The 72,089-nt window shown below is 39.5% G+C and overlaps 5 long non-coding RNA genes across 5 annotated transcripts; 2 read left to right on the forward strand and 3 right to left on the reverse strand.

The window, feature by feature from the left end:
• Positions 1-19,138: 19,138 nt before the first annotated feature.
• On the reverse strand, positions 19,139-19,455 carry LOC115760444. The gene is made up of 2 exons (XR_004017653.1): positions 19,270-19,455; positions 19,139-19,194 (listed from the first exon to the last, which is right to left on the reverse strand). It is a non-coding gene; the product is annotated as an uncharacterized LOC115760444 (long non-coding RNA).
• Positions 19,456-21,918: 2,463 nt separating this feature from the next.
• LOC115760442 lies at positions 21,919-22,235 on the reverse strand. The gene is made up of 2 exons (XR_004017651.1): positions 22,050-22,235; positions 21,919-21,974 (listed from the first exon to the last, which is right to left on the reverse strand). It is a non-coding gene; the product is annotated as an uncharacterized LOC115760442 (long non-coding RNA).
• A 2,463-nt stretch (positions 22,236-24,698) lies between these two features.
• On the reverse strand, positions 24,699-25,015 carry LOC115760443. Its single transcript, XR_004017652.1, has 2 exons — positions 24,830-25,015; positions 24,699-24,754 (listed from the first exon to the last, which is right to left on the reverse strand). It is a non-coding gene; the product is annotated as an uncharacterized LOC115760443 (long non-coding RNA).
• A 906-nt stretch (positions 25,016-25,921) lies between these two features.
• On the forward strand, positions 25,922-26,245 carry LOC115760445. Its single transcript, XR_004017654.1, has 2 exons — positions 25,922-26,114; positions 26,190-26,245. It is a non-coding gene; the product is annotated as an uncharacterized LOC115760445 (long non-coding RNA).
• Positions 26,246-30,425: 4,180 nt separating this feature from the next.
• Positions 30,426-30,749, forward strand: LOC115760446. Its single transcript, XR_004017655.1, has 2 exons — positions 30,426-30,618; positions 30,694-30,749. It is a non-coding gene; the product is annotated as an uncharacterized LOC115760446 (long non-coding RNA).
• Positions 30,750-72,089: the final 41,340 nt, after the last annotated feature.

Below are 72,089 nucleotides of genomic sequence, written 5' to 3' on the forward strand. Positions count from 1 at the left end.
AGAGATCATGGCAGGATGCGTTGGCTGAAGTGCAGCTAGCAATGAATTGCACGATTAATCGTGTGACTAAGTTTAGCCCTTTAGAATTATTGGTTGGTAAGGAAGCTCGACCTTTTGGCTTGTTGCCGATAAACGAAGATAACAATGATGAAGTAGACAAAGAAAATTTGAGAAAGGAAGCTAAAAAAAATATGGAAACTCAAGCAAAATACGACAAAAATAGGTTTGATAAAAATAAAGCTAAAATAATAAATTTCAAAGTGGGTGATCACGTTTTGCTCAAAAACGAAGAACGTCATCAAACTAAACTTGATCCTAAATTTAAAGGGCCATTTGAGATAATTGAAGCTTTGGATGGGGACAGATATTTACTTAAATCTTTAACATGTAATCGAAAGTATAAGTATTCTCATGAATGTTTAAAAGCAATACCAAATAATCAGATACTCGATGAGTTATGTAAAGATAGAGACAGCACAATGGAAGTTGCATCTGTTGCCCAATATGATAACTAAAGACCGCACCATAGCAGAAGAGACATGTTATGGCGGGGGTCGTATGTGTAGAAGGAATTACACAAATGATAAGTTCGTATGTGTAGATGGAATTACACAAATGATAAGTTCGTATGTGTAGAAGGAATTACACAAATGATAAGTTAGTTGTGTGTAAAAGGAACTACACATATTTGTTTGGTTAAAAAAAAAAAAAAAAAAAAAATTGTGTTTAAGGAATTACACGAATGTTATGATTTATTAAATTAAAATTATGTTACGAAAATGTAATTATGCTATGATAAGAATGAAATTAAAACTGATTTGAATTGTGTTACATAATGAATAAGAATATCGAATAAAAATGTATTGAAATGTCCAGAGAGCCTTTGAATCCTGAAGCGTTGTCACTTATGCGGTTGAGTTAAGACAACACACGAGGACGTGTATTTTGTCAGGAAGGCCGTGTCGCATAATGGACGTATTTTGGACACTGTACGCGTCTGTCACATTATGAACATAGTTTGACCACTGTGCTTGCCAGACCAAGCTGTGCAATGAGTTTGGGATATGGTGAACTGATTTCTTAGAATTTGACTACAACGTAGAATATGACTGGCGCCTAGGTACCGTACGAGTGAGGCGACGGCGTTGTCGCGCTGTCGCCGAGTGTAGTCCAGCTAGCGTGTAAAAAGAAGTAGATCGAGGCGTGATCAGAGAATGCGAAGTAGTTGCGTTCAGACAATTGTATGCGCCGGTTGGAATTCGCTTCACTCTAAAAGTTTGTGAGTCAATATGGCAGACCAGCAACCAAAAATAAACGATTCTGCGACATATACTTTTTGGGGTCGGAGATGCTTCTTTCTGTCTGTTACATACATTTGCATTTTGCACAAATACAATATGCCCTTTTAACCATTTTCAATGGGTTCAGGGTACAGAAAAGTTTCCTTGGCAGGGTTCGAACTCGCAACTGACCGCATTACTCGCTGTCGACTCTAATCAACAGCCACACCAGCAAAACAAAGTAAAAATACTTTCCCCGGTAGGGCTCGAACTCGCGACAGACCGCAACACTTGCTATGCGTCTACTCAGCAGCCACACCAAAAATAAAGTACTTATGAGAAAAAAACGAACTAAAATAGCATTACAGAAAAAAGTCGCAATTTCCATTCTGTTAGAATGATATTGTATGCGAAGCAGATGCGCATGAATGTGAGTGTGTAGCTAGCTACCCCGTTAAATTGCGCCCTTACATATAACTTTGGATTTTTCTTAACCGATCTTTATGAAATTTTCTACAGCATATATTATTGTTCCATAGAAAATTTGTGTGTTCTCAAATAGTCAATTGCATTTAAATTGTGGCTTAAATTGGATGGTAATTCAAGTTGGGTTATTAACTATATTTATATCTCTGTGGTGGTAGCGGGGAGGTGGCAATAGGTATAAAATGAAAGGTACTTGACATATATATGATATTCTAGAAGCAACATGTCATGTTTGGTGACTCTAGCTCTTATTATTTACACAATTTGCTCTAAAAATAGGATGTCGATATCGATTATCGGAAACGAGCTCGATCTACGCAGGCACTTGGAGGACCTACATCTAAAATTTCAAGTCTCTAGCTCTTATAGTTTCTAAGATCCTTGCGTTCATATATACGGACGGACAGACAGACGGACATGGCTAGATCGACTCGGCTATTGATGCTGATCAAGAATATATATACTTTATGGCGTCGGAGATGCTTCCTTCTGCCTGTTACATACATTTGCATTTTGCACAAATACAATATACCCTCATACCCATTTTTAATGGGTTCAGGGTATAATAGAAGTTTTCTTGCAACATTGAATACCATTTCTATAAATAAGAATATTAATGCCGCGACTCGCCAAATAGTTGTTAATTGTGTGTCTCTTCACACATATTGGTGCGAATCTGCATACATGTATGTGTCTGCCAAGCCAAGGGAAGTCTATGATTTTAAGAAGATTGCAACGTTCTGTTGCGCATGTGACGTCGCAGTCCAAGGCTTTTTATGTGCGATCATTTCGTATATAAAATTATTAGATATGTCAACAAATTATTTACTATAAAAGAGCCCATTCATAAGTTATTCAAATGTACGTAATAAAGGTTGGAATATATACTCGTCAATACAAAAAATAAAATTCTATAAATTGTGACGTAATAATTTCTTATGTTAACGCGCCGTGCGCGTGACCCTTTGATTTGAATGTCATGGCCTGCTGGGATTCAAATTTTCTATCTACTTGCGCCGAGACTCAGCTCTGCAACAACAACATTAGTAACCAAATTGTGCTGCTGTTGTTTCTACGCGCTGCCTTGTAGGAACGACAGAGAAACCCGCAAATAACACAGTGGCATTAAATGTCCATTTTCTTTGCACTGAGTCATTGAGTAATAAATTACTCAATGGCACTGAGTTTCCTATGTCCTCATCATGACTCACAAACCTCTTGTCGATCGGGGGATGAAGAACAAATTGGGTTTCGTACGCCCTGTTGTTGTTTTGCAAGTGATTTGTTGTTGCTTCCTATGGTAAACGAGTTTTTTTTTTTGGGTTTGATTTTGCGTTTGCGGACCAACCCGATCTATGTCTCGTAGTTTTTAAAACGGTAAAAAAAGCTCAGAGTGTTAGTTCAGCTCTTTCTCTTCATTACTTAATGCAACGCTAGTGACGGTGTTTTTTAGTTCATGAGCTGTGGGTTTGTATGGTATAGGTCTCCTTGTTCTCTTTATTTTTATACCCTGAACCCATTGAAAATGGGTAAAAGGGGTATATTTTATTTGTGCAAAATACAAATGTATGTAACAGGCAGAAGTACCTCAGTCCCTCAGTTTTAAAGCTATCTTAATGAAACTTTGCAGAACTCCCTCTTTCTGTTGCACGCAGCTCATATGTTAAAACCAGCTGGATTGAACCACTAAATCATATAGCTGCCATAGCAACGATCGGTTGAAAATTAAGTTGTTGTATGAAAAACATTTTGTTTTTCAATATATCTTGACCGAACTCGGCATTTATTAGTTTAACTATACTTCTCATATGTAGGCAAAATCCTATTAAGATCGGACCACTATATCATATAGCTTCCATAGAAACGATCGGTCGAAAGTTATTTGTTGTATGAAAAACCAATATGCTTTTCAAGATATCTTAACCAGACTTGACACATTAGTTTTAATATGCTCTTCATATAAATGCAAAATCCTATTAAGATCGTAACACTATATCATATTTCTGCCACAGGATCGATCGGTCTTAAACTAGGTTTTTGATTAAAAGCCTTATTTGTTTTTCAAGATTTCTTGCCCAAACTTGGCATTAACTATTTACCCTCTGCTTCTTAGATACGGGCAAAGCACTATAAGCATTATGAAAAGGTTGGGTCTGCGAGGGTATTAGATCTTCGGCATGCCGAAGATAGCCTTTCTTTCTCGTTTTTTGTTGCTGGTGTGGCTGTTGAGTAGAGTCGACAGCAAGTATGCGGTCAGTTGCGAGTTCGAAACCTGCCAAGGGACTTGTTTTTTATACCCTTGCAGAGGGTATTATAATTTTGTCGTGAAATGTGAAACGGATAGAAGGAGACATCTCCGACCCCATAAAGTATATATATTCTTGATCAGCATCAACAGCCGAGTCGATAGAGCCATGTCCGTCTGTCTGTTTCTATGCGAACTAGTCTCTCAGTTTAAAAGCTATCTTAATGAAATTTTGCAGAAGTCCCTCTTTTTGTTGCACGCAGAAGATATGTGAAAACCAGCTGGATCGTACAACTATATCATATAGCTGTCATAGGAACGATCGGTCGAAAATTAAGTTTTTGTATGAAAAAACATTTTGTTTTTCAAGATATCTTGACCAAACTCGCCATTTATTAGTTTTACTTTACTCTTCGTTTATATGCAGAATCCTATTAAGATCGGACCACTATATCATATAGCTGCCATAGGAACGATCGGTCGAAAATTAAGTTGTTGTATGAAAAAACATTCTGTATATCAAGATATCTTGCCCAAACTCGGGATTAACTGTTTTCCCTGTGCTTCTCAGATACGGGCAAAGCACTGTAAGCATTATAAAAAGGTTGGGTCTGCAAGGGTATTAGATCTTCGGCGTGCCGAAGATAGCCTTTCTTTCTCGTTTTTATACCCTGAAGCCATTAAAAATGGGTATAAGGGTATATTGTATTTGTGCAAAATCCAAATGTATGCAACAGGCAGAAGGAAGCATCTCCGACCCCATAAAGTATATATATTCTTGATCATTTTTAATAGCCGAGTCGATCTAGCCATGTCCGTCTGTCTGTCCGTCCGTCCGTCCGGCCGTATGTATGAATGCAAGGATCTCAGAACCTATAAGAGCTAGAGACTTGAATTTGTGATGTAGATGCTCCTTGTTCCCGCGCAGATCGAGTTTGTTTCCGATAATCGATAACTTACTCTGTTTCCAAGCAATCGATAAAAATCGATATCGATATCATGTTTTTAGGCAATTTTGGTAAATAATAAGAGCTAGAGTCACCAAACTTGACATATAGCTTCTAAAATAGAATATATATATGCATTTAATGTTCGAAGAAGAGGGTTCAGGGTATCCCCTAGTCGGGAGCGCCCGACTAGAACCTCTTACTTGTTTTAATTTATTTGGTGTTGGAATAAGAGGGTTCAGGGTATTCCCTACTCGGGAGCTCCCGACTAGAATCTCTTACTTGTTTTATAATTATACAGCTGGCACGAAATATGAAACAAGCATATAAATAATAACTTCTATTCAGAAACTATATGAAGAAGGATCGCAGATTTTCCCGGGCGTGGAGACACCAACAACCTCTGAAGTGAAATACATAGATTTTGTTAATCAATAAGTGATTATGCAAAATTATATCGGCATATTAGTTTAGTTAATATACAATGAATATTAAAAATTACCAAGAATGTTTACATTTAAAGAATTAACAAAAAATAAAATAAGATAGAATAAAACTGTCATGAGACATTCATGGTTGGGAGGGTAAAAGAACGCCAGGATCGAACTTCACCTCAGATTGCCTAAGGATTATTTATTAGTTTTACAAAATCCTTACAAAATCGTACCACTATATCATATAGCTTCCGTAGGAACGATCTATTAAAAATAAAGTTGTATGCAAAACTTTTTTGTTTTTTTTTTAGATATCTTGACCAAACTTTGTAGGTCTCACTATGCCCGTACATACAGCAAAAGCTTATATATAGCGGACTACTTTATTATATAGCTGCCATTGGAACGATCGGTCGAAAATTAAGTTGCATGAAAAACTTTTTGATTTTCAAATATTTTAACCATATTCGACAATATCTATTTTCCCTGCGTCTCTTAGATATGGGCAAAGCACTATGAGCAATTTGAAAAGGTTGGGTCTACAAGGATATTATATCTATTCGGTGTGCCGAAGATATCACTTCTTTCTCGTTCCTTTTTAAATGCGATTTTGTAAAAAAATATTTTTGATTCGATAGGCACCCGCCACATCAAATAATATAAACGGGTTGTACTAGAGTCTTTAAGCGTTTGACCGAAAAAGCTAATTTTTATCGATTATAACTTCTATTTGCATATATTTTTAGTTGAACATAATTTATTAATGGCTAGCATATTTGTAAAGAGCGATAGTATGTTTACGCATATCTTTTAGCTTAGTGCTGTCTGCACATAGAGCTCTCGGCGGTTACCTTGTGAGAGCTTGGTCAGCGTTTTAGACCATAAGACGGACAAGTGATCTATCATATTAAATTTGGTCGTGGACTGACTTGCGTTTTCGCTTATGGTAAACGTTTTTGTATGCATTTTGTAAATAACAATGTATATAATTGCAAGAACGTTTTGCAATGTGAATGTATGAATACACTAGAAGTTAACAGTGATGATTTGTTTATTTTGTTTATTTGTTTTTTAATTTAGATCGATCGAAAAAGCAGTTGAGAAAAAGGATTTTGTCGTTGAAATACAAGTAGCCAGTCCACCTTCAGCTAGGTTTCACCGCATAGTTACTCAAACTAAATTGGACCTAATAGGTAAGTTGGTTTTTAATTATTTTAACTATTTTGATTTCTTAATCAATATTAAAACCTAACTGTCTTTCTTGGCCATGTCTGGTCAAAGTTTTTCCAAATTTCTTGTCTTGTGAGCAGCCAGTGTTAGACCATTGGGTGCCAGTAAATTCATCTCTTGGCAAATAGATATATTCATTTTCTGATTCCTGCTGGAAAATCCTTGTTGAACGTCACATCTGCTATGTCTGTGGGATGACGAGACTGAGAACTGTGTCGTACATTACAATCCACAATTAAACTCTTAAGACCTCGGGGCGCGCGTATAGTTCATAACCATTGAATGCAATCTTCCCGTACGGGATCGTGATAAGCCATTGTGTTGCCCCATGGTGATGTTCGGATATCCCTTGTCGTTCCTCCAGATGGTGGTGCCGATTGCCTATTCGTTTAAGCACTTACCTCACCTCATAGAGCAAGCATAGAGGTATATATGCAGACGGATCCTCGGTTGGTTTGATGCCTTTTAGGATCAGCACCCTCCATGCACGTGACATCTGCTCAAAGTTATTTGACAACTGTCAGTCTCAGCGCTTCTGTTGGTACCCTATCAGTTCTTAGGGCCTTGTATAACCTCATCTGCATCCGTTCATTATACCGCAGACATTACGGCATGTGTTGTGGGTATGTGCAGCATTGGTTGCGAAAGAACGTGGGGATAATAACTCTAACTTGCGGGTTGCTCTTGCAAGATGCGTTTTTGCAAAACATGATGGAGCTTCTAAAATAGAATATATACATATATGCATTTGATGTTGGAAGAAGAGGGTTCAGGGTATCCCCTAGTCGGGAGCTCCCGACTAGAACCTCTTACTTGTTTTGTATATAAATTTGATGTCTTAATTTTCAGTCAGATTTTTGTTGTGTTTGTGTTTCTTGTTTTTAGCTTGGATTTTGGTGTACCGATGTATACGTTGTAGCAAATTTTGTAGTTATCCCCGCCACATGGTATTTTGTAAATGACGTTACTTATGTCCATTATTGTTATTTTCGCCTTTGTATTATTTAAGAATTTTTTAATAATCGATAAGCGTGGTCTCTATATCTAAAACTGTTTGTCCTGATTGACTGACTGACTGACTGATTGGTGATCAACGCACAGCCTAACCCGTAAGTGCTAGGAAGCTGAAATGTTTACTGTGGTTACCCTAAGTGATGAAGGTGCACGTTAAGACGGGGTTTCGGGAAATTCCTTCCGCAAGTATAGAAAAATTGCGAAAAACATTTGTATGAACTTTTTTGTAAACCATCCGATCGGCGTCAAACTCAATTTCAAAATTCTTTGTTCAATTTAATTTGAAGGGTGTTTCACACTTTTTCAAAAATGTATTCCTCCTTTGTGGATATGGTGGTCAAAGATTTGGTGGATGACGTTTCGCGCTCAAATTTATTTTCAAGGATCTATATGAAAAATTATTTGAGACGTGTTTCACATACTTCGCTGAATCAAAGCATCCTCGGTAGAAATGCAATTCCAATGCAATGCAATTTTTTTGGTGCAGTTTTAAGTTCTGTCCGATTTACCTCAAACTTATTTTCAGAGCTCTACATGAGAACTTAATGAATACGTGTTTTAGCAGTTTGGGAAATTCCTCCTGCAAGCATGGAAAAATCTTGAATTTCATAGTCCATATGATGGGGAACCGATAGAGGAGCATATTGGTCTCAGAGGTGCTCTTTCGTTGTGAATTTTCGTAGTCCATATATTCTTGGAGGTACCACTGTGGTAGTAATCATCTTATTTCTTTCATTTTATTTTTGTAGTTGTCGCTATTCATTGCTACTCTTTTGTTAATATTTTGAAATCGGTATTTTCTTGTAATAATTTAAGTGACTGTTCCACTGTGTCCAGTATTGTTGATTTTTTTATTATATTCTTCGTTTTTTATTCTTTAACTAATAAAGAGAATTTTTTGCGTGCCGACTCTTGTGCTTCTTTTTCGCTTATCGTCTGTACCAACTCTTCCCCGTCCGCAATGTATTTTAAGAGAGGAAATTCCTTCTTATTAATCGCCAACACGTGGGAAGCCGTTTTCTTTCATAACTTTTGTTTTTCTTAACCAATTTTGATGAAATTTTCAACAGAAGATCTCGTTGTATATTCAAATATAATTGTACAAAGGGTACGGGCCTTGCCCAATGTACATATGTTATAAAATCAATGTTCTCAAAAAGCTTTAGAAAGGAATTTGAAACTAATCGGACGGTAAACAAACTACTTTCATACAAACGTTTTCCGCTAATTAACCACTGTTGTGGGTGGAATTTCCCAAACCGCTAAAACACGTATTAATTAAGTTCTCATGTAGAGCTCTGAAAATAAGTTTGAAGCAAATCGGACACCACTTAAAACTGCCCCCAAAAACTCTTTAAAACGAATTTTTTTCGAAGGAGTTTAGATTTTGCGAAAAATGTGAAATACGTCTCAAATGATTTGCCATATAGATCTTTGAAAATCAATTTGAGGGTGAAACATCATCCACCAAATCTTTGACCCGTATTTCCACCAAGGATTAATACATTTTTGGAAAAGTGTGAAACACCCTGAAATGAATTTGAACAAAAAACTTTGAAATTGAGTTTAAGGCTGATCGGATGGTAAACATGATGTTTTCATAAAAACGTTTTTCGCGATTTTTCCATACTTGCGGCTGGAATTTCCCGAAACCCCGCCTTCAGCTCGTCTTACGGTTCGGGCTGTGCGTTGATGACCAAGCAGTCAGCCAGGACAATCAGTTTTATATATAGAAATTAAAATTGTAGCTTAAGTGGGTGGGCAATACAAATGGGTTTATTTACTTGATATATAGCTATGCAATGGTAGCGGAGAGGTCGATATAAAAATCCTATACATACTATTCCATAAGCTATATGCCAAGTTTGGTGACTCTAGCTCTGTAACCTATATATATATATACTACTATTAGAAAAGCTACATGGCAAGTTTGATGACTCTAGCCCCAAAACTTAAATGATTTGCGTTTAGAACGACCGTCTATTAATGCTGATCACGAATATATATATGGGGTCGGAGATTTTTCCTACTGCCTGTTACAGGCATTTACACAAATACATTATACCCTCTTTATACCCTGAACCCATTAAAAATGGGTATAAGGGTATATTGCATTTGTGCAAAATCCAAATGTATGTAACAGGCAGAAGGAAGCATCTCCGACCCCATAAAGTATATATATTCTTGATCAGCATCAATAGCCGAGTCGATCTAGCCATGTCCGTCTGTCTGTCCGTCCGTCCGTCCATCCGTCCGTATGTCTGAACGCAAGGATCTCAGAACCTATAAGAGCTGGAGACTTGAAATTTTAGATGTATGTGCTCCTAGTTCCCGCGCAGGTCGAGTTGGTTTCCGATAATCGATAACTTACTCCGTTTCCAAGCAATCGATAAAAATCGATATCGATATCCTGTTTTTTAGGCAATTTTGGTAATTTTGGATGTTGGAAGAAGAGGGTTCGGGGTATCCCCTAGTCGGGAGCTCCCGACTAGAACTTCTTACTTGTTTATTAATTTCTTTGGTGTTCGAATAAGAGGGTTCAGGGTATCCCCTAGTCGGGAGCTCCCAACTAGAACCTCTTACTTGTTTATTCAAATACTAGTTTTGTTTTTCTCTTTCTGTGCTGATTTTGGATATATGCTGAGCGAGAGTTACAAGAGCTTCGCAGACAGGTCACCCAGGACGAGCCGGCGCCGCATCTGTCACACAGCTAACCCAAGAATGGCTTACCCAAGAATGAAGAGCGACAGTGGCATGATCCGTCCCCGTCTCTCCATTGTTCATTAACATGGAGAGTTTTCTTGTCGCGGTTGATGACAGCATAAGTTTGTTTAATGTTTACTACGCTTACGTGGTTGTTCCATGTCCACACGTAGACTGTGTTCATGTTTATCATCTCTCCTCCAAAATATTCGAAAATGATAAGAAAAAACATAAAAAATTATATTGTGAGTTATTTTTCTGGTCGATGTTTATTTATTTATTATACAATTTAAGTAAGATGTGTTAGAATTTTTATTTTATTTAATGTTTTTTTCGACTAGTATTAGGGAAAGTAAGCCTTCTACACGAGAGGGTTACAGTTACATACACTGCGCCGAAGCCGCCGAGACATGTCGGGCCGGGATCGCGACCAGGAGCCATTCCGAAAGAGCGAGAAGGGATCCAGCGCGAGGCATTTCATCCGACGTTGGACGGTGGACGTGGTAGAGAGGCACGCTGGTCGCAGAAGCCGGACTGGGTACGTGCAACCGCTGCGTTACACGCAAGGAGTAATTGCGACATCTCACGAGGTTGAGGTACCACCAAATAATGCGGATAGCCCGCCTAGAGAACTGGAGAAGGCCCTCGTGAGAGGTGGGACATCTTCCCGGCTAGTGTGCTGGAATTGTAGGCAGTTCGACCACATTTTTAGAAAATGCCGATATTAAGATCGAAGGGTATATTACTACAGGTGTGGAAAGCCGGACACATTCTGCCCACACTGCAAAAACCCCAGAGAGGGCGCGATGAATGCGAGACACACGCGTTCGGGGATGGGATGGCCGCGGAGAATCAGGAGCAGAGCACCTACCAAAGCCAGCAGTCGTTGAAAAGGAGACGAACATAGACCATAAGGAAAATGATAAGACTACATTACGACCTCGATTATCGCAACCTATAAAAATTTGGCCACTTGCGAAAACTGCGGTGGTGGCAAAAACCGAGGGAAAATTTTTTTTTGGCCACGAGACCTATTTTCAAAAAGAGATGCCTTTGCTTACCATTAAAATTAAAGTAAGTCGAATAGTTCTGTGAACAAGGCAAGGATTTCATTTTACTTTATTAATTTTTTGAAAAATTGAGAAATTGTGGTCTGTCATTTTTTACAATATATACTTTTCTGAACAACTGTTTCGCGAATGTTAAGAAATCGAGGGTTACGTTGGCGAGGTCGTACTATATTTATAAGGGTATGAACAAAGGAAGAACATTAAGGGGCTTACCATATGTAGAACGTGTTCGGGCATACATGTCGGCCCGAAAATTTTTGTTGAGCGGCGAAGAGTGGTAAAGACACGTGCGCGCTTCCGCAGACGCAGAATGACGAGGCGCCCAGTCATTGAAGCGGTGAGACGAGAGGATGTTGGACACGGAAGCCTGAGTCAGTCTGCTGGGACGAGGATGCCGGGAGTTAGTGAAGGAATTGGGATGGGAAACGCAGCCATACGCATCGATGGTAAGAATAGCGGCAGGTGCCAATCGCCCAATTTTGGGCTGAGTCGTTCTGCCTGTGAAATACGAGAGAAAAAAAGAAGTGGTAGTGGTACATGTGCCCGGACCTGCGACAGCAACTATACCCGGGAATAGACTTCTGCCGAGCCTTCGAGATCGCCCCAGAGTAGTTCGGCCCGGCCATAGAGTCCGAAGCGCCTACAGTGAACCCAGAGGTGGCTCATTACCGAGACGATGACGAATGCCTGACGGATCCGGAAATGTGCGACCTGAACAACGACCATTATGAAAAGAATGGCATTGAAAAAACTCACCTAATCGAGGGAGCCGAACCCGTGAAGAACAGGCATTATCCGTTGTCACCGGCCAAACAGGGGATCGTGTGAGCCGAGGAGGATAAAAAGCTAAAGTTAGGCATCATCGAGGAGAGTGACAGCCACCGGAGCAATAGGACGACGGTGGTAATGAGGCCTGGGAAGAACAAATTTTGCTTAGACGCCAGGAAACAATACCGTCACGGTAAAGGACACTTACCCGCTTCCATGCATCGAGGGCATCGTTTCCATGTTGTCCATTGTCCCGATTATGCGTAGACAAGTAAGGCTGTGTTAAGATCTGTCTTCTCTCTCCCAAAGTACATGAAATTGATTAGAAAAAACATAGTAAGATTTGTAGGTGGATATTTATTTAATAAGAGTTATCTGTAAAGTTTTTTCGACTACTATTGGGGTTATTAAGCCATCTACGCGAGAGGGGTACAGAAGGGATTAGTATGGCTGAGGAACAGGTGTTGCACGGGGCTTCTGACGCTGACGGAGCATCGGCACTGCCACCGTCGCGCTCGACAGAAGGTCTAGTGAGAACGCCAATGAATTTCCGGGGATTTGCTGAGCAGTAGACTTAGAGAAGGAATGGGCGCAACAAAGTAGACCTCCACGGAATCTAGAGTTCCCAAAAGCGACTTAGGACTCGGTGCTCACATTGGCGGCGAACGCGGCGATAGCTCAAGCCCACCAGACATATATGCATGCCCTTCCACCTGGCATCAGCGAGTCCATCCGTGAAGAATTGCGAACAGGCTTCATGGAAATGATGAAGGGCATCATTGATGTGCTTAGGCCGAAGAGCCTAACACTGCGCCGAAACCGCCATGTCATGTCGTGCCGGAACCGCGGACTAGCTCCATTCCGAAAGAGCGAGAAGGGATCCAGCGCGAGGCATTTCCATTCCCAGTACTACCGAAGTCACACAGACGCGCGAGGAACGAAGTATTCATTCAGCAGCCCAGTGTACGTTGGAAATGCTCAGGCGAAGAGCTGGCGTAATCCGAATAATGGCCACTTCCGAGTAGAGGACCGGAGAGCCGATGACTTTCAGCCGGAGAAAGCGTATGCTTGCGTGCGAAAAACAGCGTACCTGAAGCTCGAGCAGAGGAACGTCAAGTTCGACGGCGAGGACGCAATGAATTCTGTCGAGGACTTCATGTTCCGGCTAGAGCTCCTGCAGAGGCAATGTCAATGCCCGTGGAAGGAGGTCCTGCGAGGCTTTCACCTGCTCCTGATAGGCTCTCTTAGACAAATTCCGGGGCTATCAGACGGAGCATGATGTGATTCCGGAACAACTACAGCTAGAGCAACAGACCACGAAGGGGTGGATGACTACATCCACCACATGAGATACCGCGAGTATAGCAAGAGTACAACGAAGTAGAGAGGCACGTTAGTCGCAAAAGCCGGACTGGGTACGTGCAGCCGTCGCGTTACTCGCAAGGAGTAATGCCGACAGCTTACGAAGTTGCGGTACCTCAACCCTCACATTGTGCGGAAACTTCGCCTAAAGAACTGGAGGAGGCCTTCGTGCGAGATAGGACAGGAAATTTAGGAAATTCGACCACGTTTATAGAGAATGTCTATATTAAGAGCGGAGGGTATTCTGCTGCAGGTGCGGAAAAGTGGTAAAGCCTTGTGCGTGCTTCCGCAGACGCAGGGTGACGAGGCGTCAAGTCATTGAAGCCGTGAGACGTGAGGATTCCATTGGCCCTCGTGTATTCGCCGATCAAAGGGTTGCTGGACACGGAAGCCTGAGCCAGTCTGCTGCGACGAAGATTTCGGGAGTTTCCACTCCCGCGGACTGGCTCCATTCCGAAAGAGCGAGAAGGGATCCAGCACGAGGCATTCCCATTGCCGGTGCCACCGAAGCCACAAGGACAAGGCGCGCAAGGAGCGGAGCATTCATCCAGCAGCGCAGTGTACGTTGGAGATGCTCAGGCGAGGAGCTGGCATAATCCGAATAATGGCCACTTCCGAGTAGAGGACCGGAGAGCCGATGACTTTCAGCCGGAGAAAGCGTATGCCAACGTACGAGAAACAGCGTACCAGAAGCTCAAGCGGTGGAATGTCAAGCTCGACGGCGAGGACACAATGAATTCTGTCGACGACTTCGTGTTCCAACTAGTGTTCCTGCAGAAGCTAATCAATGCCCGTGGAAGGAGGTCCTGCGCGGTTTTCATCTGGTCCTGACCGGCCGTGCCAGCGAGTAGTATTGGCATTCTGGGGTCGACAGCTGAATGTAATTTCGGCACGCTCTCTTTGATAGGTTCCGGGGCTATCAGACGGAGCGTGATGTCATGCCGTAGCTACAACAACGAGAGCAACAGACCAGCGAAAAGGTGGATAACTACATCCACCACATGCGTCAGCTCGGCGAGCGGTTCCAGGAGCCGCTGAGATACCGCGAGTCTAGCAAGAGTACATAGAAGAAGATAGGCACGTTGGTCGCAGAAGCCGGACTGGGTACATGCAGCGGTCACGTTACTTGCAAGGAGTAATACCACCACATTGTGCGGAAACCCCACCTAGAGATCTGGAGGAGGCCTTCGTGCGAGGTTGGACATCTTCCCGGCTACCGACCGAGCTGACCTTCAGCGTTCGATAACCCAGCGTTCTCTGCCGGAGTCCGTCTCAATCCACACACAAACTTCTGCTGGGATGAATACCATGAGCGACGTAACAAAGCATCGCCTCTCTCGATACCGTACACTTTAGGTTGGGAAAGGGGTTGTTATTATGAGCGACGTAATGAAGTCGTCTCTCGATCTACTACGCTTTAGGTTAGGAAAGGGGTTATGTCGAGCGACGTAATGAAGCCTCGTCTCTCGATCTACTAGGTTTTAAGTAAGGTAGGGAAGGGTTTGTTGAGTACCGGCTAGTCCCGACACCTGAGATTAGTGTTACTAAAAGATGATAAGGGTAAGCAGAAATTCTTTATAAGTATCTTTTATTCACATAACCTTCTTTATAATTGTTAAGCACTACCCTACTCTGTTTCACTACGAGAAAACCTGCACTGCCTGGAGCCCTAGCGCTCCGCTGCCCACTTAGGGTTATGTTCACTTCTCTCTCCGTCACACGTCTACTTACTCTGATAGTCGTCGCAAAAGTGCCGGCACGCTCGCTAGCGAGCCGTGCGCTTGCCTCGGCCGCTCAACTTCGCCACGAACTTTCGCAACTTCGCCTCAAAGCTTTCGCTCTTTGCCGCCGAATAGAAGTTACGCTCTCGAAGACAGTTTTGAGCAACCGATCAGCAACGCACGGTTGCTGTGGCGGCCGGCGGTTAAATTAAAATTCAATGGCTCCTTGCCCTTCGTAGCTTCTCTCTTATTCCAATAAATGATTAATAATGCTGATATTAGGAACGACTCCTTGCCTTCTTTACTATTACTTAAAACTAACAAAACAATGAAATTATGGATCAAGCGGCTCTTTGCCTTTCTTACTACTAATACTTATGCTACCTTAAACTAACAAAACAATGATATTATATATCTAGCGGCTCCTTGTCGCGAAACAGGATTGTTGGGTGGCCATTCTGGGTAGCCATCTCACAGGATGCGAATAAATGAAGAACATTATGGGGCTTACCATAGGAATGACGCTGGCCACCCAAAGAGTGGTAAAGGCACGTGCGCGCTTCCGCAGACGCAAGATGACAAGGCGCCAAGTCATTGGAGCGGTGAGACGAGAGCAAGGCATTGACCCACGCGTATTCGCCGATGTGGAGTTCGCTGGGATAAAAATGAAAGGGTTGTTGCACACGGGAGCCTGAGTCATCCCAGCAGGATGAGGATGCCGGGAGTTAGTGGAGGAATTGGAATGGGAAACGCAGCCATACGCATCGATGGTAGGAATAGCGGCAGGTGCCAATCGCCCAATTTTGGGCTGAGTTGTTCTGCCTGTGAAATACGGGAGAAAAAAAGAAGTGGTAGAATTTTACAATTGACCGGATCTGCGACAGCAACTATACCTGGGAATCGACTTCTAGCGAGCCTTCAAGATGGCCCCAGAGTAGCTCGACGCGGCCATAAAGTCCGAAGTGCCTCCAGAGCCATCTGAGGAAGAACATTATGATGGCTTATTATCCGGAAATGTGCGACCTGAACAACGACCAGAGGATTCGGTTCGAAGGCGTGAAAAGCAGATTCCCCCAATTTGAAAAGGATGGCCAAGGGAAAACTCACCAGTTACCGCATCGAATAAAGCTGATCGAGGAAGCTGTAAAAAGATGAAGCGTTTGCTATTGTAAATGGCTTATTACCAATTGTCTTAAGACGTTGGTGATATTTTGTGGACTGATGTGTCGTTCATATATTTGTTCTTAAGTCTAACATTAGAGTTTTTGTATATAAGTCTCCGTCGCTGAGTACAGCGGCAGAGCGGGAGCATGTATATATGCATACACTTAAAGCATATACATTGAGCATATATACATATATCGCAAGTCAAAGGAATGGTATTTGGCAGAATATGCAGACGTTGCATATTCTGCGCTATGGTCACGCCACTTATGAGTGGAATGTAATTTGGGTTGCGTTATGTTTAGCAACAAAGTTTCGCTAAGTGGGTTATTGTTTATTTGATCTGATATACCCTTACATTGGTTGGGTATGTCTTAAATATACGTTGCTCATGCTACAAAGCCCAACCTATGAAGGGCAGGCATTATCCGTTGTCACCGGCCAAACAGGAGGAGGAGGAGGCATCATCGACTAGATTACAGCTCCTGGAGCAACCGGACGACGGTGGTAATGAGGGCCGGGACGAACAGATTTTGTTTAAACGCCAGAAAACTAAATAGCGTGACGGTAAAGGACGCTTACCCGCATCCATGCATCGAGGGCATCTTTTCCATGTTGTCCATTGTCCAGATTATGCGTAGACAAGTAAGGCTGTGTTAAGATTTGTTTTCTCTCCCTTAAAGTACATGAAATTCATTAGAAAAACATAATAATGTAAGATCGACAACCAATCGAATGTAAATTTAAATATATCAATGTAACCATATTATAGGATAAGATAATAAGCAACTTAGTGCAATATTCCTGAAGTATCGATATCGCTTATGATATACGTATAGCCGAGTTACAGTTAGCTATATCGAAAATTGAAAAAGCGGTGGCTGATTTGCAGCTTGCGCCAAAGGAACGCCTTGATGTCAGTCATATTGATACTTTAGTGCGCAGCTTTTCTGGCGATGATGGCTACTCGATCGTGCAATGGGCGCGCGACTTCGAAGACGTAATGACCCTGTACGACATACCAGATGTTAAGCGGTGGATATTAGCGAAAAAATTGCTAACTGGATCCGCTAAGGCGTACATAGACCATGTAGCTCCATTGACCTGGAAGGACGTGCGTTGCAAGCTGCTGGAAGCTTTCGAGCAAAAAGTGACTATATGGGGTATAGTATAGTTGGAGGCGCGTAAGATCGGAAGAGGCGAAAGCGCATTGCAGTACTATGTTGCAATGTGCAGCAAAGCAGAGCAAGCAGACATGGCCACAAGCGACGTCATCAAATTTATTGTGGACGGCCTGCAGGATAGGACTGGAGCAGCAGCAGCCATGTTATATTGCCGTTCCTTGAATGAGCTGCGTGACAAGATGATTGTATACGATAAAGTGCGAAAAGCATCAGCTAATGTGCCTAGTCGTAGCAGCGAAACGCCAAGAGGTCGAGCAACGGGAAGTAATGCAGCAAGTCAACAGCAAAAAACCAGTGAGATACTATGCTATAATTGCCGTGGCGTTGGTCATATGATGAAAGAGTGCAGCCAGCCAAAGAGGCCGGATGGGGCGTGCTTTAAGTGCTGGAGTATGGTTCATCAGTATGCGCAGTGAGATGAATAATTACGAGTTAGCAGCTGTTCTATCAATACAATTATGAGCTCCATTTGGTGAAGAAAGAGGCACAAGTGTTTTTTGTTTATTCGATACGGGGAATCCCGTAAGCTTTATTCATAAGGCATTAATACCAAAAAATATAAAGCTAAAATCTGAAGTCAGTCAATACCATGAATTATGAGGACGGCCTATCCCAACATGGGGAAAGTTGAAATGCCGAATTAACTTTCATACGAAAACCTACATTATTTCACTTAATATTTTAGACGATAAGATATAACCTCTACCAGTAATATTAGGAAGAGATGCCTTAGAAATCATTGAAGTAAAATTGGTTAATAAGAAAAGTATTAATGCTGAATATCATTTACCTCTTAATTCAATAAAGAATAAAACCGCTTATTCGACTTGTGCATCTTTGTTCACCAACAAGTTATTAGTGATAAGCAATTCAATCATTTATCGCATTACGTTGCAAGCAATCCTACATTATGTAATCAATAAATAAGTAGCAACTTAAACAATCAACTTCTAAATGAAGAGGTAGGCAGCCAAGTTAAGAGTAGTCTTGAATACTTTAAAGAGCATGATGATTTTAGTATTTTTTGTGCCAGTATTGAAATCAAAGCGAATGATCCCATTAACGTGGGTGAAGAGTTTGGCAAATCTTGGGCAGACAAGGAACTAATAAGAACTCATTATCTGTATCGGGAATATGACTTTACAGTGCCGCCTAAATACAACATGACTATTAGAGTAACGGACACAACACCAATCTACTGCAATCCACGGCGCCTGTCTTATTATGAGTTAGACAAAGTAGCAGAAATTATAAAGGACCTTTTAAATAAAAAGGTCATTCGACCTAGTGAATCTCCGTATGCTTCTTTGGTTCTGGTGAAAAAGAAGTCAGGAGATCTCCGAATGTGTGTTGATTATCGCGGTTTTAACAAGCGAATTATCAAGGACAATTTTCCGTTGCCGCTAATTAAGGACTGTCTGGAATATTTAGAGAACAAATGCTGTTTTTCCGTTATAGATTTTAAAAGTATTTATTTGTTGGCTGGCTCGAGGTCCGTGTTTGTTAAAACAAACAATGAAAACAATTTTATTTTAATTTTCTTCCGATATATTTCGGTTGCACATCGGCAAACCGTCTTCAGGGCACTAACACCAAGGTACAAAAAACAATTAACAATTATAATACAATAAATTAAACATTATTTCGAACATTTTACATACATTATTTTACACGTCTGCGCTTTTTGACGTGGAGATTGTTACTGAGGTTGTTTGGCTGTTTAAGAGGTGTCTGTACAAGTGAGCGCAATTTTCTGTGTCTGTCTTGTAGTTTAGTCGTTTGTTGGTTGGTGTGTTAATTATGTGTAGCATTTCCAATGTGTGTCGCTTGTTATAGTGTTGTTCTTGTTGTAAGATTGTTGTTTCATCAAAATTTGGTGTGTGGTTGCTTCTTATACAATGGGTCATAAGTGCTGTTTTCTGTATATTATTTTGATGTCTTAGTTTGAAGTCCGATTTATGTTGACTAATCCTTGTTTTTAGCTTCGATTTTGTTGTACCTATGTAGACACTATTGCACTTGTTGTTGTTTTCCCCGCCACATGGTATTTGGTAAACGACGTTGCTTTTTTCGATCATCGGGATTTTCGACTTTATCTTGTTGAAGAATTTTTGTAATGTATTCGTCGGTTTGTGTGCTACTTTTATATCTTGTTTGTTATAACAGTCTGAGTTTGTGAGGCGTTCTGATAGTCGTGGTACATATATTAGTGATTTGTATATTTTAGCAGGTTCTGTTGGCTTTTTTCTTTCGATTTGTCGTCTTTTTAATAATGTTTTGATTATATTTGGGGGGAAGTCATTTTTGGTCAAGAGTTTTTTGATTTCATGTTCAATTTCTTTGTGGTATATTGTGTCCGATATTTTCATCATTCTATTCATACAGCCTAGTGCTGTATTGATTATCATACTCTTTGAGTGTTTTGAATTGAAGTTGAGTATTCGTCCGGAGGCTATGGGTTTCCTATACCACTTTATTTTGAGTGTGTTGTCCATTCTGCTTACAATAGAGTCTAAAAATGGTAATTTCCCGTCCTTTTCTAATTCCATTGTAAATTTTATCTGTTTGTGGAAGGAATTCAATTCTTTTAGAATATTTTCCACGTCTATTTTGTTCGTTATGGCAAAAAGGTCATCTACATATTTGGTCAAGAGTCTTGGTTTTATTTTTAATTTATCTGTAATCTTGTCCAACAGTTCCTCCATTAATATATCTGCGATTACTGGGGAAGCCGGTGATCCCATTGGCATTCCCTTAAGTTGTGTGTATATTTTGTCTTCGTATTTGAAATATCTGTTTTCCTGTATGCAAAATCTAACTATGTCCATAAATAGTTGTTTCGGTATATTCGTGTGCTCTTCTAATTTGGTCCATTTTTGTCTTATTGTATCAAGTGCTAATTCTATTGGTATGCTGGGAAATAAGGATACTACGTCAAAAGATACTAATGTTTCCTCTTCTCTAATCTGGGAGTTGTTGACTCTGTCTTTAAAATCTACCGCGTTCTTGATGTTGTACCTAGAGTCCATTGTCAGATTTTTTAATATTTGTATTATATATTTGCACAGCCCGTAAGATGGAGATCCGATGGAAGAACATATTGGTCTCAGTGGTGTTCCTTCCTTGTGTATTTTTGGTAGTCCATATATCCTCGGAGGTACCGCTGTTGTTGTAGTCATCTTATTTCTTTCGTCCTTTGAGATAAGACCCATCTTGAATAATTGTGCTACGAAGGTGTTATTCTTTGTCTGTAGTCTTGATGTCGGATCCAGTCTCAGTGTTCTATACGCGCATAAGTCGTCTAAAATATTTGTCATTTTATTTTTATATTCATCCTCATCCATTGCTACGGTTTTGTTGCCCTTATCCGACGATAGAATTTTAATATTTATATTTTCTTTCAGTAATTTTCGTGTCTGTTCCACTGTCTCCAGTATTGCTCGATCCCTACTGTTTTGGTTGTTCTTGGTTTTATGCTCTTTGACTAACAAAGAGAATTTTGTGCGCGCCGACTCTTGTGTTTCCTTTTCTTTTATTGTTTGCACTAGCTCCTCACCGTCTGCGATGTATTTCAAGAGAGGAAAATCTCTCTTGCTGATTGGGAGAGCGAACTTCGGCCCTTTTGCGAGTAACGCTACGACGTTTGGCGGGAATTCTATTTTTGTTTTGTTTACAAACCACTCTCTTTGAGTGTTGTTATCCGCTAAGGCTAGGTTCCGTTGATCTCGTAACTTATCGTGTTTCGTTTCTTGTCTTTTCTTGAGTGTTGTTGTTATTTTGTTTTCTATATTTCTCTCGCTCTCAAAAAACGCTTTTGCGTCATCTGTGGTCATCAGTTGTTCTATGTTTGTTTTTGCTTTTTCCATATGTTTTGTTTGTTCTTGTAATAGGTTGTGTTTGTGTTTTATAAGTAAGTTTAATATTTTGGTATGGTAAAAATGTGTGTGTCTAGTCAATGTTCTTGTTATGTCAGGGTGGGTTTTATTGTCAGTGGTCAGTATGGTCAAATGCTGTGTCAAGTTTTTGATGAAGTTAGGTATTAAATTTGATTTTCTACATTTTAACAAAAATTTTAAACTAGATTTAAGTTTAGTTAATTTTACCAGTGTTAGTTGGAATTTATTAATTGTTCTTTTCGAATCCTTGTATTTAGTTTTTATTTTTGCGTAGCTCATGTTGGTTGCTGTGCATACGGCGTGCCTTCCGTTGATATTTATTGATGGCTCTGGCGACCTTTCCATATTTCAATATTTATTTGTTGGCTGGCTCGAGGTCCGTGTTTGTTAAAACAAACAATGAAAACAATTTTATTTTAATTTTCTTCCGATATATTTCGGTTGCACATCGGCAAACCGTCTTCAGGGCACTAACACCAAGGTACAAAAAACAATTAACAATTATAATACAATAAATTAAACATTATTTCGAACATTTTACATACATTATTTTACACGTCTGCGCTTTTTGACGTGGAGATTGTTACTGAGGTTGTTTGGCTGTTTAAGAGGTGTCTGTACAAGTGAGCGCAATTTTCTGTGTCTGTCTTGTAGTTTAGTCGTTTGTTGGTTGGTGTGTTAATTATGTGTAGCATTTCCAATGTGTGTCGCTTGTTATAGTGTTGTTCTTGTTGTAAGATTGTTGTTTCATCAAAATTTGGTGTGTGGTTGCTTCTTATACAATGGGTCATAAGTGCTGTTTTCTGTATATTATTTTGATGTCTTAGTTTGAAGTCCGATTTATGTTGACTAATCCTTGTTTTTAGCTTCGATTTTGTTGTACCTATGTAGACACTATTGCACTTGTTGTTGTTTTCCCCGCCACATGGTATTTGGTAAACGACGTTGCTTTTTTCGATCATCGGGATTTTCGACTTTATCTTGTTGAAGAATTTTTGTAATGTATTCGTCGGTTTGTGTGCTACTTTTATATCTTGTTTGTTATAACAGTCTGAGTTTGTGAGGCGTTCTGATAGTCGTGGTACATATATTAGTGATTTGTATATTTTAGCAGGTTCTGTTGGCTTTTTTCTTTCGATTTGTCGTCTTTTTAATAATGTTTTGATTATATTTGGGGGGAAGTCATTTTTGGTCAAGAGTTTTTTGATTTCATGTTCAATTTCTTTGTGGTATATTGTGTCCGATATTTTCATCATTCTATTCATACAGCCTAGTGCTGTATTGATTATCATACTCTTTGGGTGGTTTGAATTGAAGTTGAGTATTCGTCCGGAGGCTATGGGTTTCCTATACCACTTTATTTTGAGTGTGTTGTCCATTCTGCTTACAATAGAGTCTAAAAATGGTAATTTCCCGTCCTTTTCTAATTCCATTGTAAATTTTATCTGTTTGTGGAAGGAATTCAATTCTTTTAGAATATTTTCCACGTCTATTTTGTTCGTTATGGCAAAAAGGTCATCTACATATTTGGTCAAGAGTCTTGGTTTTATTTTTAATTTATCTGTAATCTTGTCCAACAGTTCCTCCATTAATATATCTGCGATTACTGGGGAAGCCGGTGATCCCATTGGCATTCCCTTAAGTTGTGTGTATATTTTGTCTTCGTATTTGAAATATCTGTTTTCCTGTATGCAAAATCTAACTATGTCCATAAATAGTTGTTTCGGTATATTCGTGTGCTCTTCTAATTTGGTCCATTTTTGTCTTATTGTATCAAGTGCTAATTCTATTGGTATGCTGGGAAATAAGGATACTACGTCAAAAGATACTAATGTTTCCTCTTCTCTAATCTGGGAGTTGTTGACTCTGTCTTTAAAATCTACCGCGTTCTTGATGTTGTACCTAGAGTCCATTGTCAGATTTTTTAATATTTGTATTATATATTTGCACAGCCCGTAAGATGGAGATCCGATGGAAGAACATATTGGTCTCAGTGGTGTTCCTTCCTTGTGTATTTTTGGTAGTCCATATATCCTCGGAGGTACCGCTGTTGTTGTAGTCATCTTATTTCTTTCGTCCTTTGAGATAAGACCCATCTTGAATAATTGTGCTACGAAGGTGTTATTCTTTGTCTGTAGTCTTGATGTCGGATCCAGTCTCAGTGTTCTATACGCGCATAAGTCGTCTAAAATATTTGTCATTTTATTTTTATATTCATCCTCATCCATTGCTACGGTTTTGTTGCCCTTATCCGACGATAGAATTTTAATATTTATATTTTCTTTCAGTAATTTTCGTGTCTGTTCCACTGTCTCCAGTATTGCTCGATCCCTACTGTTTTGGTTGTTCTTGGTTTTATGCTCTTTGACTAACAAAGAGAATTTTGTGCGCGCCGACTCTTGTGTTTCCTTTTCTTTTATTGCTTGCACTAGCTCCTCACCGTCTGCGATGTATTTCAAGAGAGGAAAATCTCTCTTGCTGATTGGGAGAGCGAACTTCGGCCCTTTTGCGAGTAACGCTACGACGTTTGGCGGGAATTCTATTTTTGTTTTGTTTACAAACCACTCTCTTTGAGTGTTGTTATCCGCTAAGGCTAGGTTCCGTTGATCTCGTAACTTATCGTGTTTCGTTTCTTGTCTTTTCTTGAGTGTTGTTGTTATTTTGTTTTCTATATTTCTCTCGCTCTCAAAAAACGCTTTTGCGTCATCTGTGGTCATCAGTTGTTCTATGTTTGTTTTTGCTTTTTCCATATGTTTTGTTTGTTCTTGTAATAGGTTGTGTTTGTGTTTTATAAGTAAGTTTAATATTTTGGTATGGTAAAAATGTGTGTGTCTAGTCAATGTTCTTGTTATGTCAGGGTGGGTTTTATTGTCAGTGGTCAGTATGGTCAAATGCTGTGTCAAGTTTTTGATGAAGTTAGGTATTAAATTTGATTTTCTACATTTTAACAAAAATTTTAAACTAGATTTAAGTTTAGTTAATTTTACCAGTGTTAGTTGGAATTTATTAATTGTTCTTTTCGAATCCTTGTATTTAGTTTTTATTTTTGCGTAGCTCATGTTGGTTGCTGTGCATACGGCGTGCCTTCCGTTGATATTTATTGATGGCTCTGGCGACCTTTCCATATTTCAATATTTATTTGTTGGCTGGCTCGAGGTCCGTGTTTGTTAAAACAAACAATGAAAACAATTTTATTTTAATTTTCTTCCGATATATTTCGGTTGCACATCGGCAAACCGTCTTCAGGGCACTAACACCAAGGTACAAAAAACAATTAACAATTATAATACAATAAATTAAACATTATTTCGAACATTTTACATACATTATTTTACACGTCTGCGCTTTTTGACGTGGAGATTGTTACTGAGGTTGTTTGGCTGTTTAAGAGGTGTCTGTACAAGTGAGCGCAATTTTCTGTGTCTGTCTTGTAGTTTAGTCGTTTGTTGGTTGGTGTGTTAATTATGTGTAGCATTTCCAATGTGTGTCGCTTGTTATAGTGTTGTTCTTGTTGTAAGATTGTTGTTTCATCAAAATTTGGTGTGTGGTTGCTTCTTATACAATGGGTCATAAGTGCTGTTTTCTGTATATTATTTTGATGTCTTAGTTTGAAGTCCGATTTATGTTGACTAATCCTTGTTTTTAGCTTCGATTTTGTTGTACCTATGTAGACACTATTGCACTTGTTGTTGTTTTCCCCGCCACATGGTATTTGGTAAACGACGTTGCTTTTTTCGATCATCGGGATTTTCGACTTTATCTTGTTGAAGAATTTTTGTAATGTATTCGTCGGTTTGTGTGCTACTTTTATATCTTGTTTGTTATAACAGTCTGAGTTTGTGAGGCGTTCTGATAGTCGTGGTACATATATTAGTGATTTGTATATTTTAGCAGGTTCTGTTGGCTTTTTTCTTTCGATTTGTCGTCTTTTTAATAATGTTTTGATTATATTTGGGGGGAAGTCATTTTTGGTCAAGAGTTTTTTGATTTCATGTTCAATTTCTTTGTGGTATATTGTGTCCGATATTTTCATCATTCTATTCATACAGCCTACTACCCCACTAATATATGTACCACGACTATCAGAACGCCTCACAAACTCAGACTGTTATAACAAACAAGATATAAAAGTAGCACACAAACCGACGAATACATTACAAAAATTCTTCAACAAGATAAAGTCGAAAATCCCGATGATCGAAAAAAGCAACGTCGTTTACCAAATACCATGTGGCGAGGAAAACAACAACAAGTGCAATAGTGTCTACATAGGTACAACAAAATCGAAGCTAAAAACAAGGATTAGTCAACATAAATCGGACTTCAAACTAAGACATCAAAATAATATACAGAAAACAGCACTTATGACCCATTGTATAAGAAGCAACCACACACCAAATTTTGATGAAACAACAATCTTACAACAAGAACAACACTATAACAAGCGACACACATTGGAAATGCTACACATAATTAACACACCAACCAACAAACGACTAAACTACAAGACAGACACAGAAAATTGCGCTCACTTGTACAGACACCTCTTAAACAGCCAAACAACCTCAGTAACAATCTCCACGTCAAAAAGCGCAGACGTGTAAAATAATGTATGTAAAATGTTCGAAATAATGTTTAATTTATTGTATTATAATTGTTAATTGTTTTTTGTACCTTGGTGTTAGTGCCCTGAAGACGGTTTGCCGATGTGCAACCGAAATATATCGGAAGAAAATTAAAATAAAATTGTTTTCATTGTTTGTTTTAACAAACACGGACCTCGAGCCAGCCAACAAATAAATATTGAAATATGGAAAGGTCGCCAGAGCCATCAATAAATATCAACGGAAGGCACGCCGTATGCACAGCAACCAACATGAGCTACGCAAAAATAAAAACTAAATACAAGGATTCGAAAAGAACAATTAATAAATTCCAACTAACACTGGTAAAATTAACTAAACTTAAATCTAGTTTAAAATTTTTGTTAAAATGTAGAAAATCAAATTTAATACCTAACTTCATCAAAAACTTGACACAGCATTTGACCATACTGACCACTGACAATAAAACCCACCCTGACATAACAAGAACATTGACTAGACACACACATTTTTACCATACCAAAATATTAAACTTACTTATAAAACACAAACACAACCTATTACAAGAACAAACAAAACATATGGAAAAAGCAAAAACAAACATAGAACAACTGATGACCACAGATGACGCAAAAGCGTTTTTTGAGAGCGAGAGAAATATAGAAAACAAAATAACAACAACACTCAAGAAAAGACAAGAAACGAAACACGATAAGTTACGAGATCAACGGAACCTAGCCTTAGCGGATAACAACACTCAAAGAGAGTGGTTTGTAAACAAAACAAAAATAGAATTCCCGCCAAACGTCGTAGCGTTACTCGCAAAAGGGCCGAAGTTCGCTCTCCCAATCAGCAAGAGAGATTTTCCTCTCTTGAAATACATCGCAGACGGTGAGGAGCTAGTGCAAACAATAAAAGAAAAGGAAACACAAGAGTCGGCGCGCACAAAATTCTCTTTGTTAGTCAAAGAGCATAAAACCAAGAACAACCAAAACAGTAGGGATCGAGCAATACTGGAGACAGTGGAACAGACACGAAAATTACTGAAAGAAAATATAAATATGAAAATTCTATCGTCGGATAAGGGCAACAAAACCGTAGCAATGGATGAGGATGAATATAAAAATAAAATGACAAATATTTTAGACGACTTATGCGCGTATAGAACACTGAGACTGGATCCGACATCAAGACTACAGACAAAGAATAACACCTTCGTAGCACAATTATTCAAGATGGGTCTTATCTCAAAGGACGAAAGAAATAAGATGACTACAACAACAGCGGTACCTCCGAGGATATATGGACTACCAAAAATACACAAGGAAGGAACACCACTGAGACCAATATGTTCTTCCATCGGATCTCCATCTTACGGGCTGTGCAAATATATAATACAAATATTAAAAAATCTGACAATGGACTCTAGGTACAACATCAAGAACGCGGTAGATTTTAAAGACAGAGTCAACAACTCCCAGATTAGAGAAGAGGAAACATTAGTATCTTTTGACGTAGTATCCTTATTTCCCAGCATACCAATAGAATTAGCACTTGATACAATAAGACAAAAATGGACCAAATTAGAAGAGCACACGAATATACCGAAACAACTATTTATGGACATAGTTAGATTTTGCATACAGGAAAACAGATATTTCAAATACGAAGACAAAATATACACACAACTTAAGGGAATGCCAATGGGATCACCGGCTTCCCCAGTAATCGCAGATATATTAATGGAGGAACTGTTGGACAAGATTACAGATAAATTAAAAATAAAACCAAGACTCTTGACCAAATACAGTATGTCAAGAAATTGTTTTCACATTAGAAAAAAAAACGATTTTTCGACTTTCTTTGCAAAAATAAATACTTTCAAATATTGCAAATATTTTTTTTTAAATTTATTATAGTTGCTTATAGTATTTACTAAAAGAATTCATAAAAATAGTAATAGAAAGTAGAATGATATGTGAGAAATAATTCAAAAACCAAAAATAGTCGGCTTTGCCGCTGTCAAACAATTGTTTACACATTTGGCATAAGTAATAATTAAATTAATTTAAGGCACTGAAATTACATATTTTTCTTATATTTAATATTTTGTATGGCCACCATTGGTATTAATGACTTCGTTTAGGCGCTTTTTCATTGAATGAATAAGCTTTTTAAAATCATAATGGCTCGGCAACTGCTGCCACTCTTCTAGTATAGCAGTTTTAAGTGCAGTTCGGTTCTTTGGATGCCTTTTAGCCACTCTTTTCTTTAACAAAGCCCAGACATTTTCTATGGGATTAAGATCAGGACTTTGTGCAGGTGTATCGAAGACTTTACCACAGTTATAAAGTAGCCACAAGCGTATCATATGCGCCTTATGCTTTGGGTCGTTATCCTAATAAAATTTAAAATTCGGCATATTATTGTTTATAAACCCAAATTTATTCGCGCTGCTTGTCAACTGGTTCTTCAAAATGCTTAAATATTGTTGTGCGTCCATCGTGTTTTCAATAAAAGCCAAATCTCCGACTCCTTGGCTTGAGATGCACCCCCAAATCATTATGGACAGTTTGCCAAATTTGACTGTCGGAATGATGTTTCGGTTTTCTAAAGATGTTAAGGGCTTACGCCACACCCTTGTTGGCCCATCATTATAATATAGCATCATTTTCGTCTCATCGCAGAAGATGACGTCATCCCAATATTCGGCAGGTTGGTTGTGGTACATTGTGGCAAAGGACAAGCGTTTTCCAACATTTACATCAGAGAGCATTGGTTTCTTGCGAGCAGCTCTTGATTTGTACTCGTGTCGTAGTATGACCTGACGTACAGTTTCGTGGGATACATCTAGATCCAACTCTTCCTTAAGATCTCTTGCAAGAGTTCTCGTCGAAATCATCGGATTTTGGTCCAGTTTTTTCACCAATGCGCGCTCCGCTCGTTTATTTATTTTTTGCTTCCGACCGGCTCCTTTCTTTGGCTCCAATCTTCCCTCGTTTTCAGCGCGATTTATAATATTATAAATGGTCTTACGGGTTACAGAAAACATTTCTGATAACTCCAGCGCACTTTTACCCAATTGGTGATTAAAATACACTAACTGGACCACCTCAAACGATAATCTCTTGCCTGGCATTTTTAAGAGTGTCTAAATAATTTCTGACGCGCAACAAACGAAAATTTTCAGTTCATAACAAGCCAAATTCGTAGAACAGAGCATGTGCAAGGCCAAAGTTACTGTAAATTTACCGCTATTCACTGCATAAGCGCACAGAGGAATGCAGAACATTTTTGTGTAAACAATTGTTTGACAGCGGCAAAGCCGACTATTTTTGGTTTTTGAATTATTTCTCACATATCATTCTACTTTCTATTACTATTTTTATGAATTCTTTTAGTAAATACTATAAGCAACTATAATAAATTAAAAAAAAAATATTTGCAATATTTGAAAGTATTTATTTTTGCTAAGAAAGTCGAAAAATAATTTTTTTTTCTAGTGTGAAAACAATTTCTTGACATACTGTATGTAGATGACCTTTTTGCCATAACGAACAAAATAGACGTGGAAAATATTCTAAAAGAATTGAATTCCTTCCACAAACAGATAAAATTTACAATGGAATTAGAAAAGGACGGGAAATTACCATTTTTAGACTCTATTGTAAGCAGAATGGACAACACACTCAAAATAAAGTGGTATAGGAAACCCATAGCCTCCGGACGAATACTCAACTTCAATTCAAACCACCCAAAGAGTATGATAATCAATACAGCACTAGGCTGTATGAATAGAATGATGAAAATATCGGACACAATATACCACAAAGAAATTGAACATGAAATCAAAAAACTCTTGACCAAAAATGACTTCCCCCCAAATATAATCAAAACATTATTAAAAAGACGACAAATCGAAAGAAAAAAGCCAACAGAACCTGCTAAAATATACAAATCACTAATATATGTACCACGACTATCAGAACGCCTCACAAACTCAGACTGTTATAACAAACAAGATATAAAAGTAGCACACAAACCGACGAATACATTACAAAAATTCTTCAACAAGATAAAGTCGAAAATCCCGATGATCGAAAAAAGCAACGTCGTTTACCAAATACCATGTGGCGGGGAAAACAACAACAAGTGCAATAGTGTCTACATAGGTACAACAAAATCGAAGCTAAAAACAAGGATTAGTCAACATAAATCGGACTTCAAACTAAGACATCAAAATAATATACAGAAAACAGCACTTATGACCCATTGTATAAGAAGCAACCACACACCAAATTTTGATGAAACAACAATCTTACAACAAGAACAACACTATAACAAGCGACACACATTGGAAATGCTACACATAATTAACACACCAACCAACAAACGACTAAACTACAAGACAGACACAGAAAATTGCGCTCACTTGTACAGACACCTCTTAAACAGCCAAACAACCTCAGTAACAATCTCCACGTCAAAAAGCGCAGACGTGTAAAATAATGTATGTAAAATGTTCGAAATAATGTTTAATTTATTGTATTATAATTGTTAATTGTTTTTTGTACCTTGGTGTTAGTGCCCTGAAGACGGTTTGCCGATGTGCAACCGAAATATATCGGAAGAAAATTAAAATAAAATTGTTTTCATTGTTTGTTTTAACAAACACGGACCTCGAGCCAGCCAACAAATAAATATTGAAATATGGAAAGGTCGCCAGAGCCATCAATAGATTTTAAAAGTAGTTACCATCAGATTGGAGTTGAGGAAAAATCAATCCCGTACACTGCGTTCGTAACCCCTCATGCACAGTACGAGTATTTAAGAATGCCTTTCGGGCTTAAAAATGGATCAGCCATATTTCAGAGATTTATTTCCAATCTGCTTAGTGACCTCATTAGAAATAAGAGCAACGCAGTTCATATGGACGATATAATGGTGGCAACAAAGAGTAGAGGAACACATATAGATCTTGAAGAAGTTGTTAGCCCGTATCAGTGAACACAATTTAGAGATAAATATGAAGAAATGCATATTTTTAAGACGAGTTTTTGGAATATAAGGTGACACAAAAGGGCATAGTACCAAGTGACTCTCATATAAAAGCGTCAAAAAGCTATCCAGTTCCACAAAATATAAAAGCACTACGTTCCTGTCTAGGGTTTTTTTCATATTTTAGTTGCTTTGTGTTGTCATTCGCGAAAATAGCAAAACCATTACAACTTAGTGCAATATGCCTGAAATATCGATATCGCTTCGATATGTATAAATGTAACCATATATAGTATAAGATAATAAGCAACTTAGTGCAATATGCCTGAAGTATCGATATCGCTGATACACTTCGAGCAAAACAAGAAGAAGAATTCAATTCTTAAATCGGAGTCGTACGGAACGGACGAGAATCGTATAAATAAAGCCATCGGTCATTTGTATTTTACAATAATATTATTCTGTGCGTTATTTTTGTGGTCGATGTGTATTTCTTTATTATTCGATAATAGTAAGTTTTGAAGATGGATGTTTATTTATTTAATAAGAGTAAAGTTTTTTCGACTAGTATTAAGGTTATTAAGCCTTCTAGACGAGAGGGGTACAGTTTTCAGAAGGGATTAGTATGGCTGAGGAACAGGTGTCGGACTGGGCTTCTGACTCTGACGGAGCGTCGGCACTGCCAATGCCGTTTTCGACAGGAGGTCTAGTGAGAGCGCCAATGAATTTCCGGGAGTTTGCTGAGCGACAGCTAGAAAATGTTGCATAGAAATGATCGGCCGACTCGAGGTGTTGGGGTGTTAATTGCCGTTAAAGCCTCACTCCAGTCAGAAAATCTTTGTTTTGTTACGCCTACTGACGCTGAGATTGTCTTAGTTCAGGTGTCTTTTCCTACACGGATATTCAAGTTTATATGAAACATATTACTTGTATTAAAGAAGTTTCTTCACACGTGCGTGAAAATGACCTATTTATGGTGTTGGGTGATTTTAAATTTTCCGAACATCTCTTCGTCATTATTCACTGCCGAAAATTATCTAGTGCCCTCAGCACAGCACGATTTTATAGACTGCATGCTTGATCTTTCCTTGTTTCAAATCAATTCAATTTCGAAGTATTTGAATAGAACATATGACCTTGTATTTGTTAACGACTACCTTATTTCTAATGTGTATAGGTCCACTCTTTAATCTCTTCCTGAGGATGTATACCATCCGACTTCAGAGATTACAATGTTCAATTATAATCCTCTCATTTTGCAACGGAAATTATTCATTACTGAATCAGCTTATTTATGCAACCGATTGGTCTTTCTTATATGACTCGGTTGATATGAACACTGCTATTACTGTTTTTTATAACACCCTAAACTCCCTCTTAGATGTGGCTATTCCCAAGTCAATTCCTTCGACTACTTTTTGAAAACCACCTTGGTTTACTCCCAGATTGTCCCATCTAAAAAATTTCAAATCTAAATATTTTAAAAAGTTTAAAAAGTCTGGTTCGTGTACAGACTTGGCTTAATATTCCATAGCCAAGTCGAGCTTCTTTCTTCTGAATTCTCAATGCTATGAGAATTATCTAACTCGTTGTAAAAGGCAATTTGTCCAAAATCCGAGACAGTTTTACAATTTTGTAAACTTTATGCGTAAATCTTCAAGATTGCCATCTTCTTTTTCTCTAGGGATGGATAAAGCTAGCAATAACTCTGATTCTGCTAACCTCTTTGCTAATTTTTTCAAATCAACTTACTCTTCAGTCTGTCCTAATACTAATTCTTACCCTTATACTATTTCTTCCTCTAGTTCTGTACCTTCTCCCATTATTTCACACTCCTCTCTCCTTTTAGCTATAAACTCTTTAAAATCTTCTTACTCTCCTGGGCCTGCCAATATTCTTAGTTGTCTACTCAAGGAGTGTAGCTCTTCCCTTTTTTATCCTAAAGCAAAAGCTTTCTAATCTATCCCTTGAAAATTCTGGCTTTCCATCTCTTTGGATCTTATATAATACCTCTCCACAAGAACTGTGGAAAGTCTGATATACAAAATTACAGAAGCATTGCAAAACTGTCCGATGTTCCTAAATTATTTGAAAAAATAAACACTTCGAATTTGCAGCATTTCTGCAATTCAGTTGTTTCCCCTGTTCAACATGGATTCGTAAAGAATCGGTTACCTACGACCAATCTGCTTGAGTTAACTTCCTTGGTAAATGATGCTTTCCTTTCGAAAATGCAAACTGATGTCATTTCTAATGACTTCAGTAAGGCGTTTGACTCTGTGCACCATGAGATTTTAATTATTAAACTTGACCGAATAGGTTTCCCTCCGTATCTTTTGCTTTGGATTAATTCTTATTTAAAAGGTAGGACTCATAGAGTAATGCTGAGGCTGATTACTTCTAAACCCGTTCACGTTACTTCTGGTGTTGTTTAAGGTAGTCATCTTGAACCTTTACTCTTTACTCTTTTTATAAATGATCTCCTCTCTGCTATATCACATGCCCGTGCATGTATGCGGACGATGTCAAACTTTTTCCATCATACACTAATCCCCTACATCATTCTCTTCTACAAGACGATTTTAACGCTATGCAACTATGGTGTTCGGCCAATCAATTGCATCTAAATTGTTCAAAGTGTATGTTTATGACTTTTAATCCTACTACACCTTATCTTGTCAGTTATACAATCGACTAAACTCTGTTTCAATCTTCACATAGATACCATCGTTAACGAGGCAAACGGTGTACTTGGATTCATTAAACGATGGTCTAAAGAGTTTAACGATCCTTTTATAACGAAACTTCTGTACATCTCTCTTGTTCACCCTATCCTTGAATATTGCTCTTGCATCTGGTCTCCGCAGTATAACAATAGCTAGGATCGTATTAAATCTGTTCAGAAGCAATTTCTGCTTTTTGCCTTACGAGGTTTAAATTGGGACCCTAATCTTCGGTTGCCGTCCTACTCCAGCAGACTGCTCCTTCTTAACCTTTCGTCGTTAACCAACCATAGGACAATTCTCGGTGTTGTCCTTCTACATAAATAGATTATTGGCGATATAGTTTCTCCTTTTCGGCTAGGGCGTCTTCAATTCTCTGTTCCCGCTAGACCAACCAGGAATTGTCGTCCCTATCTACGTGCACAACAGACTACGCTTATTATTTTTAATTATAATAGTTTGCATCACGTTTTCTGTACCGAACTTTCTTTTCCCCTAATGAAATCGTTGCTTTGAGGATACCTTCGGGAAGTCATTGACCATTCCAAGCTATGAGCAGGGGCATAGCTTGCCGGACAGGCTGTAAATTTCCCCCAGCGGATTGGTGATTTCCTTTTCTCTTTGTCCTATCTACTTAACGCTCTTTATATCTAGCTTACATTTCTTTTCTTAATTACCAATCTTCTTACTTTCTTTTTTCCTATTTATTGTATTTTCATAATTAGTATAGCAAATTAAAATTATTATACCCTTGCAGAGGGTATTGTAATTCTGTTGTAAAAGGTGTAACGCATAAAAGGAGACATTTCCGACGCCATAAAATATATATATATTCTTGCTCAGCATCAACAGCCGAGTCGATATAGCCATGTCCGTCTGTCCGTCTGACCGTCTGCCCGTCTGTCTGTTTCTATGCGAACTAGTCTCTCAGTTTTAAAGCTATCTTACTGAAATTTTGCAGAAGTCCCTCTTTCTGTTGCACGCAGCACATATGTGAAAACCAGCTGGATCGGACCACTATATCATATAGCTGCCATAGGAATGATCGGTCGAAAATTAAGTTTTTGTATGATAAAACATTTTGTTTTTCGAGATATCTTGACTAAACTCGGCATTTGTTGGCTTTACTTTACTACTCATATATATGCAAAATCCTATTAAGATCGGACCACTATATCATATAGTTGCAATAAAAACGATCGGTCGAAAATTAAGTTTTTAAATGAAAAAACATATTGTTTATTAAGATATCTTGACCAAACTGGGCATTTATTAGTTTTACTAAGCTTCTCATATATACGGACCACTATATCATATAGCTGCCATAGGAATGAACCGTCGAAAATTAAGTTGTTGTATGAAAAAAACATTTTGTTTTTCAAGATATCTTGACCAAACTCGACTTTTATTAGTTTTGATTTGCTCCTCATATATATGCGAAATACTATTAAGATCGGACCACTATATCATATAGCTGCCATAGGATTGATCGGTCGGAAATCAAGTTTTTGTATGAAAAAACATTTTGTTTTTCAAGATATCTTGACCAAACTCGGCTTTTATTAGTTTTGCTATGCTCTTCATATATATGCAAACTCTTATTAAGATCGGACCACTATATCATATAGCTGCCATAGGAACAATCGGTCGAAAATTAAGTTGTAGTATGAAAAAACATTTTGTTTATCAAGATATCTTGCCAAAACTCGGCATTAACTATTTTTCCTGTACTTCTTAGATACTGCAAAGCACTATAAGCATTATGAAAAGGTTGGGTCTGCAAGGGTATTAGATCTTCGGCGTACCGAAGATAGCCCTTCTTTCTCGTTTTTCATTTTACTTAAGAACGCTTATTTCCTACTTGCACCCTTCTTCTTAAATGTAGGCTCTAATAGCGTCACTGACAAAATTAGCTGTGAAAAGAGGCACAGCTGGCCGGACTGGCAAAGAAAACACCTCTATCGGTCGGTGATGCTATTTAGAAACTTGTGTTCTCTAACTAGGCTTACATTGTATGTATAATCTATCGAATAATGAGGAAGACACTCGTTTTATCGACCATTAATAAGTAAAATAAAAAATAAAATAAAATAAACTGGAGATCCAAAAAGCGACTAAGAACTCGGTGCTCACACTGGCGGCGAACGCGGCGATAGCTCAAGCCCACCAGACATATATGCATGCCCTTCCACCTGGCATCAGCGAGTACATCCGTGAGGGATTGCGAACAGGCTTCATGGAAATGATGAAGGGCATCATCGATGTGCTTAGGCGGCCAGGGAGCCACGCCAGAGAGCCTAACACTGCGCCGAAACCGCCATGTCATGTCGGAACCGCGGACAGCGCGAGGCATTTCCAATGCCGGTGCCACCGAAGTCACACAGACAAGGCGCGCGAGGATCGAAGTATTCATCCAGCAGCCCAGTGTACGTTGGAGATGCTCAGGCAAAGAGCTGGCGTAATCCGAATAATAGACAGGCTCCTGACAGGCTCTCGTAGACAGGTTCCGGGGCTATCAGACAGAGAATGATGTGATGCCGGAAATACTACAGCAAGAGCAACAGACCAGCGAAGGGGTGGATAACTACATCCACCAGCTCACTGCGCGATTCCAGAAGCCGCTGAGAGGAATTATACCTGCGGCAGGATATATAACTGGGAATCGACTTAAGCCGAGCCTTCGAGATCGCCACAGAGTAGCTCAGCCCGGCCATAATGTCCGAAGCGCCTCCAGAGGCACGATGACGACTGCCTGATGGATCCGGAAATATGGGACCTGAATAACGACCGACAGTTGGAAGGCGTGAAAAGCAGATTCCTTCAATTTGAAAAGGATTGCTTAAGGAAAACTCACCAGTTGCCGCATCGAATAAAGCTGATCTGGGGAGCCGAACGCATGAAGGACAGGCATTATCCGTTTTTACCGAGCAAACAGGGTATCGTGTGGAACGAGGTGGATAAAGTGCTAAAGTTAGGTATCATCGAGAAAAGGAAGAGCCCCTGAAGCAACTAGACGACGGTGGCAATCATTCCTGCGAAGAACAGATTTTGTTTAGACGCCAGGAAACTAAATAAATGGCGTTTACTGTACTGGGGAGGTCGCTGTACCAGTTCCGCCACCTGCCATTCGGGCTCTGCAACGCCGCTCAACAACTATGCAGGCTCATGGAAAAGGTGATCCCGACGCGTCTGAGGTCAAACGTGTTCGTATATCTGAACGATTTACTTATAATAAGGGCAGATGCATCTGAAATACCTGGAATTGGTGGCCGAGTGTCTAAAAAACGCAAACCTCTCCATAGGCATGGCGAAGTTAAAATTCTGTTTCCGCAACCTAAACTACTTAGGGTTCATCATAGGCGGCGGAACATTGCGCATGAATCCGGGAGGAATGGAGGCGATCCGGAACATCTCGAACCCGAGGAAGGTCAAGAAAATGCGAAGCTACCTAAGTACGGCGGGGTGGTATCGCCGCTTTATAAAGAACTTCGCCGAGATCTCAGTACCATTGACTAATGCCTTAAAGAGCGACGAGGCCATAGATGCCGTAGAAATCTTGAAACTTTGGAAGAAGTTAAATTGGCCCCGGAGGTTCTGTTGAGATTTTAGACAATGGAGTTCGAGGGTACCGAGTATCAACAACTGGTAAAGGGGGTGTTGAGCCACCAACGGAAATTGCCGGATCTGAGAGTGTAGGACGGACTCCTGTTCAAGAGGACAGTGCACGAGAGATTTGAAGATGAAGTCAAAGGCACGAGTTGGAAGCTCTGGGTGCCGGAGTCGCTGACTCATTAAACATTAAACACGCGGACGAGACGTCAGCTCATGGAGGCATGAGGAAAACGCTGCACGCACTGCGCCGGCGATTCTATTGGCCTAGCATGGCCATACAACTAGGGACTACGTGCTGATATGCGACTCTTGCAAGGAGACCATGGCACAAAACTACTGGATGCAGGTTGAAGGGGAAGAAGTGCGCACCGACTGCCCCTTCAAGAAGACATACACGGCCAAAACGATGGCATGCGTGGATATTCGTGGTCGTAGACCACTTTTCAAAATGTACTTTTCTGAAGGCTATGAAGAAAGCCACTATGGCGGAAGTCATCAACTTCCCAGTCCATGAGGTGCTCTTGAAATTAGGTGTACCGTAAGAGATCCATTCGGATAATGGGCGGCAAGTTACATCCAAGTCATTCGGTGCGATGGTCCAGAAATTGGCATTACGCATTTGAGGTCATTGCCGGATCACAGCATTTCTTACCTAGACGCGAAGCTAGAAGAATAGACTGGCTGTAATCCGAAACCAATTCAAGGAGCACCTGCACACCGCATACGAGCGAAATCGCCAACGCTACAGTCAACGCCCAACTTCATCTGGAATCGGGTCAGGAAGTATGGAAGCCTCAATGCCATATTGGCCCGGAAACTCCTGAAGAGCCGTGTCGTTCGAGCCGTGAGTACCAACGCATACAAGTTGCAAGATCTCCAGGGACGTGTGATAGGTGTTTTTCACGCATAAGATCTACGAGCATAAGCGTAATTAAGTAGCTCACCGCCTCGCCGGGGGTTTACGACGGCAGCGTCCGTCCTTTTTGCACAGCGGTGCAAGTACACAATATTTGTCGTGGGTGTGGCCTACGTTGGGCATCCTTATTAGGCGGCTTGGTCAAGCTAGGAAATGCTTGATGTGGTTACAATAATCTGCATGGAGATGTTGCACTTGACATTATCGGCAGCATCGACAGTTTGATTAGTTGGTTGCGTCCGATATCTTTTCGTTGCATGGTCAGGATATCGTGGGGGTGAAGTCGAGCGCATAGTAAGCCCCAATTATCTGAAGGGTGGCAACGCCCGGCTTGCGATCCACTGCGCTGAGAGGAGTAATCCGATAGAACGGTCACGATTGGGAACGGATTCGCTCATGGAGAGATATGGAAGAAAGCGGAGCGGATGCACTTGCTAATGGCCTAGGCCTACAACTGGGCCGTTAATGTTACTGCCCAAAGGTACAAGGAGTGCGACCTGGTCAGCGGTTAACGGCAGGCAAGTAAGCATTGTGAAAAAAAATGGGACAGGCATTGTTGGGCTAACAAGTTTTTTTATTAGCACTTTATAGCGTGAAGGATGTTATAAAAACTCCACTTTTTCTTATAAGTTCGTGCAATAGGTTGATTTATTTATATGCGTATAGCGAGCATATTGACAGTATGCGAAAATGTACAATTTTTAGCAAAGAGATCCGATTCGATAAGAGATTCGATATAGCGAATATACGAGACGAGAATGCAGTGCGGCGTCGCTAGCATTGATGCGCTAGCCGCTTAAGACAAAGTGCAAAAGGTAAAAGACCGCGATAACAGCATAGAATAGATAGTTAACAGCAAATAATATTGTGCTATTTTATGACATGCGAGAAGCGCCAAACAAAAGAAAATAGTGACATTGCTTGGGCCATATGTAACTGAAATGTTATGCGAACATACTACTAGTTTAGCTGCTGAGTCGAAAATACTACCCCCGTTGAACGATTAAGCTTCGACAGGATCGTTAAGGGGAAGTAGACATAGCTTATGAGTTGCTCGCTTTACGATTCCATTGAGAACTGCAACGCGTGTGATGTCTCGCCAGCGAGACAAAAAGACTTGGTGCATGTAGGACACTCGCTGCCAGCTATCTAGACGATTAAAATTGAGCCGTGTCACATCTGGTTCTGTGAACGTGGCTTGTGGGCCACCAACCAAAATAAGAACTGGGGTAAGAACATGAAAGTCTTCTGGATCTTCTGAAATGGGAAGCAGTGGTCTAGAATTAACGACTGCCGTTATGTGGCACACTAGGGTACGAAGCTCTTCGAATTCCAGAACAGTTGACCCCATAACCCGATAGAAGTAATGTTTTGCAGTTTTTACCGGCGCCTCCCAAAGGCCACCTAAGTGAGGGGAGCGCGGTGGAATGAAGCGCCAGTCAATTGTGTCCCCCAACCAAAACTGGAGCACAGCCTCTTGATGACATCTACTGAGGAAGAGATTCTTTAGCTGCAAAGGCTCGTTTTTGGCGCCAGCAAAGTTGGTGGCATTGTCAGACCAAATCTAACGTGGCTTGCCACGAGTGCATATAAAGCGCCTTAGAGCATTGAGAAATGCACACGTAGATAGATCCTTGACCAACTCCAAATGAATGGCTTTCGTGGCGAAGCAAATAAATACGCTGATGTAGCATTTTATAGGAGCTTTGTTTCGAATGTCAGGCTTGTAGAAGAATGATCCGCAAGAGTTCACACCAGTTATATCAAACGCTCGAGTTTCAACAAATTGCTCCTTTGGAAAATTAGCCATTACGTGCTCCACCAAGCAGGGCTTGTTCCGGAAACATCTGATGCATTTGTGTACAATGCTGGAAACTGTTTTGCGGCACCATTTTCTGAGTTCAAAGCAACCTTTAGATAGGATGCCCTTTGTTTAATTTAATACGTCGATCGCCACTTGGACCGAGCAACCGCCAGATATAAGGTCATCTAATTTGCGCACCAATTGGTAATGAATGTTGCTCGTCGACTTCCAATTGCTGCATTGCTCGAACGGCAAGAAAGGCAGCTGGTATTGTGGCATACGTAACTGTGTCCAACTTGAAAACACTTATTTCAGAATCAGTAGAATTTCGCCATAAGATGCATTGTAGGTAGTTATCTGGGACCGTAACTCTGACACAGCGATACATATTGCCAATGTCTCCAGTAAGGGTAACAGGCAACGTGCGAAATCGCATCAAAATGTTAAGCAGCTTCGGTTGTATGACGGGCCCAGCCACCAACACTTCATTCAGCGAACACCCATGCTAGTGATAGCTGAACCATCAAACACGACATGAAGTTTGGTGCTCGTGCTTTGTTCCTTCAGCACGCAATGATGAGAGAGAAAATATTTGCATAAACGTAACGACTCTGGAGGGACAAGAGTCATATGTCCGAGCTGCATATACTCTTGAATGAACGTGCAATACTGGGACTTAAGGTTGGGATGACGATGCAGCTTTCTCACAAGCGATATAAATCTGCGAAATGGCTGTTGATAAGATTCACCTAATTGATCCAGAGTGAGTTTGAGAGGGAGTCGCGCGGAATATGCTCCTGTTGGCAACCTTGGGAAATTCTTAACAAAATGCTCCTCGCAGTCAAGCTCTTTCTTTGTTGCTTTAGCAACGGGGTTTGGAAAACTTTCTACTTCCTAAAATCGTTAAATTAACTCATCACTTTGGCCATCGGAATCAGTGCGGGCATCAGACGATACACGATTGGCCAAAAGAGAGGTACCGCCTTGCTGGGAACCACCACCTGCAACTATCCATCCAAAGCGTGTCTTCTGCAGAAGAGGCGATCCCGGTAGCAGTTTTATTTGCCCAACACACATTAGCTCGTAGAAAAGACCAGCTCCGATAAATAAGTCAACTTGCTCCGGCTTGTAAAAGCAAGGATCAGCGAGGTGATTATTTCCAGGCACATTCCAATTAGTTGTATTAATGGCGATGCTTGGCTGGCGATCTGCTATAGTGGAAGCTAAGTGACGTTTGAGATTGTAGATTGTCACAGTGCATCCATCAATAGGGAAAGGGGCGTTTCCCAGGCCAGCAACTGTGGCTGAAGATGTACTTTTCTTCAACTGAAGCTGTTGAGCTAATCGGGACGTAATTTAACGTAGCTGTGACCCACTATCCAATACAGCACGTCACGGACCTAGAGTCCCAGACCGATTTTTAATTAGTACAATAGCAGTGGCCAGGAACACAACATCGCTGCTGAGGTTGTGGGCAACCAGAGAGGTTGAGGTGGGGGCTGAAGAAACTGCAATAGGAGTGACAGAGTGATGAATCGAATGCAAAACGTCTAAATGCAGAAGTGCGTGGTGTTTGGAGCCACATGTGCGACAAGTTCCGGAATTGCATGTTCGTAAAAGATGTCCCCTTTTAAGGGAGTTGAGGCATAAAGATAATCGTTTTGCTTTCTTGAGGCGCATCTCTGGAGACAAATTGCCAAATCTTGGGAATTGCCATATATTATGCTCTTCACCATTACAAAATACGCAAACAGCAGCCATTGAGTTAGTAGCAACGAGTGATGTCCGACTGGGGTTAGTCTGTTTGTTCTTGCCCACCTGAGAACTCGGCGAATAGGTTTCCATTGCATATTCCACACTATCCAGGGTTCTGCAGCGTTGCTCCAAAAATGTGTCAATTTGTGCCCATTATGGAATTAAATTTGCAAAGGCGGGATCCTCCAGCTTCTCTTCCCACTTCGCCTGCATAGCAGGATCCAGCTTTTGCTGTAGCACCTGAACAAGGATGCAACCAGCAATTTGCTCCTTGCTACCCAAACTGGTGAGAGCACGAATATGGGCATTAAACTTATCCGACACTTCACGCAGCAAGCCAGAGGATCCAACGATGCTCTACTGCGCTTAGTGATTGCTAACCGAAGTCTCCAAAGTAACTGAAAGCTCATCAAAAGCCTCGCGTAACTCACTGCGGATTTTTAATTTGTTTTGAGCGTCTTCGAATGCAGAATTCATTTTTTTCAATCCGCTTGAACAGCACCGACAATACAATTTCATCATTATTGGCATTGGGCGTTTGGTTGAGGCTAGATTGAAGCGCCTGCAACCGCTCATACGAGGACGCCACCTTGCGCTTCAAAAATGACACCATGTTTGTAGGCTGGGTCAGCGATTCAGCACTAGAACTTTCCGCGGCAACCGAAGAAAGCGAAAAAAGGTAAAAAAAAACCGAATTGAAACTGCACACGAAAGTTCGCTGACCGTTGACTTATTGTAAAATGCAGATAGCGAGAGCCAACACGTCTGTATGTAGTGTATATATGCTTATGTACACAGACTCCTCTTTACTGCAATTTACCGCATGACACTTGCTCATACATATGTATGTATATAATTTTATGCAACACTATAATGTTAAATAAAAGAAATCACAACGGGGTCACCAAAATGTTGGGATAACAAGCTTTTTTATTAGCATTTAATAGCGAGAAGTTTGGGATGTTATAAAAACTCAACTTGTTCTTATAAGTTCATGCAACGGGTTGATTTATTTATATGCTTACGTATTGACAATATGCAAAAATGGACAATTTTTAGCGAAGCGATCGATAAGAGATCTAATATAGCGAACATACGAGACAAGAATGCATTGCGGCGTCGCTAGCTTAATTGGAGTTTGCTTATATATGAGTAGTATAGAAAATAGATGCCGAGTTTGGTCGAGATATTAGCCATTACGTGCTCCACCAAGCAGGGCTTGTTCCGGAAACATCTGATGCATTTGTGTACAATGCTGGAAACTGTTTTGCGGCACCATTTTCTGAGTTCAAAGCAACCTTTAGATAGGATACCCTTTGTTTGATTTAATACGTCGATCGCCACTTGGACCGAGTTTATGGGGTCGGAGATGCTTCCTTCTGCCTGTTACATACATACATATACATATATCCTGAACCATCTTATTCCAACACTAAACGCAGCACCAAATGTTTTCGCTAGCTGCCCATCCAATTGGGCAGTTACAACTTTTGTTTTTTCTTAACCGATACTAATGAAATTTTCTACAGTATATCGTATGGTAGCATAGAATTTTTATGTATTCTCAAAAATTCATTTGCATTTAAATTGTGGCTTTAATTGGTTGGCTATATAAAATGGGATATTGACTTTATGTATAGCTCTGTGGTTTTAGCGGGGAGGTGGCGATAGGTATAAAATGAAAGATACGTGATATATATATAATATTCTAGAAGCAAAATATCAAGTTCTGTGACTCTAGCTCTTAATACTTACCAAAATTGCTAAACAAACAAGATTTCAATATCGATTATATCGAACATACGAGACTAAAATGCATTGCGAAGTCGCTAGCTTAATTGGATTTTGCTTAAATATGAGGAGTATAGTAAAACTAACATATGCCGAGATTGGTCCAGAAATCTTGAAAAACAAAATGATTTTTCATACAACAACTTAATTTTAGACCGATCGCTCCTAAGGCAGCTTTATGATATAGTGGTCCGATCTTAATATGATGTTGCCTATACATGAGGAGTATAGTAAAACTAATAAATGCCGAGTTTGGTCAAGATATATTGAAAAACAAAATGTTTTTTTATACAACAACATAATTTTCGACCATCGTTCCTATGGCACCTAAATGATATAGTGGTCCGATCTTAATAGGATTTTGCATATATATGAGGAGTATAGTATAACTAATAAATGCCAGGTTTGGTCAAGATATATTGAAAAACAAAATGATTTTTCATACAACAACTTAATTTTAGACCGATCGTTTCTAAGGCAGCTTTATGATATAGTGGTCCGATCTTAATAGGATTTTGCATATATATAAGGTGCTTAGTAAAACAAATAAATGCCGAGTTTGTTCAAGATATTTTGATAAACCAAATGATTTTTCATACAAAAACTTAATTTTCGACCGATCGTTCCTATGGTAGCTATATCATATAGTGGTCCGATCTTAATACGATTTTGACTATATATGAGAAGTATAGTAAAACTAATAAATTCCGAGTTTGGTCAAGATAAATTGATAAACAAAATGTTTTTTCATACAACTTAATTTTCGACCATCGTTCCTATGGCAGCTATATGATATAGAGGTCCAATCTAAATATGATTTTGCCTATATATGAGTAGTATAGTAAAACTAATAAATGCCGAGTTTGGTCAAGATATCTTGATAAACATGTTTTTTCATACAAAAACTTAATTTTCGACCATCGTTCCTATGGCACCTATATGATATAGTGGTCCGATCTTAATACGATTTTGCCTATATATGAGAAGTATAGTAAAACTAATAAATTCCGAGTTTGGTCAAGATAAATTGATAAACAAAATGCTTTTTCATACAACTTAATTTTCGACCGATCGTTCCCATGGCACCTATATGATATAGTAGTCCGATCTTAATACGATTTTGCCTATATATGAGAAGTATAGTAAAACTAATAAATGCCGAGTTTGGTCAAGATATATTGATAAACGAAATGTTTTTTCATACAAAAACTTAATTTTCGACCGATCGTTCCTATGGCAGCTATATCATATAGTGGTCCGATCCTAATAGGATTTTGCATCTATATGAGGAGCATAGTAAAACTAATAAACGCCGAGTTTGGTCAAGATATATTGAAAAACAAAATGTTTTTTTATACAACATAATTTTATAATAATATGCGTTACACATTTCACGACAAAATTATAATGCCCTATGCAAGGGTATAACAAGTAAGAGGTTCTCGTCGGGAGCTCCCGACTAGGGAATACCCTGAACCATCTTATTCCAACGCCAAATGCAACACCAAATGTTTTCGCTAGCTGCCCATCCAATTGGGCAGTTACAACTTTGCTTTTTTCTTAACCGATCTTTATGAAATTTTCTACAGTATATCTTATTGTACCATACAATGTTTGTGTATTTTCAAAAAGTCAATTGATTTTAAATTGTGGCTAAGATTGGTTGGCAATATAAGTTGGGTCATTGACTTGATTTATAGCTCTGCGGTTTTAGCGGGGAGGTGGCGATAGGTATATATACATATATAGTATTCTAGAAGCAACATATCATGTTTGGTTACTCTAGCTCTCATTATTTCCCAATTTGCTCAATAAACAGGATGTCGATATCGCTCTTAAGCGATTACTTGGAAACGGCGTAAGTTTTTGATTATCGGAAACAAACTTGTTCCTATGGCAGCTATCTGATATAGTGGTCCGATCTTAATAGGATTTTGCATATATATGAGTAGCTTAGTTAAACTAATAAATGCCGAGTTTGGTCGAGATATCTTGAAAAACAAAATGTTTTTTCATACAACTTAGTTATCGACCGATCGTTCCTATGGCAGCTATATGATATAGGTTACCGATCTCAATAAAATTTTGCATTTATATGAAGAGCATAGTATAACTAATAAATGCCGTCTTTGGTCAAGATATCTTGATACACAAAATGTTTTTTCATACAACTTAATTTTTGACCGATCATTCCTAAGGCAGCTTTATGATATAGTGGTCCCATCTTAATAGGACTTTGCATATATATAAGGTGCTTAGTAAAACAAATAAATGCCGAGTTTGTTCAAGATATTTTGATAAACCAAATGTTTCTTATACAAAAATTTAATTTTCGACAGATCGTTCCTATGAACGCTATATGATATAGTGGTCCGATCTTAGTAGGATTTCGCCTATATATGAGGAGTATAGTAAAACTAATAAATGCCGAGTTTGGTCAAGATATCATGATAAACAAAATGTTTTTTCATACAACTTAATTTTCGACCGATCGTTCCTATGGCAGCTATATGATATAGGGTACCGATCTTAATAGGATTTTGCATTTATATGAAGAGCATAGTATAACTAATAAATGCCGTCTTAGGTCAAGATATGTTGATAAACAAAGTGTTTTTTCATACAACTTAATTTTCGACCGATCGTTCCTATGGCAGCTATATGATATAGAGTACCGATCTTAATAGTATTTTGCATTTATATGAAGAGCATAGTATAAATAATAAATGCCGAGTTTGGTAGAGATATTTAAAAAAAAATTTTTTGTTTTATACAACTTAATTTTCGACCGATCGTTCCTATGGCAGCTATATGATATAGTGGTCCGATCCAGCTGGTTTTCACATATGTTTTGCAAGCAACAGAAAGAGGGAGCTCTGCAAAGTTTCATTAAGATAGCTTAAGAACTGAGGGATTAGTTCGCTTAGAAACAGACTGACGGACAGACGGACATGGCTATATCGACTCGGCTGATAATGCTGATCAAGCATATATATACTTTATGTGGTCGGAGATGCTTCCTTCTGCCTGTTACATACATTTGGATTTTGCACAAATACAATATACCCTTATACCCATTTTTAATGGGTTCAGGGTATAAAAACTGAGGGACTAGTTTGCATAGAAACAGATTGACGGACAGACGGACAGATGGACATGGCTATTAAGGGCATCAAAGCAGGTGTCCCACAAGGCAGCGTCCTCGGTCCGATGCTGTACACGCTGTATACGGCGGACCTGCCCACACAAGGACAAAGCAATGAAGACCTCAGCCCTGCGAGACTGCTGGTGGCAACATATGCGGACGACACTGCCTTCCTAGCCTCCCACAAAAATTCTGCAAGCTGCTACAAGTGCAGTGCAGGACTGGCTGCTGCAGATCGAAACCTGGACAGCTATGTGGAACATCGCTATAAACTGTGCCAAGTCCGCCTGCGTCACTTTTACGCTGCGCCCAGACAGCTGCCAGGGGCTACGGTTCGATGGAGGAACCAACTCTTTCTGCTACTTGGGTGTCCACCTGGATCGAAGGCTCATATGGGGGCCTCACATCGCAGCAACGAGAGCAAAATGCCTGAGAAGGCTTCAAAAGCTCGATTGGCTACTAAAGCCTCAAAGCAAGCTGCACATATCCACGAAGACACTGCTTATCAAAACGATGGTAACGCCTATCTGGACATATGCGATCCAAGTTTGGGGCACGGCATCAGCACACCAGCTTCGTCGCATAAGAGTGGTCCAAGCCAAGGCAGCACGCAAGGTGGCTGGCCTGCCATGGTACGTAACAACAGACGCCATCGAACGGGATCTCCGCCTAACAAAGGTCGGAGATCAGCTCAACTTCTTCAGCAGCCGATACTCCGACAAATTGGTGCAGCATCCGAACGCGGCCGCAAGGGCCCTGGCTGAGCCCATCAGTGAGAGGCGCCTCCGAAGGCTACACCCCGACGACCTACCAACGGGACGCATCACTTAAACATCCCTTTCCCATTATTGTTATATATTTTTAAGTCTTTAATTATCATTTAAGTTATTAAATAATAACTATACTCTATATCCTTAACTCCGCTTGGTAGAGATCAGAAGACACTGATTGATTCCAGCGCAAAATAAAAAATAAAAAAATTAAAAAAAAAAATAAAAAAAATATTGTTACTTGTTAATTTGTGTTCTTGTGCATTTTTGTTTGTGCGTTTTGCGCTATTAGCTCTGTGGGTAAGCTTCTTGTTGCCCCCGCTTTTGCCAAACGTAATGGTTTGCACTATAGTTGCGAATCGTGTAGGGAGATTGATCGTGAAATGCGAGCGTTTATGCGTCAGACCAGGAGTGGCTTTAGGGGTCTGATTATTGGTTTTCGTAATCTAAACGATCAGCTCACAGCCCTTGATACCCAATTTAATAGCCTAAAACTGTTGGATGAGTCTCCTGGGCCTAAAAAGCCCACTCCTTTGACATTGCCTAATACCCTTCAGCCTCCGAATGCAAATCAGCAGCCTAGTACACCGATTACACAGCAGCTCATCTCGTTTGTTACTCCGGTAGCTGTGAGGTCTGATGTGGACACAGATTCTGACCTGAATTGTGTGAAATTGGCACGAGAAAAACCAGTCCATTCATCCGTGTCGTCCGCTGTCGTAGAAGTTCCGAAAGGGCGACAGCAAAAATTAAATTTACAACAGCCGCTAGAAGGCTCGTCGTCCGGACTACCGGCTGCTTTAAGTACCACAGCTAATAGTGTTCTCACTGCCCAGCCTGTGGCGTCTACGCCTCTAGTGGGCCACCGAAGAGACATATTTTTGTTTCTAGGCTTGCTTCTCATCAGATGATGTAAAAGCCTTTATACCGACAAAAATTCAAGCCCCTGGTATAACGGTAGAGAAATTTAAATTCGCCTATGAAAGACATATTGCGTCCTTTAAAATAAGTGTTCTGCTAGAAATATTTGCTAACATTTGTTGTAAAGAGTTTCTAGTGGCAAAAAACTAAATTCTTTTTTTTAAGCTTACCTATCAGAATGAGGTTGAAAAGAGGTCTTAAATCTAAACTTGTTAACCTGTATTTAGATTCTCTTGCCTTTAATTGTCAAATTATTGCTTTCACTGAGGAGTACTCATAGCTGTCGAGTCAGCTCTTTCGTCGGAACGCATTGATCCTCCCATCTCAGAGATTGAGTTGGTGGGCTTAAGAGTTATATTTGAAAGTTTTTCTATCTTTATTTCATGTTCCCCTCTATCTAACTTGTCCACCTATCAAACCCATATTGAGGACTTTAATCTTCCAGATGTTAAGTGGTCATCGCCATCAGACTCAAACTTTCTGTTGCCGTCTTCGTCTAACGAATTTATTGATGATCTATATGAAATGTCCTTACGGCAGGTTAATCGTGTGCGTAATTCAAGAAACATATCTCTTGATCTAATTTTCGGGTTGGATTCGTTCAACAGTGTTGTGCACAGGATCAATCCACTTACACTTTCTGAAGACCCTTTTCATCCAACTCTGGAAATGGTCATTGATTTACCAGCCCGAGTCCCTATCAACAATCCGGAATTAGCTACGTTTGCGTTGTTTCTGATCTTATTTGGCAAGTCGATTGGTTGCCATTAAACTTTTTATACCCTGAGCCCATTAAAAATGGGTAAAAAGGGTATATTGTATTTGGGCAAAATCCAAATGTATGTAACAGGCATAGGGAAGCATCGCCGACCCTATAAAGTATATATATTCTTGATCAGCATCAATAGCCGAGTCGATCTAGCCATGTCCGCCTGTATGGCCGTCCGTCCGTATGTATGAACACAAGGATCTCAGAACCTATAAGAGCTAGAGACTTGAAATTTTAGATGTAGGTGCTCCTAGTGCCTGCGCAGATCGAGTTTGTTTCCGATAATCGATAACATACTTCGTTCCCAAGCAATCGATAAAAATCGATATCGAAATCCTGTTTTTTTGAGCAATTTTGGTAAGTATTAAGAGCTGGAGTCACCAAACTTGATATTTTGCTTCTAGAATATAATATATGTTTATCAAGTATCTTTCATTTTATACCTATCGCAACCTCCGCGTTAACACCACAGAGCTATAAATCAAGTTAATAACCCAACTTATATTGCCAACCAATTTAAGCCACAATTTAAATGCAATTGATTTTTTGAGATACCACAAAAATTCTATGCTACAATAAGATACACTGTAGAAAATTTCATTAAGATCGGTTAAGAATAAACCAAAGTTATATGTAACAGCCCAATTGGATGGGCAGCTAGCTAAAAAATATTGGTGCTGCATATGTCTGCGTTCCTCTTGATCACCCAGCGAGGCCTGATAGGCCTTGTCAAAGGAACTTATGGTGTTAATAAATGTGAATTCGATGTGTTGTAAAAAGTTTAAGAGATCGGGAAATCACTCTGATTTCTCCGGTTATGCAGTTGCCCGATCAAATTTTTCAGTTAAAATTCCATCAGTAATAATAATTACCTTCGGCGTTATCGCCTTCAATTTTCACATAATCCTGAGCAGTTTTTTAACTTTGTCAATTCTTAACGAAAGACATCTATTTTGCCTTCTTGTCTAATAAAAATCAGCCTTATCCTTATCAGTTACAGAGGTCAAACTGCATTTTAAATGCCATTATTACCGAAAGTTCGCCTCTTAGCGAACTAAACACTATCAAGCCGGTTTACTCATGGTGTTCGTGCTTGCGTGCTTAGGTACTGCGCTGCAGCATTATATAAACCTGTTTAAAACATTTTGAATTGTCCGTGATCACTTCATTTTTTCTTACCATTTGGAAGGAATCATACATTATCCCTCTCCATAAGTCCATAAGGGACTAAGTCCGATGCCGAAAACTATAGAGGTATTTCCAAATTATCCGCTATACCTAAAGCTTTTGAGAGAAATATAACATCTCAACTGCAACATTTATGTAGTTCTATTATTTCACCTTCCCAGCATGGGTTCCTTCTTGAGTTTACTTCGTTTGTAATTGATGGGTTTAAGAAAGGAATGCAGACTGACGTCATCTACACTGATTTTGCTGCTAAATAAATTATGCCTTCTCGGCTTCTCAGTCAATCTTTTGTACTGGATTTCAGAGTATTTGCGTGATAGAACCCAAAAGGTTCTTTTCAGAAATTCGTTTTCTAAACGTATTCTGGTGACTTCCGGTGTTCCTCAAGGCCCGCTACTCTTTACTCTTTTTATCAATGATCTTCCCTCGATACTGTCTCACTCTCGAGTATTAATGTATGCTGAAGATTTAAAATTATGCCTTGCATATAAAGATATGGAAACATGTTATCTCTTACAAGCTGACATTGATGCGTTTAAGGCTTGGTGTCTAGCCAACCTTTTAAACTTAAACTGCTCTAAATGTAAGGTAATGACCTTCTTTAGAAGCCCTTCTCAATTGGTTTCTTACATCCTTGATAGCTTACCTCTCGATCGTGTTAACAGTACTTTTAATGAAGTTAATGATCTAGGTGTCATCCTTGATCATAAACTTAAATTTGACTCTCATGTTAAGACCGTCGTCAATAAGGCCAGAATAGACATGGGTTTCATGAAGCGAGGGTCGAAGGAGTTTGACGATCCGTACACGACAAAAACACTTTATATATCTTTGGTACGACCTATTCTTAAGTATGGATCATGTATCTGGTCAGCACAAAATGCCATCCACCAGGACAGAATTGAATCCGTTCAGAAACAATTCTTGTTGTTTGCCCTTCGTGGTTTAAATCGGGATCCTCGTGTGCGGTTACTGTCATACTCCAGCAGACTTCGAATAATTATTCTTCCTTCTTTGATTAATCGTAGAGAAGTTAAGAGGGTGTAATATTTATTCATAAACCAATTACTTTTGAAATTGAATTTTCTGTGTTGACTAGCCAATTAAATTTCTCTTTCCCTCTAGACTAACACGTAGTTTTGTACTTCTATCGCTTCAATTTTGCTCAACTAATTATGCTTTGCATGAACCGTTTAGGGTTCTTTGTGATGACTATAACAAGCATTACAGAGTATTCTGCTCGGAGTCTTCTCTTTCTCGTATAAAGTCTTCTATTCTAAACTACTTAGCAAGTAAATAATCTTATTATACCCTTTCAGAGGTATACTTTTGTCGTGAAATATGTAACGCATAGAAGGTGACATCTCCGACCCCTTAAAGTATATATATTCTTGATCAGCATCAACAGCCGAGTCTATAGAGCCATGTCCGTCTGTCTGTTTCTATGCGAACTAGTCCCTCAGTTTTAAAGCTATCTTAATGAAACTTCGGAGAAGTCCCTCTTTCTGTTGCACGCAGCACATATGTCAAAACCAGCTGGATCGGACCACTATATCATATAGCTGCCATAGGAACTACCGGTCAAAAATTAAGTTGTATGAAAAAAATATTATTTTTCCAGATATCTTGACCAAAATCGGCATTTATTAGTTTTACTAAGCTCCCTATAAATATGCAAAATCCTATTAAGATCGAACCACTATATCATATAGCTGCCATAGGAACGATCGGTCGAAAATTAAGTTTTTGTATAAAAAAAATTTTGTTTTTCAAGATATCTCGACGAAACTCGGCACTTATTAGTTTTACTATACTACTATATCATATATCTGCCATAGGAACGATCAGTCGAAAACTAGGTTTTTGATTAAAAACCTTTATATACCCTGAACCCATTTAAAATGGGTATAAGGGTATATTGTATCTGTTCAAAATCCAAATGTATGTAACAGGCAGAAGGAAGCATCTCCGACCCCATAAAGTATATATATTCTTGATCAGCGTCAATAGCCGAGTCGATCTAGTCATGTCCGTCTGTCTGTCCGTCCGTCCGTCTGTTCGTCCGTCCGTGTGCATGAACGCAAGGATTTCAGAACCTATAAGAGCTAGAGACTAGAAATTTGAGATGTACGTGCACCTATAACTTACTCCGTTTCCAAGCAATCGATAAAAATCAATATCGATATCCAGTTTTTTGGATAATTTTGGTAAATAATAAGAGCTTCTAAAATAAAACAAAATATGCATTTGATGTTGGAAGAAGCGGGTTCAGGGTATCCCCTCCTCTTACTTGTTTGTTTATTGACCAAACTCGGCAATAACTATTTTCCCTGTGCTTCTTAGATACGGGCAAAGCACTATAAGCATTATGAAAAGGTTTGGTCTGCGAGGGTATTAGATCTTCGGCGTGCCGAAGATAGCCTTTCTTTCTCGTTTGTAATTGTATTTGTACACATACTCGTAGCTTGTATCGTTTCTTTTCTTGTTAATATTATTTTTATTATTTATTTTCTTATTTAATTTTCATTTCGTGTCGTACGTTTTACGATTGCGCCCCTCGGTCGGTTGGGAGGGAGGCGGGAAGCAGTACGTTGCATCGGGATTCCCGTAAAAAAAACTGCTGCAACACAATGTGAGGCGTTAGAAATATTAGAGATTGTTCTAAATATTCTGACAGAGACAGGGTTTTCATTCAACATTACAAAGTGTTCCTTCTGGAAAACATCGGTTCAATATTTAGGCTTCAGTGTTAGGGCTGGTGAAATTCGTCCAAACCCTCAGTAAATTGACTTCTCTTCCGCCTCCACAGTCAGTCAGATCACTTAGGTATTTTATCGGATTGGCCATTTACGTCCTGCAGTTTATTAAGGGACTTTCAAAAATAAATTTATTTGGAAAACAGAACATGAACAGATACGGAAGAAGGTTATTGCTACTCTTACTGATAAACCAGTCCTAGTTATTTTTGACCCAAATTATCCAATTTAGTTGCATACAGATGCCAGTTGCAGTGGATACGGTGCAATTTTATTGCACAAAATTTATAATAAACATCAGCTAATAGAATACTATAGAGAAACTACTTCACCTGCCTTCATATGAGTTGGAAACTTTAGCAGTTATTGTTTGTTGTGTCTTGCACGTTTGAAGTTTTTATTCATTTATTAAAATGCACCGTATCCATCAGTTGTAAACGACATTAAACATTTTGGACACTATGTGTTGGGTAAGAGCTTTATTGTTTATACCGACTGTAACTCACTAAACGCGTCAAGAAATAAACAAGATTTGACCCCCAGAGCGCAGCGCTTATTTGAGGTCATTTAAATTCAACATTCAGTACAGAGATGGGAAAAAAATATCCCATGTTGACTTTTCGTCTAGAAATCTTATCTTTCCAAAGTCTACTTCTGCCTTAAAGGCGATTGAAGAGAAGATAGTTAGCTTGGCCAAAATTTCAAGCAATTGTCTTTTTTCTGAACAGCGTCGAGATTCAGACATAGCCGAAACTGCATCCAATCCCGAAAGTCAATAATCATTGATACACCATCGACATCGACATAACTGGGAAATTGAGTGGCAAGAGTGACCAAAAGGAGTTCGTTATTGTTCAAGTAGACGCGTTTACCAAGTATGTCATCTATATCATACCCTTTAATTGGACAGTGAAAATTATATAAATCCGCTGCTTCGTTGTTTGGAGTACCAAACCAAATAATAGCTGACCAGGGAAGGTGCTTAACGGGAGCGAAGTTTAGTCCATTGCGTTCAGATCATAAAATAACTTGCATGTGATTGCCACCGGTGCTAGTCGAGCTAATGGCCAAGTGGAGCGGACAATGAGCATGTTGAAAAACGCTGCTGAAATTGGAACACCGTCATCGCAGGATGTGCTAGGAGAGGTGCAGTTGGCAATCAATTGTACAACTAGCCGTATGACAAAGGCAAGTCTTCTAGAAATGCTATTGGGAAAGGTAGCACGCCCTTTAGGATTACTTCCACCTAGTGACATACAAAATGTGGTTGATCTGTCAAACGTAAGAGCACAAGTTGAAAAGAATGTTTTAGCTACTGCAGTTTATGATAAAAAACAATTTCCCCGGCCCCCCTTCACCACATTAAGCCCACAATCCTAGCGAACTTATAAATATCTTGTAACTCGCTGGACCTGGTAAGACTGATAGTCGTACCCCGGCGAATAGCTTCCTTACAAGTGGCGCCCGAGCAGGGACAAGAGGTGTTTAAGGGGGTGGTATGTTGGCGGTTTAAAACCCCGCAAAAAATTAAAAATTAATTATAAAAAAATTTTTACATGGTATTCAAGGTCGGGCACACCCTAGAGTGTGGGTACCCCGGTAGTGGGTAAGAGAAAATAATACCTCGCACATGGGCAAATGACAAGAATAGGGTATTGAGTGGTCGAGCATATTCTAGATAATTCGTTTCATACCCTGTGCTAGGCAGAAATGATCACCTGCACAATCTAGGCGACCAAAAATGTGTGCAGAATCGAGCACACGAGTGAATATACATAGGAAAAATAACGGCGATCGAAAGAGTACAGCGCGCGCGCGCCAGACGGGCGACAGCGAGACCACGCTTGCAGAGTTGTGCACAAACGAGCGTCGCAACCGACGTCGGCGTGGAAGGACCGTTAAGACGTCACGACAGCGGCTGAACAGTGGGACGAGTTCAACTCGCGTGCGGTGAAAAGTTGAATTCGTCAGTACAGCCAGCGCAAGCAATTAGAACGGGTGTGTTTTGAACTAAATACATCGGAGCGAACTATAAAATAACGAAGTGTAAGAAAAGTTAAAGGAACGAGAAGTTTAAGTTGAGGGAACATAAAGTGACTTATTTTGTTTTATTTTTTTGGTGGGATGACCAACAAAAAAATAATATATTTTAAAAATAAAATTAAACCATAAAGAAATAAAATTCTTACAATAATAACAATTGTCAATAATTGGTGGAGTTTATTTTTTTTCTTAAGCAATAATAACCTAAAGGAATAATAATAATAATACTCAGTTAATTATTTTGTTTTAATTTTTTGGTGAGGTGACCGACAAGACAACAAACAAAAACAAGTAAGAGGTTCTAGTCGGGAGCTCCCGACTAGGGGATACCCTGAACCCTCTTCTTCCAACATCAAATGCATATATATATTCTATTTTAGAAGCTATATGTCAAGTGTGGTGACTCTTATTATTTACCAAAATTCCCCAAAAAACAGGATATCGATATCGGTTTTTATCGATTGCTTGGAAACGGAGTAAGTTATCGATTATCGGAAACAAACTCGATCTAAGCAAGCACTAGTAGCACCTACATCTATAATTTCAAGTCTCTAGCTCCTATAGGTTCTGAGATCCTTGCGTTCATATATACGGACGGACGGACGGACAGACAGACGGACATGGCTAGATCGACTCGGCTATTGATGCTGATCAAGCATATATATACTTTATGGGGTCGGAGATGCTTCCTTCTGCCAGTTACATACATTTGGCTTTCGCACAAATACAATATACCCCTATACCCATTTTTAATGGGTTCAGGGTATAAAAAAAAAGAGTAAGAGGTTCTAGTCGGGAGCTCCCGACTAGGGGATACCCTGAACCCTCTTATTCCAACACCAAATAAATTAATAAAAAAAAGTTCCCTTGGCAGGGCTCGAATTTGCTACTGACCGCATTACTTATTGTCGACTCTACTCAACAGCCACACCAGCAAAAAAAAAAAAATAAAAATACTTTCCCCTGTAGGGCTCGAACTCGCGGCAGACCGCACCACTTGCTATGCCTCTACTCAGCAGCCACACCAACAATTAAGTACTTATGATAAAAAAGGAACCAAAATAACATTACAAATAAAAGATGCAATTACCATAACACAGAATGCGAAGCAGACGCGCATGAATGTGTGTGTGTACATGTATACAGAAATTCTTAAAGCTGCTGCCCCATTCAATTGCGCAGTTGCATATAACTTTTGTTTTTCTTAACCGATCTTTATGAAATTTTCTACAGTATATCTTATTGTATCATAGAATATTTGTGTATTCTGAAAGAGTTAATTGCATTTAAATTGTGGTTAAAATTGGTTGGCAATAAAAGTTGGGCTATCAACTTGATTTATAGCTCTTTGGTGGTAGCGGGGAGGTGGCGATAGGTATGACATGAAAGATACTTGAAATATCTATAATATTCTAGAAGCAACATATCATGTTTGGTGGCTCTAGCTCTTATTATTTACCCAATTTGCGAAAAAAAACAGGATGTCGATATCGATTTTTATCGATTGCTTGGAAACTGAGTAAGTTATCGATTATCGAAAACAAACTCGATCTGCGCGGGAGCTAGGAGCATCTACATCTAAAATTTCAAGTCTCTAGCTCTTATAGGTTCTGAGATGCTTTGGCTCATACATACGGACGGACGGACGGACGGACGGACGGACGGACGGACGGACGGACAGACAGACGGACATGGCTAGATCGACTCGGCTATTGATGCTGATCAAGAATATATATACTTTATGGGGTCGGAGATGCTTTCTTCTGCCTGTTACATACATTTGGATTTTGCACAAATACAATATACCCTTATACCCATTTTTCATCGGTTCAGGGTATAAAAAGGAATTAATAATAACAATAAATAACAAATAAGAATAAAAAAGGAAGCCAACGACCAAAGTGTACTTTTCTTGGTTGTTAGCTTTGTGAAATCGACGCGAAACAAAAGGACAATTAAACCCACGGAACGGGAATTATGTCCACCGGTCGCAAGTTACGGTCGATCAAAGAGGGAATTCGAAACAAGTACTCAGAGTGAGTGGTGAAAAGAAAGCTCAAAATGGAATCACGTTAGTGCCAAAATCCGGGGGTAGGCGTGCGTTGGATCCACCAGCGGCGCAAGGATGAGCTGGTGGCTATCGCCCAGGAGCTGGAAAAGGAAGGGCGCGTGGAAGAGCTGCGTAGGCGGCTATCCACCTACGTACAGGATGGCAGCCATTCGTTTGAGATCTGTGCTCGGCTTGCCGAGCTGGAGTCTTAATTCGCAAAAACGATAGAACCGCCATCCTGGGGCGTCCCATCTTACGTGGGTTGACGACCGCGCCAAAAGTCAGAACCTGATCTTAGGAGCTCACAATTATACGGGCGTCCGCAGCTACCTATCCCTAGCGTGGCCGTCACGGGGGTGAAAGAGGCTCACGATTCCGGGAAAAATAGAGATCGCCGAGCAACCATGACCAACGTAGGTGTGGGGCGGAACCAGATCGAGCCTGTTAACGTCCCCTACGCTCCCCAACCATATTCTCAGTTGGAGGTCAGGCATTTCGCAAACGTTCCGGAACAAGTTTGGAAGTGGGGCATTAGATACGAAGGCCGTTCTGACCCCTTGGGTCCTGGAGGACCTAGAGGAGCGCGCTATTACGTATGATATTGCCCTCGATAGATTACCTCGGGCAATGAGTGAGGTGTTCTGCGTCAGGGCCTGTCGGTGGTTCTTGAGCAGTGGGCTTAGAGGTGTGCCATGGTCGGTGTTCAGGAGGGGTTTCCTGGAGTTCTTCCTGCCCCACGCTACTTCGAAAGGTTTGATGACGAAATCCGGACCTGTGGGCAACGCGTGGGGGAGGAATTCAAGGGGTACCTGATAGAGCTGAGAGCTCTGATGCACAGGAGCACAGGAGTTGCACCGGATCTACGAAAACACCACTCCCGAATGCAAACTCTACGTGCGTCGGCAAGATTTCTTCACGCTGTCACAGCTGACCTAGCTGGCGGTGGAGTACGAGACGGTGATGAGACAAAGAGCGGAATACTCGGAAAGCAGTTTGGGGAGTCAGGTGGTCACGAGCGCGGGTAGTGCGGAGGAGTCAAGGACGGTACAGCCCCCGGGGGAACACCCCAACCCATTCCGGTCTACTCCCATCGGATTCGGAGCGACCGTTGTGGACGCTCGCGACCGTTCGGAACGGCCCCTGCGGAAGTGGCCCACCGAATGATGAGCAAAGGGGCCGGAACCGGGTATGATCCGCGATGAGCGTGCCGTAGGTGCGCACAGAAGGGGATGTCCGCACCTGTCGTGTTCTGCTGGGTGTGTGGGAGCCAGGGTAGGAGTAGCCAGGATTGTTGTCGCCGCAAGGAGGCGGAAAACGGGCAACGGCGTCGCCCAGGCCAGGATCGGGTCGGCGCATACACACACGGGACGCGGAAATAGAACACACACTGAAAGTAGACGGTGGCCGAATCGTCGCTCCGGCGGAGATTGGCGGGCGAACGATGCCTGATACCACCGATACCGGGGCCACTCGCAGCTTCGAAGATTGCGTAAGCAAGTGGGTGATTCGGGGAAGAGTGGAAGACGTTCAGGCACGTTAGGCAGGTAGATGGGTCTACCCTCGAAGTAGGGAAGGCATTAAGGTAAGACGTTGGCCTAGCGGGAAGAGCGATCAGCATGTTAATGCTTATCATGCCCTCAATGCTAGACCACGTCATCCTGGAGATGGATTTCTTAGGTGCCGAAAGAAGAACTCATGCGTCGAGAAGCGGGAGCACCTGCTCGGCAATCGATGCAAGAGGATACGAGCGAGGAGTCGAAGGAAGGCCTCTCAGATAATGAAAGAGAATACCAAGAGAGAACTGGAGGAAGGCCTCCCAGGTCGGGACGAGGGAGCACCTGCTCGGCAACCGATGGAAAGAGGAATAAGGAAGGAAGCGTCGAAGGGGTCTCACCTGGGATTGGACCAAGAGCATAAAGAGTCCAAAAGGCGGCGGGTAGAGTTGCAGCGACAGGTCTACGCTGGTCGTAGAGGCGACATGGCGGGAACGTGCCAGAGAGCAGAAGAATCAGAAGTAATGGTCAGGATCCACACGGACACAGGGGATAAGGGGCGACTGCGAACATGGAGCTGTATCTGGAGTCGCAGTAGTGCCCGGAAACACAGAGCGAGCCTAGCATCGAAGAGGCAGAGTGGCCAGCGGATCTGGATCCGGAACTTAGGGAGTTCCTGGAGGCGGAACTGGCACTTTTCGAGGGGCCGCAGGGAGTCTCGCACATCGCGGAGCACCGGATCCGGTTGAAAGATGACAAGCCGTTGAAGCAGAGATACTACCTGAAGAATGCGGCCATGCAGAGGGTGATCGACGAACAGGTAGATGAGCTGATCCAGGCAGGTGCCATCGAGCCGTCGCGTAGTCCGCACAGCGCCCCAATCGTCTTAGTTAAGAAGAAGACTGGCGAGTGACGCATGTGCATCGACTACCGGCAGCTCAATGCGCATTCCAACCACATCCTTGAGCGGTTGCCTCACGCCCGGTTCATCTCCACGTGCACGGCATTCACAGTCCCTGGAAGAGGTTTGTTCCAATGGCGGGTGAAGCCATTTGGGTTACATTCGGCATGTACAACTTTCCAACGAGTTCGCCTACCTCGACGTTATCGTAGTAATAGGGGCAACAAGAGAACAACATGTAGAGAATTTAAGGGAGGCATTCCGCCGTTTAAGGGCGGCCAATCTCAGGCTCAATAGAAAGAAGTGCAGCTTCTTCAGGGAGAGGTTGGTCTACCGGAACATTTAATTTGTGGGGAAGGAATACGTACCGATCCAGAGAAGGTGGAAGCGATACGTAACCTTGCGGCAGTGTCTCGGGATGGCGTCATGGTACAGGCACTTCGTTCCCAATTTCGAGACTCAGGTACAGTCGCTTACAGAGCTCTAAAAGAAGGGTCGAAAATGGGTATGGGAACAAGAACAGGAGGAGGCACTGCGTCAATTGAAGGATTGCTTGACGACTGCCCCAGTGTTGGCTTGTCTGGATTTTTCCGCTAAATTCGTCTTGCAGACTGACGCGAGTGAGTATGGCCTCGGCGCAGTGCTGACGCAGACGATTGAAGTTGCTGAAAGCTGAGGTGAACTATTCCGCCACCGAGACAAGGTGCCTGACAATAGTATGGTCGATCCGGAAGTTGCGCTTCTATCTAGAAGGGTATCGGTTCGACGTGATAACGGATCATCTGACACTCAAGTGGCTCAACTCGATCGAGAGCCTAGCAGGACGAATTGCGCGATGGGCATTGGAAATGCAATGGAATCGCCGAAGAGGCAGCCAAGTTCCCAGACTACACAGAATAAAATGGGCAGTTATATAGGGATTTGGGCCACCGGACGGAAGCACAGGACTACATCCCCTGGAAGGTATGTGTGGCTAGTGTTCGGCGACAGAGGGTATTGCAGGAATGCCATGATGCTCCCACGGCCGGGCATCAATGCGTGAAGAAAACCGTGTCGAGGTTGGCCCAGATATACTACTGGCCGGATATGATCCGCGACGCCGCCAATGAGTGATGTGCTGCGAAATCAACCAGAAGTTCATGAGCCAGCAACTCAAACCAGCTGGCCGTATGCTGACGAGATGGGTAGCGGAGCCGATGGCGGGAAATAACATAATAAAAATCCATAATTGCTTAGTAATAGCACTATTCATACAATGCATAGATATACCAAACTGCACTCTAATTTTATCAAGATTCATCGCAACGATTGAGCCCCATGGGTGTCTGAGACCATTTTAGTGTGCCCAGATAGAGTAAGACTGCTGAGAGTGGCAGCCGAACGCTGGCCTCGAAAGCCGAACGTTCAGTATGAAGCAGCATCTCGCTCAGCGTACAACGTCGCTGCGGCTGATGCTTTTTATACCCTGATCCCATTAAAAATGGGTATAAGGGTATATTGTGTTTGTGCAAAATCCAAATGTAAGTAACAGGCAAAAGGAAGCATCTCCGACCCCATAAAGTATATATATTCTTGATCAGCACCAATAGCCGAGTCGAACTAGCCATGTCCGTCTGTCTGTCCGTCGGTCAGTTCGTCCGTCCGTCCGTCCGTTCGTCCGTCCGTCCGTATGTATGTATATGCAATTGATGTTGGAAGAAAAGGGTTCAAGGTATCCCCAGTCGGGAGCTCCCGACTTGAACCTCTTACTTGTTATACCTTGAACACATTGAAAATGGGTAAAAAGAATAAATTGTATTTGTGCGAAAGCCAAATGTATGTATCAGGCAGAAGGAAGCGTCTCCGACCCATAAAGTATATATATTCTTGATCTTGAGTCATAAAACTTGATATGTTGCTTCTAGAATATTATATATACATATCAAGTATCGTTCATTTTATACCTATCTCCACCTCCCCTCTTACATCGCAGAGCTATAAATCAAGTTAATAACCTAACTTATATTACCAACTAATCTTAGCCACAATTTGAATGCAATTGACATTTTGAGAATATATTAATATATACATATGGCAGCCTATATTGCTAGCAAATCTTCTTAATGCATAATCACATGATATTTTCTCAATCATTTGTGATCCCAAAATTTGGCCTCCATACATGATTGTTCACGAGTTCAAGCCAAGTTTTCGACTGATCGTTCCTATGGCAAATATATGATATAGTAGTCCGATCTTAAAAGGATTTTGCATACATATGAGTAGTATAGTAAAACTAATAAATGCCGAGTTTGGTCGAGATATCTTGATAAAAAAAATGATTTTTCATACAACAACTTAATTTTCGACCGATCGTTCCTATGGCAGCTATATGACATAGTGGTCCGATCTAAATAGGATGTTTCATATATATGAGTCGGCGCGCACAAAATTCTCTTTGTTAGTCAAAGAGCATAAAACCAAGAACAACCAAAACAGTAGGGATCGAGCAATAGTGGACACAGTGGAACAGACACGAAAATTACTGAAAGAAAATATAAATATTAAAATTCTATCGTCGGATAAGGGCAACAAAACCGTAGCAATGGATGAGGATAAATATAAAAATAAAATGACAAATATTTTAGACGACTTATGCGCGTATAGAACACTGAGACTGGATCCGACATCAAGACTACAGACAAAGAATAACACCTTCGTAGCACAATTATTCAAGATGGGTCTTATTTCAAAGGACGAAAGAAATAAGATGACTACAACAACAGCGGTACCTCCGAGGATATATGGACTACCAAAAATACACAACGAAGGAACACCACTGAGACCAATATGTTCTTCCATCGGATCTCCATCTTACGGGCTGTGCAAATATATAATACAAATATTAAAAAATCTGACAATGGACTCCAGGTACAACATCAAGAACGCTGTAGATTTTAAATACAGAGTCAACAACTCCCAGATTAGAGAAGAGGAAATATTAGTATCTTTTGACGTAGTATCCTTATTTCCCAGCATACCAATAGAATTAGCACTTGACACAATAAGACAAAAATGGACCAAATTAGAAGAGCACACGAATATACCGAAACAACTATTTATGGACATAGTTAGATTTTGCATACAGGAAAACAGATATTTCAAATACGAAGACAAAATATACACACAACTTAAAGGAATGCCAATGGGATCACCGGCTTACCCAGTAATCGCAGATATATTAATGAGGAACTGTTGGACAAGATTACAGATAAATTAAAAATAAAACCAAGACTCTTGACCAAATATGTAGATGACCTTTTTGCCATAACGAACAAAATAGACGTGGAAAATATTCTAAAAGAATTGAATTCCTTCCACAAACAGATAAAATTTACAATGGAATTAGAAAAGGACGGGAAATTACCATTTTTAGACTCTATTGTAAGCAGAATGGACAACACACTCAAAATAAAGTGGTATAGGAAACCCATAGCCTCCGGACGTATACTCAACTTCAATTCAAACCACCCAAAGAGTATGATAATCAATACAGCACTAGGCTGTATGAATAGAATGATGAAAATATCGGACACAATATACCACAAAGAAATTGAACATGAAATCAAAAAACTCTTGACCAAAAATGACTTCCCCCCAAATATAATCAAAACATTATTAAAAAGACGACAAATCGAAAGAAAAAAGCCAACAGAACCTGCTAAAATATACAAATCACTAATATATGTACCACGACTATCAGAACGCCTCACAAACTCAGACTGTTATAACAAACAAGATATAAAAGTAGCACACAAACCGACGAATACATTACAAACATTCTTCAACAAGATAAAGTCGAAAATCCCGATGATCGACAAAAGCAACGTCGTTTACCAAATACCATGTGGCGGGGAAAATAACAACAAGTGCAATAGTGTCTACATAGGTACAACAAAATCGAAGCTAAAAACAAGGATTAGTCAACATAAATCGGACTTCAAACTAAGACATCAAAATAATATACAGAAAACAGCATTTATGACCCATTGTATAAAAAGCAACCACACACCAAATTTTGATGAAACAACAATCTTACAACAAGAACAACACTATAACAAGCGACACACATTGGAAATGCTACACATAATTAACACACCAACCAACAAACGACTAAACTACAAGACAGACACAGAAAATTGCGCTCACTTGTACAGACACCTCTTAAACAGCCAAACAACCTCAGTAACAATCTCCACGTCAAAAAGCGCAGACGTGTAAAATAATGTATGTAAAATGTTCGAAATAATGTTTAATTTATTGTATTATAATTGTTAATTGTTTTTTGTATCTTGGTGTTAGTGCCCTGAAGACGGTTTGCCGATGTGCAACCGAAATATATCGGATGAAAATTAAAATAAAATTGTTTTCATTGTTTGTTTTAACAAACACGGACCTCGAGCCAGCCAACAAATAAATATTGATATGAGGACCATAGTAAAACTACTAAATGCTGAGTTTGGTCAAGATATCTTGATAAACAAAATGATTTTTCATACAAAAACTTAATATTCGACCGATTGTTCCTATGGCAACTATATGATATAGTGGTCCGATTTTAATAAGATTTTACATATATGTATATGAGGAGCGTAGTAAAACTAATGAATGCCGAGTTTGGTCAAGATATCTTGAAAACCAAAATGTTTTTTCATACAACTTAATTTTCGACCGATCTTTCCTATGGCAGCTATATGATATAGTGGTCCGATCTTAATAGGATTTTGCATATATATGAGGAGTAAAGTAAAACTAATATTTGCTGAGTTTGGTCAAGATATTTTGATAAACAAAATGTTTTTTCAAACAAAATCTTAATTTTCGACCGATTGTTCCTATGGCAGCTATATGATATAGTGGTCCGATCCAGCTGGTTTTGACATATGTGCTGCGTGCAACAGAAAGAGGGACTTCTGCAAAGTTTCATTAAGATAGCTTTAAAACTGAGGGACTAGTTCGCATAGAAACAGACAAACGAACAGACGGACATAGCTATATCGACTCGGCTGTTGATGCTGATCAAGAATATATATACTTTATGGGGACGGAGATGTCTCCTTCTATGCGTTACGCTTTTCACGACAAAATTATAATACCCACTGCAAGGGTATAAAAAATGTTTAAAATAGAGCATATTCACACAGCAGAGGATATATAATAAAATCACAAGGGCAATGAAGTTGATAGAATTCAATATATGTATATACATGTAGACAATTCTTGCAATTTCCGTTTTCTACCGCAAACCCGTCAATTGTCGAAACATGTTTTCTTCAATAACTTTTATATTTCGTTACTGATTTTGATGAAATTTTCAACAGTATTTAAAATATGCTATAGAATGTTCGTATATTATTAAAAGGACAATTGCATTTAAATTGTGGCTTAAATTGGTAGGCAATACAAATTTGTTTATTCACGTGATTTCTAGTTATGCGGTGGTAGCGGGGAGGTGGCGATAGCTAAAAATGAAAGATACTTGATATATATATAGTGACATATCCATAGTCGCACCCACCCTTTAATATAACTTAGCTCATAAGGACAAGTAAACATTTCCAATTCTTGTAAACAAAAGAGATTGGTGATAGCATTGGCATTGGGCAAGATCAAACTGTCCCCCTTTGGTAGACATAAACAATTCACCCTAAAATTACGCCACTATCAATGTTCTCACCATAGCATTATCCCACGCATAATTGCTGACGCAGCTCAAACTTCACTCAATTATGAGTCGAGCGAAGTTTGCTAAGCGACGGCAATGGTTAGATAAATCAGTTCAGATTCGGTACCCAAAGCGGATTGTACTCAACATAAGTAACCTTCAGTGGAAATAATAAATTGAAATATATTTTTTTACATTAACTGAACGCGTAAAACTTAATTGGCGCAGCCGGTAGGATACGTCGGGAAAAAGTGAAGATCGCTAAAGGATGATTAATTCCCAGATCTAACGCACAATCGCGACCGAAATTGTTGTCGGTGTGTAATAAACGTTTTCTCGAATACGTATCCGCACAAGAACCTTCGGGTCACTAGTAGTCTAATACCTTGACCTTGACCCTTTGGGCAATAAAGCTACTACAGTTAATAACGACTGGCTTTGCATATCTTTTGATCCCTGCAATACGTTATTACTAAGTCTTTTTAAGACGCACAACACAAATTACCAGGGAAACGTCCGTAAGTTCATCGAGGATCTCGAAAATAAATCTTTTGTTATACAAAATAAGTTAGCATTAGAAAATATACCTAGCAATACGACACTTTACACAAATGCCATGAATAACACAATCAAAGATGTAATTACAAAAAAATGACCAGATAGGCTTTTCATGATGTTAGCCTGATACGACATTACGTCGACACAAAAATTAAAGCAAGTAGCTCAAATAGAGGGATTATATGAAAACAGTGTAACCGATAAACCTAAAACTAATAATGTTCAGGGAAATCAAAATAACAATCAACAGAATAATAATTCTGAAGACAACCAGAAAGCTCAACACGAGTTCCAACAGAAATTAAATCAAGGTAGATCCCAAATTATCAAATTATTAAATTATCAAAATCAGTCCCATTCACGCTTGAATGCGCCAAACCCTCCGACTAAACGTCAAAGAGATAGTAACAATGGGCAGATGAAAATGGATACATCCGAAAATTTTCATCAGCAAGCCTTGGAACACACAGAAGAAATCCATTCATAAAATTGATAATGAATGACGAAGTTTTAAAATGCGTCATTGACACAGGTTGAACAATAAATCTAATGAAAACAAACCGCTTATATTTTCCTATTTACAAGGATACATTAAAGGTTCACACCATAAATGGTGTTATTGAATTAAAACAAAGCATACGATTAGGAGCAAGCAAAATTTGTCCGAGTGAACAAAAATTTTATATTCACGACTTCTCAGAGCATTATGATGTTCTGATTGGAAGAGAATACCTTGAAGCATGTCAAGCAAAAATAGACTATGCACAAGGATCCGTAACCTTAGGAGAATTTAACTTTTGTTTTAGATATAATGACGAAGAGGTTGAAGAGGACATGACCGCACAAGAGTGCCTTGATCCACCCTCAACAGAGGACAGACCATTTAACTTCGGTATTAATAATGAATTAACAGAAAACAATGAGTTTAGGCTAGAGCACCTAAACTCAGAAGAAAAAGAAAAAATTAAAAAAGTTTTATATGAATTTCGTGATATCCAGTACCATGAAGGTGACAATTTGACTTTCACTAGTACAATTAAACACAAAATCCTAACAAAACATGAGGACCCAATTTACAAGCGTCCATACAAATATCCTCAAATATACGATGAGGAAGTAAATAAACAAATAAGCGATATGATAAAACAAAATATCATACGTAAATCCAAATCCCCTTACTGCTCACCAGTAATAATCGTTCCAAAGAAAAACGATGCATCTGGAAAGCGATCATGGATGAAATATTAGACAAACTTGGAAAATGTCAATATTTCACAACCATTGATCTAGCCAAAGGCTTCAACCAAATCTAAATGGATCCTGGTTCAATACCCAAGACCGCATTTTCGACTAAACATGGCCATTACGAGTACACTCGCATGCCATTTGGTCTTAAGAATGCACCTGCAAGGTTCCAACGTTGTATGAACAATCTCTTAGAAGATTTAATTTTTAAGGATTGTCTGGTCTACTTAGACGACATTATTAATTTTTCCACTTCATTGGAGGAACACATTTTGTCGCTACAAAAAGTATTTGAGAAGCTTAGAGAAGCTAACTTAAAACTACAGTTGGATAAATGCGAGTTTATGAGAAAAGAAACTGAATTTCTCGGTCACATCATCAACAAAATACAAGCAATTGTCAAATTCCCAATTCCAAAAACCCCAAAAGAAATTAAATAATTTCTAGGAATATGCGGTTTCTAAAGGAAATTTATACCAAATTTCGCTAATATAGCAAACCATTAACACTTAAATTAAAAAAAGGAGCAAAAATCAACATAATTACAAAGACTTCGTAGTCTTTAGCGTTTGAAAAGCTAAAAGTACTCATAACATCCGACCCAATTTTAATATACCCTAATTTCGAAAAACCATTTTCATTAACTACCGACGCGAGTAACATGGCAATAGGGGCCGTCCTTTCGCAAGAGCATAAGGCTATATGCTACGCAAGTAGAACTCTCAACGAGCATGAGATAAATTATTCAACGATTGAAAAAGAATTATTAGCAATCGTTTGGGCCACTAAATACTTTAGGTCCTACCTTTTTGGTCGACAATTTCAAATCCTTAGTAATCACAGACCACTCGTCTGGTTAAATAACATGAAAGAACCTAACATGAAATTACAACGATGGAAAATCAAGCTAAACGAGTTTGATTTCCAAATTAAATACGTTCCAGGAAAAGAAAATTATGTGGCAGATGCTCTGTCCAGAATACAATTAAACGAAAACTTCTTAGGCGAAGATATTATTAGCACAAGAGCAACCATACATAGTGCTCAAGAAGACAACAGTAACCATTTACAAATCACAGAAAGACCCCTTAATTACTATAATCGACAAATAGAATTTGAAAAAGGAACCGCGAACGAAACAAAAGTTACGAATTACTTTCATAAAACCAACATAAAAATTGCATACAAAGACATGACTAACGCGTATGCCAAAGAATTGATAAAATAATTCTTATGCACAAAGAAAAGTGTGTTATACTTCCACAACGAAGCAGATTTTCCAATTTTTCAAGAAGCCTACTTAGAAATAATAAGTCCGAATAATTCAACAAAGGCAATGAAAACTAGAAAGAAATTAATAGATCTTCAAACATTCGCAGAATTCAAAGAACTAATATTAAAAAAACACAAAGAATTATTACATCCAGGAATTGAAAAAACTATCAATTGGTTCAAAGAAACCCACTATTTCCCAGATTATCAAAATCTAATTCAAAATCTAATAAACGAATGTGAGATTTGCAACATCGCAAAAACAGAACATAGAGATACAAAATTAACTTTTGAAATAACTCCAGAAATCGCTAATATCCGAGAAAAATATGTAATGGATTTTTACATAGTAGGAGATAAACAATTTTTATCTTGCATTGATATCTATTCAAAATTTGCATCATTAATAGAAATAAAAAGTAGAGACTGGTTAGAAACCAAACGAGCTATAATACAAGTATTCAACCAAATGGGTAAACCCATCGAAATAAAAGCAGACAAAGACTCAGCTTTTATGTGCACAGCTTTACAATTATGGTTAAAATCAGAAGCAGTAAATATTAATATAACCACTAGTAAAAATGGCATATCCGACGTAGAACGATTTCATAAGACAGTTAACGAAAAATTAAGAATCATTAACAGCGACTCAGACGTCGAAAATAAACTTACAAAATTTGAAACTATACTCTACACGTACAATCATAAGACAAAGCACAAAACGACTAACAGAACACCAGCGGACATATTCATATACGCAGGTACCCCAGAGTATGACACTCAAGCTTATAAAGAAAAACTAATAAATAACCTCAACAAAAATCGAAGAAATTACGAAATTGACACTAGATACAAACATTCACCATTAGTTAAATCAAAGAAGACAACCCCGTTTAAGAAGACAGGAGAACTAAGACAAATCGACGACAAACATTTTGAGGAAACAAATAGAGGCAGGAAGATAACACATTACAAAACCAAATTTAAAAAGAAAAAGAAGACTAATCAAAGCAAATATAACAATTACAGGTCAACAACAGACAGCGATCAAGACATACAAGCAACAGCTTAAACTAATTATTATAATATTACTATCAATAACTGTAAACCAAATAAATGAACAAAGCATTGAAATTAATCATATTAAAGCCCATAACGGCTATCTCATTTTTAAAACAGGAACCATAGACATTCCGACAGACTATGAATTCCACTGTTTAACGGTTAACATAACAAAAACCGAAGAAACTTTTAACAACTTATTTGAACAAAGTAAAGAATTTAATAACCTAATACAAATCGAATACCTAGTAGAAAAACTAAACAGAGAAATAAACGGCTTAAAAATAGCCAAACGCAGCAAAAGAGGTTTAGTTAACATAGTAAGAACAGTATATAAATACTTATTTGGAACATTAGACCAAGAAGACAAGATAGAAATTGAACAAGAAATAAGCAGCTTAGCAGAAAACAGCGTTCAGGTTAACGAATTAAATCACATAATAGAAGCTATAAACAAAGGAATAGAAATTATGAACGAACTAGATCAAGAGAAACAAAAAGGAAAGAAATTAGATATCCTTATATTTAACTTACAACACTTTACAGAATATATAGAAGACATTGAGATGGGTATGCAGCTCACAAGACTAGGCATTTTTAACCCGAAATTACTAAAACTTGACTATTTGTTGCATGTTAACTCTGAGAAATTGTTGAATACAAAAACTTCCACTTGGTTTAAATCAGATACAAACGAAATACTGATATTATCCCATATTCCTCGAGAAATAATAAAAAGCCCGGTATTCGAAATAATTCCATACCCGGATGATAATAATAACATTTTGACAGAAATAACTCACGAAAAATATTTTACCCAAGACAAAAAAGTTTATAGCAAAGAAACAAAAAAATTAATTAATAATGAATGTTTGACGGGAATTCTAAACCAAATAACAACAGAATGTAGTTATACTAAAACCTTGCAAAATTTTCAAATCAACTATGTTGAACCAAATATAATTTTAACTTGGAATTTACCAAAAACTATATTAAACCATAACTGTATAAATAACAATGTATTCCAGATAATTACAATAATCATATTTGTAATCATATTAATAAGTTTAACATTGTATTTAACATATAAGTTTAAAAGCATACCTAAGAAATTAATTATAAAATACAACAAACCAAAATCAGAAGAAACACCTACAATAGTAGAAGACACACCAATTGTAAAAGAAGAAAATGTTGTACTATACCCAAACTTATACACCTGAGGACAGGTCCTTTTCTAATGGTTGGGGGAGTGACATATCCATAGTCGCCCCCACCCTTTAATATAACTTAGCTCATAAGGACAAGTATAAACATTTCCAATTCTTGTAAACAAAAGAGCCTGGTGATAGCATTGACATTGGGCAAGATCAAACTGTCCCCCTTTGGTAGACATAAACAATTCACCCTAAAATCACGCCACTATCAATTTTCTCACCATAGCATTATCCCACGCATAATTGCTGACGCAGCTCAAACTTCACTCAATTATGAGTCGAGCGAAGTTTGCTAAGCGACGGCAATGGTTAGTTAAATCAGTTCCGATTTGGTACCCAAAGCGGATTGTACTCAACATAAGTAACCTTCAGTGAAAATAATAAATTGAAATATATTTTTTTACATTAACTGAACGCGTAAAACTTAATTATATATACTATTCAAGAAGCGATTTCGATTTTGATCGACTACTTAGAAGTGGGACAAGTTATCGATAATTGAAAACAAACTCGTACTGCACATGTACTAGGAGGACCTACGGACAGACAGAAATACAGACATGGCTGGATCGTCTATTGATGCTGATCAAGAATATATGTACATACTTAATCAATATTGAAATCATTTTGTATTTGCAATAACAGTATTAGCAAAATCGTTCCCTCAATTGTTAATTATTTATTTATGGCAGGCAGAAGCCTGTTACATAAACTTTCACATATACATTATACCTTTTACTCACTTTGAATGGTTTCTTCGAAAGAACTCGAACTCGTAACAGACCACACTACCTGGCGTCACCTCTACGCAACAGCCAAGCCAATTTCGATATCGATTTTTATCGATTACTTGGAAAGGGGGAAGTTGCCGAAGTTGTTTGCGTTCTGGGATCTTTGCGTTCATACATACGGATAGACGAGTGGACAGACAGATGGATATAGCTAGATCGGCTCGGCTTATACATATATATCAAGAATATATGTACTTTATGGGGTCGGAGATGCTTCCTTCTGCCTGTTACATACATTTGGATTTTGCACAAATACAATATACCCTTATACCCATTTTTAATGGGTTCAGGATATCAAAATAAAAAGAATTAAGTTATTTAAATAGTAATGAAACGAATACTATATATATATAAAGTGTTAAGTAGATAAGTTAAAAAGATGGTGATAGGAAATTTATAGCCTGCCCGGCAAGATATTCCCCTATTAATAGATAGGAAGGGTCAGTGAGGTATCCTGAAAACAACGGCTTTATTAGGGGAAGAGAAAGTTCCGCGGA

This window comes from Drosophila novamexicana, unplaced genomic scaffold (assembly GCF_003285875.2).
Source record: "Drosophila novamexicana strain 15010-1031.04,08,12 unplaced genomic scaffold, DnovRS2.1 tig00000458-arrow-arrow-pilon, whole genome shotgun sequence".
NCBI classification, from domain to species: Eukaryota; Metazoa; Arthropoda; class Insecta; order Diptera; family Drosophilidae; genus Drosophila; species Drosophila novamexicana.